Source organism: Papaver somniferum, chromosome 11 (assembly GCF_003573695.1).
Source record: "Papaver somniferum cultivar HN1 chromosome 11, ASM357369v1, whole genome shotgun sequence".
Classification (NCBI taxonomy): Eukaryota; Viridiplantae; Streptophyta; class Magnoliopsida; order Ranunculales; family Papaveraceae; genus Papaver; species Papaver somniferum.
Window position 1 is genome coordinate 132,801,595 of NC_039368.1, and position 64,640 is coordinate 132,866,234.

Sequence of the window (64,640 nt, forward strand, 5' to 3'; positions counted from 1 at the left end):
TTTTTTGAGTAAGAAACAAGTAAATAGGAGAGAGAAAATCTAGAGCAGAGATCATTCTTGATTTCTTTATCTTTTCTTGTAAGAACATTCAAAGATTGATCAATAAAATTAAGAGTATAAACCTAAAAATGAGTTGATTAATAATGAAATCTTATGAGGGGCGTAGTGTAGGATTTCCTGCAACTACACAAAAGTTGAATGGGCTTTTAGCTTTGCTTGAAGATTCATTTCGCGATCATCAGAAAAATGCAAATATTTTTTCGATATACTCAAGAAGGGTGCGAAATTTAAATGGACTGATGAATGTGAAAAAGCTTTTCAAGGGATCAAAGAACATCTTATGAATACAACCATTTTACAAAAAGCAGAATCAGGAGAAGAATTATTGATCTATCTTGCGACGACGTCTCATGGATTAAGTGATGTGTTGTTGCGAATAGACGCAGGAGTGGAGAAGCCCATCTATTACATTAGCAAAACTGTTAATGCTGCCGAGAAGAATTATTCAAAGATTGAGAAACTAATCTTAGCATTAGTTTATGCATCATTTAAGGTCCGCATATATTTTCAAGCGCACAAGATAAAGGTATTAACAAAAGTACCAATTGAATCAGTGATGAAGAATTCTAAAAGATCAGGAAGAATGGAGAGGTGGAATGCACAAGTGGGCCACTTTGACATTAAATATGAAATTTTGTCTTCACCAAAATTACAAGTTGTTGCAGATTTCTTGGCAGAATTTCCTTTAGAAGAAGATGAAGCGGTAGAAGAAATGATGGATATAGAATAAGAACACGGAGATCCAAAAGATTTATTAACAGAACCAAATAGATGGGAGATATTGGTAGATGGATCATCAAATGGAGAAGGAAATGGAGTTGGAATTGTTTTAATTTCGCCAGAAGGAGTGAAGATGGCTTTCTCATTCAGACTGGAATTCACATCCACCAATAACGAAACGGAATATGAAGCTGTGATACATGCCTTAAAATTCGCAATATAAATGAAACTAGAAAATGCCAGGATCACTAGTGATTCACAACTAGTTATTCGCCAAATAAAGGGAGCGTATACTACAAATGAACCATCCTTGAAGAAATACAAGAAGCTCGTTGAAGAATTGTCATCGAAAATCCCAAAAATAAAATGGAGGAACATTTCAAGAAAGGATAACAGACTCGCAAACGCTTTTGCTTTCATCTCAAGCATGATGACAGATCCAACTGCGAGGTGCATAAAAATACAAACACTTTTATCACCATCAATCAATAAAGAAGAAGAACAAGAAGTGGATGTGATGATAATAGACAATGAAGAAGAAGAGCAAACGAACAATATCGCAGACTGGAGAATGGAACTTCATGCATATTTGGCGAAAGGAGAAACACCAAGAAATAGATTAGAAACACACAAGTTAAAAAGCCGCGCAACGAATTATGAATTAAGAGATGGGCTGTTGATAGACACATTTTTGTGTATGATATAATCTCAATTGTATATATTGTTAGTGCTCGATTTTGTATTTATTATGGCTTTTTGTGTCTTTGTAGGTGTTTTTGGAGAAATAAACATGTGTGGAAAAATCGGCTCAAAAAGTTGCGTGGAGAATCCCGGAGGACAGTTGCTAAAGGAAACCCTCATTTGGATAAGGGGAATTCACTTACTAAGGGGCATCCACTTGCTATTTGCACCCCATGGAACCTAACTGATAAAGGCACCCCATAAGAGGTTAAGGGACACCATATTACTCCCCATTTGAAATGGTTTTGGCGGGAAAACAACCTTGTCCATCTGCAGATTTCTGGACCGATTTTGAAGGAGTTTTAATTAGATTCAATCGTAGATTTTTATTGGGATGGACTTGTTAAGGCTGAGAAGAGTTAGCAGGGTTTTTGGTTCGTTTAAAAATGACCATATAGTCGAGTTTGGAAAGAACAGAGCAGGATTATGCTCGGTCTTTTCTGGTTTTGTTTTGGACGAGAATCATTCGAGTTGGCACGTACAGATGGTACCCTGTTTTATCGAAACAGGCTTGGCACTCGGATTTCTATGGGAAAGAAAGCATCTTACATGTATTCTTTATGTAACAGGGCATGAGGAAGTTTCCGGAGTTTTGGTTGATTTATATTAAGAAGTTATGTGAGGTGAAAGAAGATATATTCTGTTAGATTTGGAGCTGTCTATTCAAAGGGAATGATTGCCACAAAACAGAAGACGTGTGAGAGAATTCCGGTGAAAGAAATGGTGAGAAAGTCCGAGACTTTCGTTGGAAGAAAAAATATTTCTCGGGATAGTTTTGCACCTGTTAGATATATAAAGGCTTGTACGAGTCCTGGAAGAGGGGTCGAGACTTTGGGGTGAAGTTAGAGAGGCACGGGAGAGCCAACGAAGGTCTTTGTTCGGAGAAAGAAAGTTGCAGAGTCGTTTCTGCACTTTCAGGGAAGAGGGGGAAGAAGAATAAGAACTGACGCCCTAAGTCAGTCGCAGAGAGGTGTAGTTTAGTTACTGCAGCAAATAAGCATCGTTTAGAAGGCAGTCTTATATTCTTTGTAGTCCTTTATAACAGTCAGTCTGTAACGCTTATAAACGTTGCAGTTGATCTGTTTTATCTTTTCTTGTATTTTCACTCTATTCAAACACTTTGGAGCCATTGAATAAATATTTTGAGCATGTTTTCACCATGAAGAGGTAAAACCCAACACTGGGATGACGGAGGAAGCCATTCTCTACGCGTGTGGTAAATCTATTTAATTCCTTTATGACTTTTGCACTATTTTAAATTGATTCATGATTTTTCTTAATTGATTGTGATTTTGTTTGATGGCGTATGCTTGGTCTTAGTATTTTTGATACGTCATGCTTGTGATTTACAGTCAATCTTTTATAAAATCTACCTTGGAAAATAATAAAGAGACAATATTTATTATGTTATGAGCTATAATTGTCTGGAATCGATAGTTGAACCACATGAATATGAGAATTGGTGGAATCTTAACTCTCAGTACCTCTCGATATTTGTGACATATTTTGTATATATTTTTTAGTATTAAGTCTGAAATCAAATCTTTACAAGTATTTGAACGAACTTTATTTACCACTTGAAAAACTACATCAATTTTTGGCGCCGCCGACGCGGACTTGTATTTAGATTTGTTTTAGGTTTCTTTTTATTTTTATTATTTTTTGTTCTTTTTTACGCGTTTTGGTTTTTTTTCGATTCTTTTCATATTTGGAGCGAAGCTACATGGGAAGAAAAAATATTATAAAAGGAAAGCATCGCCAAGGAGAGAAAGAAAAGAGGAATCCGAAAGGAGTGAAGAAGATTTTGTATATAGTTATTTTGTTTTATTTTTAGAAACTGTAAATAGGGTGTTATTTTTGTAATTTTTCTTTTCCTTTTTGGACATTTTTATTTTTGGACTTTTTGGACATTCTTGGACATTATTTTTAAACCCTAAGGAAGGGTCAAAATTAAATATCGATTGTTTGCAGGGAAGGACGACAGTTACGATACTGTCTCGGCCCTCGGGTTCGTACACTGATATCGGAGTCGGTGGCCTGAGTCGACTTCAACGGTTCATCGCCCGTCTGGTACGGGAGGTAAGACTTTATCCACCCACGAATCCCCTGTCAGTGGGTTTAATTTTGTGTGACAACTCACACCCCTGCAATAGAATGTCGAACTGGTATTACAATAGCCAATACAACGAATATCATACTGAGTTTCAAAATGGACGTTACTACTTTGACCATAGTGTGAATAATGGTTGGGAACATCAGTCTTTTGAAGGTTATGGTCCATACCATGGTGAGCCCAATTACTATCCACACGCCAACCGGTCATACAAGCAAAATTCCTCTATACTAGAGTCAACACGTAAGTTAGCTGAGTCGACATGTAAGTTAGCAGAAATGAATAACTTAGTTATGGACGAAAGCAATGCAACGAGTGAACTTTCTTTCCTAGATTCAATCAGGAAGTCATGTGAGTCGACTCAAAATATTTTGTTAGAGGCCCAGAACATAACTGCTCTTAATTTCCAATATAGTGTTTCCAATAGTACCTTTGAAAATGAAGATAGGTATTCACATAATCAAGATGACGAGGATAAAATTAGTAACACTACTTTTTTAGATGAGGTTCAACCATTTTCATGTTATTATAATGATGATTATGATGAGGATAGTGTTGATGAAGAATTTGAAATAAGTAGGCATAATGATCAGGAATTTGTTACTCCAATTGAGCTTAATAATGATAATGTTTCTAGTTCAAATCCAAATAATTTTAATAATTATTTACCTATTCAAAAGGACGAGGATTTGACTAGAGATACTCCCGTTTTAGACGATGTAGTATTTCCTTTTGATTACGAAGCTAATAATGGTTTAGAGGAACGAGTTTTTTTCTGAGAATATTGTTTTAGAGTCTAGCGATTTAGAAACATTAGTCTTAGACAAAGAAAGTGAACTCGTAGAGATGAGTGAGGATGAACCTGACTTAGAAGAATCAATTGACCATTTTCAGGAATCATATGACCTTGAAATTAGGGAAGTTGTGACTAGTCTTTCTAGAGACACTGAAAACTCTAAGTTTGGGGGTGATTATCATTCTCCATGTGCTTTAACTATTAGAAAGGTCCCTCACTTGGGACTTGACATATGTGCCTCAACCATTTTACAAGATTATCTTCATACACGTTTTCCTGAACCTAGTGATGTCCATAAGGAAGTTCAGTTGTTAGAAACCCATCCTTTGGTTGATGTGGTTTACCCAGGCTATGATATCCACATTGACTTTGTTTTCCCACCAAATATTTTTCGACCAATTGTGGGAACTTATAAGTTTCATATGTGTCAATTATTAAGCTTTGAGACTAAACCTAATTACTTTAGGAGATTAGGGTCGACACATTTGTTTAAGGAAGACCACCACTCTCATTGTGGTCAGCTGTGTGAGTCAAAACTGATTGACTTTAAGGATCCACAATTATTTAGGTTATTATTATGTTCTTCTAAGTTTTTACTTTAGTTTTTACAGACTCTAATACCTGAACCGGACCTTAGCTTTGAGGAATTCCAGCGCATGAAAATATTTTATCTAGACCCTTTCATAGAGCCTGAACCTGAACCACAGCTAGATGTAGTTGTCTTAAACAGGAAACTAGACAAGGGTGCACTTTATTTATTAATTTTCTTGGCATGTTGCAGATTCCTTTTACTTGTGATAGCTCTATTTGGTTTTGATGACCCACAGATATTTCGGCTATTACTTTATAATACGAGGTGATTAATCCTTTCTTATGTCTGGATGAAGACGTTAAACTTAGCACTTCTTGGGAGGTAACCCAATCTCATGCAACACGGTAATATCTTCCTTATCTCTTTTGCTTCAAATGGTAACAGTTTCTCCTTGTTCATGCTTTTAATTTCATCTTTAGAACATTGAGGACAATGTTAGATTTAAGTTTGGGGGTATGGGAGAAACTTTTTAGTTGCAATAAATAAACTCCAGAGCCTAGAAATTTATGCCTATTAAGGATTACACTAACCAATCTAAGTGGATGGAAGCATTTTGGTTGTAGGAGTTGAGGAACCAATCTAATTAGATGGAAACATCTAAAGAGTCTATTTATAAAAGCACAGAGCTCAGGTGTTAGAAATAACATGGTAGTTTCGCCATATCTCGTTGAGTCCTTTTCACTTCTGTTTTTATTTTTCTTTTTAAATATGTTTCTAAGTGATTTGGTGGGGCTCACGATTCAAGTTGTTACCAATGCTAGGGTGAATTAGAGTGATTGAGATACCATGAAAAAAAAAATTGAGACCAGACCATTTGACCAAAAGGAATAAATTCAATAAAGTCGACCACTGGTACCCTTGTATATGCCAGTTGTGTTGACCTAGAGTTAGGTTATCGACCACTGGTTCCCTTGTATATGCCAGTGTGTTGATATTAGTTAGACTAGTATCTCAATCCATTAGGATAGGTTCATTTTGGCGGAGGCCTTCAGACAGATATGGGAAACGCCGTTCACTTAGTAAACATCAAAACTATCTATGTTTTTCTCTATATCCATCTTATTGATCTATCCATGTGATTAGTTTTGACTCCGGATATTGATGTCCATAGTGCGACTATCTGAGTGGAGCTCTGTCACTTATATATGAATTTTAGTATGCTTGAGTGCAAACTCGTGTACAACAATTGGAATTTCGCATCAGGGTACTTCCTCTTATAGTCAATAAGTATGCCAACCAAGGAGATTCTTTAGTGCCTTCCAAGGTTCTGCGTAGATAGTTAGGGTCTGGAGTAAAGGTTTTGTGCGTATATCTCTTGTAAGCCCTCCCGAGACTACAACTCGGCCACTAGGGCCACCTAGGGGTTTAAAGGCTTGTTGCATACGCTAAATGCAACTGACGATGCCTGCGACAGTGAGTTAGGATTTTATTTTGTAGATTTGATTTGCTCGGGACTAGCAAATAATAAGTTTGGGAGTATTTGATAGACACATTTTTGTGTCTGATATAATCTCAATTGTATATATTGTTAGTGCTCGATTTTGTATTTATTATGGCCTTTTGTGTCTTTGTAGGTGTTTTTGGAGAAATAAACATGTGTGGAAAAATCGGCTCAAAAAGTTGCGCGGAGAATCCCGGAGGACAGTTGCTAAAGGAAACCCTCATTTGGATAAGGGGCATTCACTTACTAAGGGGCAAACACGTGCTATTTGCACCCCAGGGCACCCAAATGATAAAGGCACCCCATAAGAGGTTAAGGGACACAATCTTCCTCCCCATTTGAAATGGTTTTGGCGGGAAAACAACCTTGTCCATCTGCAGATTTCTGGACCGGTTTTGAAGGAGTTTTAATTAGATTCAATCGTAGATTTTTATTGGGCTGGACTTGTTAAGGCTGAGAAGAGTTAGCATGGGTGTTTGGTTCGTTTAAAAATGACCATATAGTCGAGTTTGGAAAGAACAGAGGAGGATTATGCTCGGTCTTTTCTGGTTTTGTTTTGGACGAGAATCATTCGATTTGGCACGTACAAATGGTACCCTGTTTAATCGAAACAGGCTTGGTACTCGGATTTCTATGGGAAAGAAAGCAGCTTACATGTATTCTTTATGTAATAGGGCATGAGGAAGTTTCCGGAGTTTTGGTTGATTTATATTAAGAAGTTACGTGAGGTGAAAGAAGATATATTCTGTTAGATTTGGAGCTGTATATTCAAAGGGAATGATTGACACAAAACAGAAGACGTGTGAGAGAATTCCGGTGAAAGAAAAGGCGAGAAAGTCCGAGACTTTTGTTGGAAGAAAAAAATATTTCTCGGGATAGTTTTGCACCTGTTAGCTATATAAAGGCTTGTACGAGTCCTGGAAGAGGGGTCGATACTTTGGGGTGAAGTTAGAGAGGCACGGGAGAGCTGACGAAGGTCTTTGCACGGAGAAAGAAAGTTGCAGAGTCGTTTCTGCACTTTCAGGGAAGAGGGGAAGAAGAAGAAGAAGAACTGACGCCCTAAGGCAGTCGCAGAGAGGTGTAGTTTAGTTACTGCAGCAAATAAGTATCGTTTAAAAGGAAGTCTTATATACTTTGTAGTCCTTTATAACAGTCAGTTTGTAACGCTTATAAACGTTGCAGTTGATCTGTTTTATCTTTTTCTTGTATTTTCACTCTATTCAAACACTTTGGAGCCATGAATAAATATTTTGAGCATGTTTTCACCATGAAGAGGTAAAACCCAACACTGGGATGACGGAGGAAGCCATTCTCCACGCGTGTGGTAAATCTATTTAATTCCTTTATGACTTTTGCACTATTTTAAATTGATTCATGATTTTTCTTAATTGATTGTGATTTTGTTTGATGGCGTATGCTTGGTCTTAGTATTTTTGATACTCATGCTTGTGATTTAAAGTCAATCTTTTATAAAATCTACCTTGGCAAAGAATAAAGAGTCAATATTTATTATGTTATAAGCTATAATTGTCTGGAATTGATAGTTGAACCACATGAATATGAGAATTGGTGGAATCTTAACTCTCAGTACCTCTCGATATTTGTGACATCTTTTGTATATATTTTTTAGTATTAAGTATGAAATCAAATCTTTACAAGTCTTTGAACGAACTTTATTTACCACTTGAAAAACTATATCAGCTGCTATACCGAAAATCCTTTAACGGACCTTCACTCAGATGTTTGACACAAGAGGAAGGAGAAAAAGTGCTAAAAATGTTACATAGTGGGGATGCTGGAAATCATAGCGGGGGAAGATCTTTGGCACATAGAGAAAAAATGCAAGGCTATTACTGGTCGTACATGCACGAAGATGCAAAACAAATATCAAGGCGTTGCGAAGATTGTCAGCGGCATGGAAAGAAAATACATGCACCTGGAGCACCACTATCATCTTCAACCAGTGTGTGGCCTTTTGGAAAGTGGGGTTTAGATATTGTGGGACCATTTTTACCAGGTTCTGGACGAAGAAGATATTTAATAGTCGCAACAGATTATTTCACAAAATGGACAGAAGTGAAGGCAGTACAGCATATTCGTGAAAAAGATATCTTTACATTCATATTCGAAAATATCATTTGCAGATTCGGAATTCCTGCGCAGTTGGTATCCAATAATGGGAAACAATTTGAAGGAAAAAATATAGAAATTTTATTTAATGCATTAAAGATAAAATGTGGAAAGTCTACTCCTTTGTATCCACAAGCTAATGGGAAGGTAGAAGAAACAAACAAAACAATTGCAGATATATTAAAGAAGAAATTAGAAGGACATCACAGAGCATGGTGCGAACAAGTACATAATGCAGTATGGGCTTATAATACAACTAGAAGAGAAGCTACTGGAACGTCACCTTTTTGTTTAACATACGGAGTTGAAGCGGTGTTACCAACAGAAGTTGTTATTCCAACTACAAAAAGAGAAGCTTGGGAGAAAAATCTTAGTGCGGGTTTGATCTTAAATAAACTTGATGAATTAGAAGAAAGAAAAGAGACAACTTTACAACATATGGAGAATTATCAGCGAAGATTAGCCCGAGAATATAATAAACGTGTCAAAGTACGCGAATTCCAACCAGGAGATTTAGTTCTGCGAGAGACACCAATATATCAGCGAGAAAATGGTGGAAAATTAGCGAAAAAATGGGATGTACCTTACATCATTAAAGAGATAGTTGGAACAGGAGATTATATATTAATGGATCCAGAAGGCAGAGATGTTGGTCATAGACTTGACAGACCATGGAACAGGTTATATTTAAAAAGATATTATCCGTAAGACGCTTTGAGAAGTTATGGATTCTGAAAAAATAATTGCAAGATTATTCATATCAAAACAAGATCATGATGTGCGAAATTTTCGCAGAGATAATCACAGCACAATGACATAAAAGAAAGGGGCGAACCTTTATGGCGTACACCCTAGTTCGCGAATAAAATTTCACAAGAGGCAAATGTAAGACCTAAAGTACGTCATATTAGGGGGTACCTGTTGCATGGCTTAGGGAAAGGCTACACCGCCACCGGAACCTGAGTCATGGAGATTTGGGGTCAATAAAGCCCATTCGGGAGAGGCATCTTGGATTCTTAGCTTAAGCATATGACTTGGGTTGGGAGACTAAGGTAATAAGGACTCTCCCAAGGAGTGCAGATCTGATCAAGGCGCCGAGGTACACGGTTGAGTCAAGAGTGCCAGAGACGTTTGAAGCATACCTTGCCATTCTTGACAAGTCTTGGTTTATACTGCACTCGACCCAAAGAAAACCCCACTTAGGGTGCAGTCTCGTAACCATAAGCCCTATAGGTAAAAGGGATAAGAGGCTGCGAAAACAAATGGTTGTTGTTAATACTGGATGGGAGGAGCTAACCTTGTATGGTAGAAGTACACCTCCTTGAAGGGGCAACCAGGGGGAAGATAAGGGCGGCACCCTCCATTAGGGAGCTGATAAGTGTCTTAAGACGCAAATGTCATGAGGATTTTTATTCACAAGAGTATTAAGGCTTGTCATATTTGTGCAACAATCCTGAAGAGGCAATAATACAAAAGAAAAAGATAAGACGAGGTCAATGGGTTTTCGCATGAAAGTGCGAAGATGTCCTGCGATTTCGTCGCAAGACGGCAATGTCATGGGGCTTCATTTTGGCAAGAATATTTAGGCCTGTCATATTTTCGCAACATTCCTGAAGAGGCCATAATACAAAAGAAAAAGTTAAGGAAAGATCAATGGGCTTTTGCATGAAAGTGCAAGGACGTCCAGCGATTTTGTCGCAATGACAAGAGGTGGCATAATAAGACCTTTAATTAAGAAGGAAAAATAAGACCACATGATGAAACAAAATATTTATAAGTATTTGTAACATATTATTTTTTGCAAGAAATATAATGAGAGGCACGTATGGGAATCAATAAACAAGAAAGCATTATCTTTCTCATCAACAAAATACTAAAAAGAAAAGTTGATTCCAAACTTGGTTATTCGCAAAAGTGATAAAAATAAGACAATTCAAGAAGATAAAACTAGATAAGAAGCTCAAGATTCAATATTAATTCCAGTAACAAGAGATAACAGACGTTCTTCGCCAATGTTCTCATTATCGCAAGCCTCTCCTTCATTTCGGTTCAGATCTTCGCTTTGACTAGCACCTTGATTATCGCCAGCAATTACTTCTTCAGGAGATATTTCTTTCTCATTTTAATTAACACCAGCAAATGCTTCTTTAGAAGGAATTTCTTCTTCACCTCCCAAGAGATCGTCCTCTGCACCATCATAATCATAATCACTATCAGCAGGATGGGGAACTTCATCATCATCTACTTCTAAAGGTTCAATTGATGTAAGAGGAAGATACTTGGACAATAAAATATCATTTACAAGGACTTCAGCCCAGAGATGAACTTGACGAAGAAGAGCTCTCTGATGATTCCTATCATGAATATCCTTAAAATAAGCACGATAATCAAGTCTTCTTTCTGCTCAGTCGCGAGAACCAGTAAGGGCAGAGACAAGCAATGCATTTTCTTTGCAAATTTTAGCATATTTAGCCTCCAAAACAGAAATGGAGGAATGAATATTCTTCTCAGATTCAGCGAAAGGTAGAATACAAAATTTCATTAAGATGAAGAATTCAGAAAGATGTGACAAAGAAAAGATAGTTAAGGCAGTCAAACTATTATTACTACCTTCCTTTTGCGAAATAAGGTGTTAAATAAGGACAGACAACTATTCTCCCAAAGGTCCATTGCGTCATCAAATTTATCTCCAATTAAACCTTTAAGTCGAGACTGAAGATTTTTCTCTTTAGAAATAAGAAAGGCATTTTTCTTCGCAAGAGAAGAATAAGATTCTTCTAATTTGTAATATTATTCTTTAAGTTGATTCGCCTTTACACTTAAAGTTATTCTACCTTGAATGAGTGTATCTCTTTCAGCGATGGCTGGCTTTGTTACTTCTTTAAGTTCATTTCTCAAAGAGCGAAGAGATTGCTCTTGGTCATCACATACTTTCTGAAGAATGCTAAGTTGTTGCGAAGATATCGCTGTCTTTTTTAAATAAGTTCACTTCTCTTGAGACAAGATTTTATTCTCATTTGATAAAGATTCCATCCATAAATTAGCTTTAGTTAAAGAATAAGAAAGGCGAGATACTTCATTACTTAATAACTCTTGTCTCTGGACTAATTGGGTATTTTCATTGGTAAGATTATTTATATGATCAAGATAATATGAATAAAGGTTATTTAACTGGTTATATTGATCCATCAAAATTTCTTTATCAACACGGGCTTCTTCAACAGCAGATTCAAATTGATATCTCTCCATTATTCGTTTCTGGTTTAAGGCTTAACATGCGAAAGAGGGATTTCAAGGATAATAAAATATGGGAAGGATAAAACCATTAAAAGAGCAAATTGAAGACACAGATAAGAAAATCTTACCTCTCAATTCATCATTCTTCTTGCGAAGATTGTCACGATCCAACAAAACATTCAGAAGCTTTTGATTTTCGAGACGAAGAGCATTACACTCTTTTTCCAAAGCTGTCTGCGAAGCAGCTCTGTCAGAACCTAAATGCTTGCTCAGAATTTCGCAAACATTATACTTGATAGGATCAGTAGAAGACTTCTTGCCATCATCCAGGACTTCAGATAAAACTTTGAAAGCAATATCTATTCCCTCCACGGTTTCTTTCGAAAGAGGAAGAGACTCAGGTGGAGAACTGACAGTGATAGAAGGCTGAGAAACATTCTCAATAGGAAGAGAAGAAGTTTCATTGATAGAAGGATCAAAAAGGGGGGTTTCAATCATTGAAAGGTCAGCTGAAGAAATGAAATCTGAGGCAACCTTTTCGCGAATGGGAGATAAAGGTTTATCTTGCGAAGATGTCGCAGGAGATTTAGAAGAGATGACTAAGTGGAATGGAACAGAAGTTGGAACAGTTTTAAGGTGGCGAGATTTCTTGAGAGGTCTACTGACATCCTTATCACCCTGCGAATTACAATCCAGATAAGAAACAGAGGCAACAATATTGTTATTAGAAAAGAATAGTGTTTCTTACTACCTTCTCATTCACAGACTTTCTTTTATGCGCAACAACCTTATGCTGCGATTTGGAAATATTAGGGTTCTGAACTGTAAATTTAGTATTGCAGGCGCTTTTGCTGAAATAACAAGAGTATGGGAATCACATAAACAACATCAAATAAGGCAATAAACAAGATCAATTTCAGCAAAACCATAAAGAAGAAAAAAGAAAACTAACCTTGATGAATCCATGGAAAACAGTGGCAGGAAGATTATTTCGAAGAAAATTACGAACGATGAAGATCTGCGGAAGAAATAATATGAAGATGAAGAAGAACTTAAAAAGATTGAAGAAGAAAGAAAATAAAAGTTGCAATAACGGAATTTGCAGAAAAACGATGAAGTTGCAGAGAAAATAAAAAGAAAGAAAAAGAGAGCGAGAAAGAATATATATAGAGGGAATTTATCCTCGAGAAGATAAACACGATTAATACGGAAAGATATAAGCGGTTAAAAGGAAACGGTTACAAAAGACGTGTCAAGAAACAGATGGAAGAAAGAATACGTGTGATAAATGCAGAATATGAAGAGAGAAACAGCTGCGGCATTTCTCACATCATTCTCTACTTCATAGAAAAGATATGAGAAGAGGCAAGATGTAGGATCAGAATCTCGCAACAATAATATCTTAGCGAAATTATCAACAACATAACACAATAGCGTCGCAGAACAATTTCAGAAATGATATAATAAACGACGTCAGCTAAAAACATGAGAAAGATGTAAGGATCCTGCGAAAATTAGAGAGTTTGCGAGATTAAGATTTGTAAGGTTGCGAGAATGTCGTAAGTCTTATCCGAAAATAAAGGTCAGATTAGCTGTCATCCATTATGTATTTCCCTATAAATAGTCGTTCAATTGTAAAGGAAGGAGAGACCTTTTTTGAGTAAGAAACAACTAAATAGGAGAGAGAAAGTTTAGAGCAGAGATCATTCTTGATTCCTTTATCTTTTCTTATAAGAACATTCAAAGATTGATCAATAAAATTAAAAGTGTAAATCTAAAAATGGGTTGAGTAATAATGAAATCACACGAGGGGTGTAGTGTAGGATTTCCTGCAACTACAACAACTATCTTGTTCCCTCGTCTCAATGAATATTTGTATGTAATATTCACTAAATTTGGTGTTTCTGATTCAGTCTTCACATGGGCATCACAGTTCAGTTTTTGTCCTGAAAGGTGTGGAATCTTAGGAAATTTACAAATGAAACATGTACTGTGAGGGTATGTACATTGCGAATTGGTTGAACATTATAGAGCACGAACAAAAAGTTTAATGCTACAAAAATTGGAGTACAAATATAACAAGTGCATAACCTGTATCTGGAAATGTTAGACATTCATGCATCAACATCTCCATGACTAAATCGTTCCAAGAATCGATCGGTCCAGGCAAACACCAGTGCAGACAATCATTTTGAACTATGACATTATTATCTTTCCCAAACGGGTAGAAGTGAATGTACGGACCAGGATGTCCATCAGGTCTGAGTGATGAAAGCTGGGTAGTGTCTAACAGTTTTAGTTTTACTCTTGTTTTGAATCCTGAAGTAGTTGCTGCCCTGTGGAATTCCTCTAGCTCGATGTCATGCATTACAGAATCAACATTGTCCACCCTAATCTCACTTTCTTTATATGGCATTGTCCGATTGCAAGTCCCTCCACTAAACCATTCTCCATTCTCGAAGTGAGACGGAGTTGTTGTCCTGAACAGAACTACAGCACTGTGGTTGGACTTGATGATGAAGTTAAAAACCAACTTAATGGCTTGACGGTAAGCTTTGTCGTATCCGAATTCTGTCAAGTTGCTGTGGGATGAACAGTAATGGCAACCTACGACTGTATTGTTGTAATGATACATCGCGGTTTTTAGAAACCATTTCCCACCAGATATTGTGACATAGTTGAAATTATGATACTCGTTTGTCCACTGCTCATCGAGTTTATCGAGATGTAATTGTATGTCACTGCTTGATACCCCATGCTTATCTTCGGATATAGCTGCTTTAAGAAGTAGAGGAGACCGGATAACAGAGAGGGTGAAGTTATAGGACGGGAAGTATCATCTTACTGGTATGCCTTCCTCGTCGTAGGAAATCTCATCTGCTGCTTCCACCTGAGATGCATAATAAACCGAAACTTTCAACCACCTTTACTTGGTTCTTGGCAGAACATCCAGCTCCATGTTTCATAAGAAATTACAATTGATCAACTCAGTTCATGATGTAAAAAGGGGTAAACACTAGAAATGCAATCTGTAATGCTAAATGTACCTTAGAGAGAATGCAGAACAATGACTGGACATGGTTTCGAGCAATTGAATCACCAATGAATCCCCATGATTTATCCCGCATCATCTCAAGAAATCTCTCCGCGTTAAACCATGGTATCTCACAATCCCGTGGCTTCCATCTCCAGTACAGGTACCCTGAATCTGGCCTTCCATTCTTCATACAATTCTGACCAGGAACAATTATATGGCAGCTCTCATTACTGTAAACTGGACCTAATGGATCGGGCACCCAATCCCCAATAAAAAGATCACAGTTTCCTGAATGTTGCAATTGTTCAACAATAGCATTTGGAACATACATGAATCAGTACACAACAACAATAAGAGACGGCAATCTCAACTATAAGTACTAGAATTCCAAAAGCTTGGCATTCTCTTTATCACTAGGCTAGTATTAGAAAATATTCAGAAAGTTCTTTATAAACCGAACTCGTAGATCTCATTGAAATGAGATCCGAAATGGTGCAGACATCAAGTAAGCGTAAAGCAAAAACAAAACCCATCAGACCATAAAAGTACCGAACTCTAGTAATATGATTACCTTTTTGAGGAATCTGATGTCGCGGGTTCTGCTCATGAATCTCAGCACCATTACTTACAGGAGCTTCAACAAAAGGAGCAACTTGGAAAGAATACGAGTATAACGAAAGAAAAGCAACAACCAATAGAAAAACAAGTGAAATGGGAACAACAACATGATTTTGTTTAATAACAACAGAAAATGGTTTCCATTCAAACTTCACCATCTTCTTTACAAGAAAAATAAAAGAAGAAAACAACTCGAATATCACACCCTTCTCTTCTGCTTGAGTTTAAGTTAGTCGAAGAGTCGGTTTTTTTTATCCCAACTCAAGTAGGGATAAAGAATTGGTTTTCTGAAGTCTGTGGTCTTCTGGATTCAGTTTCACATGGGAATCAAATGTTTGTTTATCTACTAGGAGTGGAAATGTATATTTTTTTACTGAAAGTATTTATATACCGAAATGATACAACATTGAACTGCAAGGAGAAGGATAACAAGTGCATTATATAACCTATTACAGAAATAGGAGTACAAATATAAAAAAGTGCATAACCTGGTATCTCGAAATGTCAGTCACGCATCAGCATCTCCATAACTAAATCGTTCCAGGAATCGATGGGTCCAGGCAAACACCAATGCAAACAATCATTTTGAACTGTGGTGTTTTTCTCCGGATTAAACTGCCTGTATGGACCAGGATGTCCATTGGGTCTGAGTGTTGAAAGCAGGGTAGTGTCTAAGAGTTTTAATTTCGCTCTTCTTACAGATCCTGAAGTAGTTGCTACATTCTTGAATTCTTCCAACTCGATTTTACGCATTGCAGAATCGATATAGTTCAAGCTTATCTCACCTTTTTTATACGGAACTGTTCGGTTGCAAGTCCCTCCGCTGAACCATTCTCCATTCTCGAAATGATCCGGTGTGGTTGTCCTGAACAAAACTACGGCATTGTGATGAGAGTTACTGATGAAGTTGAAAACCAGCTTAATGGCTTTACGATAAGCATTATCAATCCCAAATTCTGTCAACTTGCTATTTGAACAATAATGGCAACCCAATACCGTGTTGTTGTCATGATATACTGCAGTTTTGAGGAACCATTTCCCACCAGAAATCGTAACGTAATTGAAACTCTCATATTCTCTTGTCCATTTCTTATCTAGTTTATCCAGATGTAACTGAATTTCACCAGTGGATACTCCATACATATCTTCGAAAATCTCTGACTTCAGAAGGAACGGAGACCAGATAACTGAGAGGGTGAAGTTGTAGGAGGGGAAGTGCCATCTCTTGGACCTGTACTCTTCGTCGTGGTAAATCTCGTCCGCTATTTCCACCTGAGATGCATTACAAATCAAAATCTATCAACACCTTTACTCCCCAGCAGAACACGGAATTACTAAATAGTTGTAATACTAAATGAATGTACCTTGGAAAGAATGCAAAGCAATGACTGAACATGGTTCCGAGCAATAGAATCACCTATAAATCCCCACGATTTATCCCGCATCATCTCAAGAAATCTCTCCGCATTAAACCTTGGTATTTCACAACCCCGGGGCTTCCATCTCCAGTCTAGATACCCTGAATCAGGCCTCCCATTTTTCATGCAATTCTGATCATCAGTAATGAAATGACAGCTCTCATATGAGTACAATGGGCCTAATTGATCCGGCACCCATTCCCCAACAAAGAGATTGCATTTTCCAGGAATTTCAATTGTTGCAGCTGCAAAGATTGAAACATGCAATTGAACCAATTTCACAACAATCTCAAGATTCTCAACCACTAGTGCAAGAATTCAGCTAAATGTGACACTTGTACTGTAATGCATCATACTGAACTCTTAGATGAGGCCATGCATTTCTTTAGTTTTGTAATTTTGATCAAATTAACATTCATATGCACACAGATCACAAGAAATTTCAAGAACCCAAACTAAAAAATCAAGAAATGAACTCAAAGAACACACACCTTTTTGAGAAATCTGATCTTGGGGGTACTCCTCTTGTACCTCATCATCAGCATTACTTGCAGTTGCAGGAGCTGGTGCCTTTTCTTCTTCTTGTTCTTCAACTGAGAAATCAGTTGTAGCAAGTAATGAGTCTTCTTCAACATCATAATTACTTGCAGGAACTTCTGCTGCCTCTACTTTTGCAGTTGTTGTTGTATCTTCAACAAAAGGAAGAACATCAAAAGAACCAGTATACAACAAACGAAATGCAACACCCACTAGTAAAACTGAAACAACAAGCTTCACCAAAACATGATTTTGCTTCAAATTAGAAGAAGAAGAAGAAGAAGAAGATGGGTTGTTCCACTCAAACTTATTGTTCATCATCTCCTTCACCATTTTTTGCTCTTAACAAATGAAACAACACTAAAAATGTCTTGAGAAAATGAAAAAAAATAGTAATAAAGACAGAAAGATGAATGGAGTGATTGCAATTGCATCAACACATGTTTACTTTCCAAAACATGTCATTACACCTTTTTAAGTACTCAATGTACCTTGAAATAAAAAAACAAGCCAAAAATGAAATAAAACGACTCAAAAACATGCACCAACCACCCTGCTGTTTTTATTTTTTTTCCCAAAGATGTTGATTTGATAACTTCCACCGACGTACGGGTAGTAGGTAATGATGTTTAAAATTCACTCCTTGGAAACTCATTCCTCCTTGCATTTTATTAAGTCTAAAATGTGAGATTGTGAGTGCATTTGAAGATTGATTAACAAAAACCAGTTACTTGTTGTCATTTTCTTGATCATCTTATTAAAACAAGGACTTGAATAGTTTGGACCAAGTGGACAGATGTTGGTTGGAAATATTTATACCCATTAAAAAAATCAGTTGGGAACTGATAAAAAAAATAATTTTTGTCTGAGATTTAGAAAAGGTACAATAATGGAGCACAGGAACTATCACTGGGATCTAGAAGACATACAGTAATATATTTAACAGAAGCTTATCCATTAAAACAAAACTAGTAATAGATTTTTATGCTGCAAAAAAATCTCAATCTCAATGCAAATTATGGGTCACTAGGCAGAGATTAAGACCCCTGTAGAAAATTTGAGATTAGGATACACATACTTCAAGTTTTATTAGCAAAAAAAAAACTATTTTAGGTTATTCATAATGTTGCACAATAGCTATGATTGTTGTCTAGGAGACATGCAATAGAACATGGTAGGTACAGAACTCTACTCATGAAACAACAAAAAGTAAGGAAATTTACTCCAAACTGAAACAGAGGTCCACCCACACCACACTTCCCAATGTTGTTGGAAAGTCTTGATGGGAAATTGTAATTGTGATGATGGACTAGTTCCACCACCACTAGATTCATCTAACCTCATAGTTAAGCAAGCAATGAAATATTAATATACTTGAACCCCAAAAGAGACCCATCAATCATCATAATCATGGAGGTAAAGTCTGAGATCCAAAAATAACCATCCGGGTCTAAGGTTAAAAGCTTGCAGGAGCAAACAACACAAGACTAATCTGAGCTTCACAAAAGCCAAAATAAGATGAAGCAGAGGAAATGCAGCACAATGCAAGTCCTCCTGCAGCTGCAGCCTTGCAAGTTACAACTTACAACCAGTATTAAGGAATGCTACTACATGTAAACATAAATGACTGGTACTGGCTAAGAGTCAAGGTGCAAAATCAAAGATTAGAAGTTTGCTACATAGAGCAAACACTATCACATATACATACAATACATCCGTGGAGAAATGTTCAAACATAAAACCATTCGGCTACTATAGATATGGTTACCAGTTGATAATGTACGAGCAACTCAACTGCGCAGCACCATCTCCATAATCAAGTCGTTCCAAGAATCAATTGGACCAGGCAAGCACCAGTGCAGACAGTCATGAACTTTCACGTTTCTACGCTGTGGATGGAACTCCCTGTATAGACCAGGATGCCCATCAGGCCGAAGCGAAGCAAGATGGGTGTTGTCAAATATTTTCAAGTTCACTCTCTTTTTGGATTCAGTCATAGTCACCCGAGCCTTCTTGAATTCCTCAAATTCAATGAGACGCATCTTAGCGTCGATATCTTTCAGCTTCACGCGGCCTTCCTTAAACGGACCAGTTCGATCACAAGTCCCTCCACTGAACCATTCCCCATTCTCAAAATGATCCGGAGAAGCAGTCCTGAAGAGCACTAAGCTGTTGTGATTTGAATTCATAACGAAATCAAACACAAGCTTCAATGCTTTTCTATATGCATTGTCGAATCCATATTCTGGCGCACCTTTGCAATTGTGGCACCCAACAACTTTGCCATTCTCAAAATAGATTATGGTCTTAAGAAACCACTTCCCACCTGAAAGTATAATGTAATCAAATGTCTCATACTGATCTGCCCATTTCGCGTCGAGCTTGTCAAGATGCAAATGAATATCCGAAGACGCAACGCCATTCCTATCTTCATGAATGTCAGCCTTGAGAAGAAGCGGTGACCATACCAACGAAACCGTGAAATTATACGACCGAAAGTGCCATCTTCTGGACTTATACTCGAAGTCGTGGTAGACCTCCACTGCTGGTTCCACCTGAGGTTAACATCTAATCAAATTACACACCAATGCTTACACAAACAAACTTAACTGGTATCTACTCGTAATGTATGTATACCTTCCAGAGGATGCAAAGAAATGACTGGACATGGTTACGACTAATTGAGTCACCAATGAATGCCCAAGACTTATCCCTCATCAATTTCAGAAACTTCTTGGCATTAAACCTCGGCACATCGCAATCTCTTGGTTTCCACCTCCAATAGAGGTAACCTGAATCCGGCCTCCCATTTTTCATACAATTTTGTGGAGACTCAATTATAGGACAACTCTCATTAGTATAATACGGACCCAATGGATCTCTAATCCAATTCCCCATGAACAAATCACATTTCCCTGTAAACCAAGAATTGTTGTCACCCTCAACTCAAAGTATGAACATTCTAACAAGACTAAGGCACAAAGCCTTAATGGAAGCTAATAGGGGGTTCCAATTTGATTGGAGGTGTACCATCCCACAGGTGTTTTATACAAAATTTGACACACCCCAAATTAAATTCGTACCCCCTATTAGCAATTTTGATTTAGCTATCTCATCAATCACACATGCAAAATCAACAAAATTTGTAAAATCAAAGTCTAAAATCACTAACCTTTATGAAGAATTCGTATCTCTTCTGCATCATCATGCGGTGAATTCTCTTCCAGAGATGGTACTGAAATGGAAGGACTAGTAGTAGTAGTAGTAGTAGTAGTAGTAGTATCACTGGTGTAAAGAAACCTGAAAACAAGACCAACAACAAGAAATGAAACACCAAATTTAACTAGGGACTGGTTTTGCTGGAGAATCAACCATGGGTTCCATTCAAATCTCTTTTCTTTCACCATTTTTATTTATCTAGCTCCCCCTCTCTATGAAAAAGTTGGAAGGAGGATCATGAAAAGCTCATTTACTTCCTACTAATTTATTTTTCTTGTTGAAGAAAAACAAAAGAGAGTGTTTTTTAGCTGAGTGTAGGTGGGAGGAGTAAAGGACAATGACAGTCGTGGGTTTTTTTCAGTTCATTATCATCACACTCTTTGGTTTCTTGCGAGTGACATGTGTTGGTATGATTGTGATGCATGTGGCATCCAATCCTTCGAAAACTGAAAATTTTCTTACATATAAACTCCATGTTTTTTAGTGTTCGTTTATTCTACCATCTGACTACAAACACCGACACAAGTCTTGGGCAAAAACAAACTCCCAGGGACTTGTGTTTGTCCGTTGGGTCAAAGTCAAAACGACAAGAACAGTCTTCTACAAGTTGTTCTTTATGTGTAGATATTACAGAAGATGGATCCCGCATTAAGGGGCAAATTATAAGTTAGATTGCTGGATTTGGATGAAGATTTTGAGCCACTTTGCAGGTCATGGTGCAATTACGAGTCACCAGAAAGACATTCCATCGGAGTATGGATTCTCAACAATTATTCAAGTCACAAGGTCGATTTGACAAACTGCCGACCAGCGATATGAATTTAGCGAGGAAAATATCAAAATTCTTGTAAAAAGGAGAAAGAGACCGAAAATAGGGAAAAAAAGAGAGAGATTTTCTATTAATGTACATATAGAATACAATGTTTAAGCCTCTATTTATATAGATGGAAGATTTGGTGTGCAAGATTTGTAAATTCTAAACTTAGACACGAAGGCATCTTAGTAAATAAACTAAGGTTTATAACACTCCCCCTTATGACCACCGTGGCTAAGTTATTACAAACATACCAGGAAAACTCAAAAGAGAAAAACCTGAAATTGCATAAGCATGTAAAAACTCAGACGGTGTTGGACACGCATATGTTGCCTCGTTAAAACCTTGACAAGGAAAACCCAGAGAGACAAAACCTTGACGAAGGAAAAAGAGTACAACGCGATAAAGTCCAGCGAATGCACCTTAATTTGATGATGGCGCTACCCCTGATAAATACTTCAGTCAAATCTTGGCATGCAAATTCTTGAGTAGAGACTTTCCAATTTTGAAGAACGAATTTCTTGAATGCAGAAAAGGACTGTGCTTTCATGAAGATGTCGGATAGTCTTCATTTGTGTTAGTCTTCTAATGTTAATGTTCTCGAGTCTTCACGCTTCTTTAAATACATTGAGGACTTGCTTCTCGGAGATGATTTGCAAAAGTAGTTGATGTAATTTCTTCAACAAAGTGCCAATACACAGTTATAGTACCAATGAGCAAAGTTTGTGATCATACCTTATATGGATCAGAATGATATCCAAATTTAATAAGAGATGGCTATGTTGATGTGGTCTAACAAAATGACCTAGTTAATGGTGGGAATCCACCAAATAACCAAAATTGATACAACTCCTTCTTGGATAACCATCATGTTGAACTAAATTGCCTCACTTAAACCTTGCCAGTAAAACCCAATGGAAAAAAATTGGACGAACGAAAAAGAGCACAAATATCACATTTCGAAAGAAAATTAAATGTCAACAAGATGTTGCCTCGTTAAAACCTTGTCAGGAAAACCACGTGGGACAAAACCCGAATCGAAGGAAAAAGAGTACAACTTTTGACGATTTATGGATGCTGACTCAACTATAAGAGTATTACAGAAAACAGGCATCAAAATCATAGCTCTAGTCTACCTCAAAGACGAGTTTAAGCTAGCATAATTCTAACTGCAGATTTAAGAAAGAAAGATAATAGAATTTATGCTGTCAAAGCGTGAATTTTAGTGTTTTTAAGGACTCCTCAGGAGACCTATAACGCTGAAATTATCAACTAATTAATCTGTATTTTGGTTGTGTACCAAATTTCTAAAAACACATAAAGGATTGTTAAACCTTATGTAAGCAAATAAGGTGGCTGCCTAAATAGAATTTGAATCCTCAACAGATTACAAATTCAATAGGTTCTTCGACCATATTTCTTGTGTCAATGCAGTATGAGTCCTTCAAAGACTACCACGCCAAGTGCATTGTATAAATTGAACAATTAATGAATCAATCCTAGGGTCTGAGCAAAAATATAACCCTTAAAAATGTTTTTACAACGAAAAAATTCTCGTATAACGCATTATGACTACACAGCCTGTAATGAATAGTCTTGGTATTTTTAAAGTGTTAAGTTTTGAATCATAAAATTGCGTTAATTGAGAAACGAATCCAACTTAATTTGGATTGTATGCCAACCAATCACATATGTCGATATTCCTCTGCAGAGGGGTTCAAAACCGCCGTCATTATTTCAGTAGCTACTTAAAATGAATATTTCGACAACACATTAACTAATCACGATCCCACACAATTCTCAAGCGTATACATATCTTGAAAAAATCTCAGAATTACTAGTACCAGCGCCCGCGGACATTATAATCTCCTCATCTTCAAGTGAGAAGATATTATATTTGAGAATGTGGATTTGGTTGACTCACTTGGACCACTAACTCTAGCCTCTTATAAAATGCTACTTATTTGATGTGACTGGATTTCTTCTTAAAGAGACAAACGCTTATGTAAAAGCAAATGAAACCTTTCACGCCTGGTCAATAGCAGCCTTTTTCAACTTTATCATGATGGGAGAAAAACTTATATAACATTAAAGTTAATTAGCACCAATTTTTGATGGTAGTGTATAGTCTTCCCCTGATTATGGCGGAAATATTTTCATCTCATAAAAACGAAAGTAAATTTCGTAAAGTATTATCCGATTAATTCGAGGACATATACTTATAATAATTTCTGGATGTTAACAATACCATGTTGGAATGTAGATACCGACTCCAAGAGCCATAAAAATATTATCCCCAAATTGTAATCTACTTGTGATACAAATTATACATCAACCATAGATTTTACTGGTCACAGCCGTACAAATAAAATAAATCTCTAGAAAAATAAAATTGTGACCAATGGGGCCAATGAGATATTGATTTAGAAAGAAATTATGGGCAATTTATTTATCAAAAGAAAAATAAGATCAACATAGTCACTACAAAGACTAATAATAATTAACTAATAAACCGGGTGCGCACCCTTTGATCTTTAGTGTCCAATTCCAACTAAAAGTGGAACTTCAAATTTTGGAGAATAATACAAGGAAGAGAACTCAATATTGCTAAGTATCCCTCAGAAATGCAACAATTCTCCGTTCATTGATGTCTGCAATTGTGAATACATGATAACGACATCTCATCCTTCTTGGATTTACAAAGAAACCAATTTCAATTAGCGTATATGATTCTTCTGTAAAAATGACGATATCATTGTCCTTATTGATTTTGGAAGGAAAAAAAAATCATTATTGGTTGAAAAATTCACTCCTTATTGGTAAAAATTAAGAGAATATGCCAATTCATCTTATAAAAATGATGGAGAAAAACCAATACCGATTGGTCTATATGGTACACTAAAATAAATCGTCAAAAACGAAAAAAATAATATCGTTTTCTATGGAAAATCCATTGTGTGGTAAAAAATGGTTTCTGTAAAGAATAGAAACCAAATACGAATCACATGATCATTGTCCAATGGACAAAGATACCAATATTAACTGGCCGGAGGTTTTTCAACCATGCACATGATTGGATACTGTAAAAGTGGTTAGATTACGGTAACACCAATTTTGGTGATTACAATTTCATTAAAGAAATAGAAACCATAAACCATTTTTCGATGGGTTTTTGTTTTGTTTTTTTTTTTCTTTCTCTATGAACAGAATCAGAGAAGAAGAGAGAATCACACTGATTACCCATGCCCCAAAAATATGGACTGTTTATCTTTTAGGGTTAACCAATGGATTTTAATTGCACCAAAAGAAGTGCAGCGAGATATAACATCCGCCGAAAATAATCAGTGATGCACATAGAAAAGAAAATGCATCATTGACCACGTATAAGATTTAACAAATACGTATGTGCGTCCTCGCTTCTGTGCACATCAGTTTGATGTCTCCTGGTCATGCATACAGCATACCATATGAGATTCATGTCCACCGTTTCAATCAACCGAACATAAATCTACATAAAAGACGAAGAAAAGAAAACACATTAGGGAGCCATGATTTATTAGCTATGATTGGATAATCATCTATCTATCATGTATAATAATGAAAATCAGTATAAGCGATTGAAAATCATAAACGTGATTTAACAAGTATATAAAATAAATTAAATAACAAAAGTTAGGGTATATCTGTATTCGCACCCTCTTTGATAGAAAAAGTATTCCCGTTCAGTCTCTCTAAGCTTTAGGTTCAATAGGGAGGCCATTGAACTAATAGAGCAGCGTGCGTGATAACGTACGTTTTGTAAAAAGAAGAAGGAGACCGGAAATAGGAAAAAAAAGAAAGAGATTTTCTATTAATGTGTGTATAGAATACAATGTTTAAGCCTCTATTTATATAGACAGAAGACTTGGTGTCCAAAATATATAAACCCTAAATTTAAACACGAAGGATATCTTAGTAAATAAATTATGGTTTATAATAAAAATTTACTTTTGTAGTATATAATAGTACAAAATTTGGCTACGAAGTAAATATATCTTACATGATCCACCTAAACTTTTTTTTTTTTTTTCGTTTTATTTTTCGTATGTTGTAGATTGCTGGCACGATTATCGCCCTCGTATCTCCTCCTGAAGAATGGTGATCGATGCGACTTGAATCTTGTTCTGGAATCCCATGGTGGCTCGCTACAGAGGGTGGAGGGACTATCGATGGACGTGGTATCTACCAATTTTTAGTTTTCACCAACATCCCAAAATATCCGATTCGTAGAGATCGATCATCTGACAATGCAAAATGGAAAGATTAAATATGAGGAACTGAAATAGATCGACTTGATAATAAACGGAGAGATGACATGTAATAAGAACACAAAATTGGTTAAAAGATCAAAATCAACAATTTTTAGGTGAAATGGACAGTTAGATTTTGATACTGTTTAAATGGACAAAAATGTAAAAATAGGAAGGATGTAACCAGTTTCATCGTGCCCATTTTCAAATATTTTTTCTTATTTTTAATTTACTCAGGATGTATCCAGTTTCATCCTTGCTATTTTTTAAATTTAAGCTAGGATTTTTTGGCCATGTCACCCAAACTATTTTTTACTCGTCCATTTGAACCGTGATTTAAAAATATTTGGAAAAATGACCCATTTTCCGTAATAAGAAAATGATATGAAATACCTGAACTGATTATTGTTTCATTGGGAGAGATATCTTCCCGTGTTTCTTCAACTCAGATGGTATATCTTCTTAGTTTCGATCCCATCTCTTAATATATGAACTCCTTCATTATGTTTTTATAGCTAGAGGTAATCGTGCATGCATTCATGTTCCACCTAAAATTTTAACTTACAAGTGCATGTTCCAACTAAGTTTTACGTATGCCTGTTTTAGGGCATATTGAATAAAGACGAAAAAGGAGTGTAAATAGCAAAATCAGAAGACCCTTAACCAAATATTTTTGGTAACGGTAAATCTGCCCTTTTAGGATTAGTGTTAATACTAATAATTAGTTAAAATAATTCTGATTAGTGATTAATGATTAGTGATTAGTTTTAAGATTATTTAGTTATAAATTTGTGTAGATAAAAAAAATTTACTAAGAAAAAAAAAGTTGGTTTTTTTGGAGAGAAGTAGAAGGGGAAAGTGAGAAAAAACCTTGTAACTTGTATTTGATTCAATGGATGAGAAGGGTAATTCTTCATCTAAGAAATTTAGGAAAATACATATCAATTACAACAATGATCCGGAAATGGCTGATTTCTTGATTATGAGATTGATTTTACACAAACTCAATCTCAAGCTCAAAGTTAAACTCAAACTCAAGATGATGATTTTTATGAGCCAAACCTTGATGATGATATATATGAGGAACCAAATGCTTCTAATACACAGGTACACTTCTATCTTATGTTTAATATCACTTTGTAGCTTAAAATCATCAAAAGTTAGTGTTTTTTTCACTAAGGTTCGGCGAGTATGGATGAATAGTTCGGCTAGCTGAAAGTGTTACGATTAGCAGCCGAACCCTTTCTCTAGACCATAGTTCGGCTTGTTATAAACAACAAATAAGTAGCCGAACCCTACACTGTAACTTCTGGAACAAAATTTGTTTAAGGTTTGACTTATATTGATAAATTAGTATGCGCCGAACCTCTTGGGAATACATGGTTCGTCTCTGTGATCAAGTAGAATATAATCCAAACCTTATCATTTATATTCCTGAGAATTGTTGGGTTAAGAATTTTGTATAGGTTCGGCACATATTGTGAATATCGTAATAGCCGAACCTCGTAAATGTGCTAGGTACGGCGCATATTTATATTATCGTACTAGCCGAACCCTTCCATTAATTTTTCATTGTAGTATCATACCTTGTATTATTCTTCATAGATCGTGCTTGATGGACCCGTACCGATGGAAAATCAACCTGATCCCGTAGACATAATTCACGAAGATACTAGGGATCACTTCCAAAATGATTTGGCATGTAAGAACTTGTTGTTTACCTTAATGTTGTCGGAAAATTCCGAAGTTTTTTTACTAACTATTTGTGTTTGAATGAACGTAAAGATGGAAAACTAAACCCGAAGCACTGGCTTGGGCTGAGGAACACGCAATGAAGATAAATTACGTACTAGTTAAAGGACGACAAAGCCGAGGGGATCAGTTTGAATTGATTTGTGAGCGAAGTGGAACCGGCGATAGCAACGCTAAAAAGGGTTCTGTATATGTTGGAAAGACCGGGAGAAAGAATAGGACAAAGACGAAGAAAAGAAACTTCCCTTTCAAAATCGTTTTCAACCTCAAGAACAAGAATAAGACCTTGAACAAAGATGATGAATATTAGGTTATGAATAAAGATATAGATTGTCGTCATAACCACCCATGTCCATGTGACCTTCATGGACATGCGAAAGTAGCGAGACTCAACGAAATGCTAGAAGTGGATAAAATGACACGAGCACGTATCGCACCGTCTAGGATTCTTAGTAAATTGAAGGAGGAAGACAAGAATAACAAGTCGACTATGCAACTATCTACAACGCAAGAAATAAGATTAGAAGACTCAATCTGCAAGGTAGGATGGTGATGCAACAAGTGATGTGGTTAGGGGTGAAGCATAACTACGCTTGCCAAAAGAAGTTGGATGAATTTGGTCAAGTGACATACCTTTTTCTTGCAAGGGAAAAATTGAACTACACAAGGGACACCCTATAAGGCACCCTAGATGGGATTATTGGTTTGTATGCCCTCAAACAGTGTCGCTACATAGACTTGGCAAGCCCAACTGGTCAAGTCAAGCAGCCGTTTGTATGTGTTTTTATCCAAACCCAATTCCATGAATAGATGCAAGTCAAAGAGACCTAATGGGTAACCTTGTAACTGCTGTGATGGGAAAATGGGAGAAATGGGGAAAGATTTAGTTAAGAAAGCTGGAAAATTGTCGCCCCCACCCCACCCCCACCAGGAGGATTTATAATTGAATTCAAGTGCACCTTGGCAGGTCATGGTGCAATTTCAAGTTACCAAACAAGCGTTAGTTCACCGAGAGCTAGCACTATGCAGAGGGATATTTCTTCCCTATCCCTCTCCATCCCTCAAAATCCAAAATTACCATGTACTATGATCTCCTAGATTATGTGTAGGAAAGGGATACGGAGGGTTTTCCTACAAGGCTGATCAGATCTGATCATCCTTGTAGGGAAGGGAAATCGTAGCGTACTGAGTACTTGTTTGTTTTTTCACTTTACGCGTATTTTTTTTTGGTTTTTAAACTTTTACCTTAAAACTTTCCCTTATCACTTCCTTTTGTTTTTTCGAGTGCCATCCCTTCCCTACATTTGTCTGAATATATTTTTTTTTTTTGGTTTACAGAGTAATTTTGAGTGAAGTAGATTTTTGGATTCCATCCAAGTTTCTCTCCGTTTCAGCTTGTTGCCACGTAAACTGTACCATGTACTCCTTCGTTACATGTGGTGGTAAAGTAAATGGTTAGTGGTTACACACTAGAAATGGTTAAGGCCTTAAGGGGTACCCAAACACCGACACAAGTCATGGCCGCACTATCTAAGCCGATTTGGTCAACTGGAGTGTATATTCCGAATGTGCAGCACTTGCAAGCGACTCCACATGTGGGATGCACACTAGACTAGACTATGCATATATTTTTCTCTCGAAATCATATATGAATAGCTAACACCGACTTAAAATCGAAATCGATACATGTTTGAGATTATCAGTTCCACATGGTTGGGTTATTTAGGATCCTGCGGTTTATATTCTATTAGGACCTCTCCACTCATTGCCAATTGGTTTTGAGTTGGATGCCCGCAGACTTTAATATGGTATCAGAGCAGGCTATTTGTGTCGAGTCAGTTGACCGAATCTTTATTCCGCGTCACCTGATTTAATTGTCCACGTGTTTGTAAGACCCGCCGAGGCTACACGTGAGGGGACGTGTTGAGATTATTAGTCCCACATGGTTGGGTTATTTAGGATCCTGCGGTTTATAATCTATTAAGGCCTCTCCACTCATTGCTAATTGGTTTTGAGTTGGATGCCCGCAGATTTTAATAATACAGGGGTGATCAAAGATAGATCTGATTACATTCATCGAAGTTAAAGAGACTCCACCAATTCATAACTTGAAATTCAACCATTTAAGTTTAAACCTTTGCTAAAGACCCCCAAATCAGTAACAGTAGCCCAACTAGACTAAACGGCCAAATTTGTTTTAAACAAAGCAAATTTGCACTTTGCAAAGATGCAACAGTGGGATCTTTTGAGAGATCCAGACACTTGGATAAGAGGGTAACCGTAACTTAAACATGAGCAGATTTATTCCAAGAGACAAATACGAAATACTGACAAGCTATCAGCAGTCTTGGAATAAATCTACACATGATTCTGCTCTTATCTCTGCAGTCACACACACAAGCAATAAAGAATGTGCATCTCTTAGAAAACAAAACTGAGCACAATTCACGTATCTGCAGTTAAACTTCTGTTTCCTGTGCATGAGGTTCCATTCTGATGATTCAGATAGAAGCCTTTCTTACGATTTTAAAGGGTATCCAGGGTCATCGTATCAAGAACAAGCATTAGCAGACATGAATTAAGCAGCACAACATAGTTAGAGATAGAGATTATACTAGGAACATGAAAAAACCTGCAGTTGCTCAAGTATCAGCACTTCGAGCTGACGGGACTAACGAGACCAGAAAGTAGATAGGACCACCACACGCTACAGAACGACAAACAGATGATCTTCTTTGTTTACAGCTGCTTCTTCAATGGAATAATCGACCAACTCCAAATACAAGGTTCTCTTTTGTTTGAGATAAGGCTAATTTGGTCGAGTTAAGTATTCAGCAAGGCAAAGAGTATGACAGAAAGATATCATTTTATGAAACTACAACAGGTCCATAAATTACAAACAGATACAAGGAAGACTGAATGGCGTCCAACCAACCAACCAACCACTTAGGGTGACAAGAGTTAAGAAAGTTGGTGTTTCTGATCGCATCTTAGATTCTCCTTGCTGCTTCTAAACAAACATAAAAACATGGAGAGACTATAACAGCATGACTCTTGCAAATGAAAGATAACTTCAGAATATTAACTGAATGATCTTAAATCCAAAGAGATTATAACATCATCTGCGTTTTATAAGAATACAACATTTGATTTCAGATGCATAAGGTTTATAGATTTTGGGTCACTCACCAAATTTTGGACCATGAAAGAAATTTTCAAATCATGTTGTAGATTTTAGGTGGAGTTGGTTAATTTGAGTCATACTGGCAGAGTTTTTAGTTCCGGTCCAGTAAGTGGCAAATTGTTAATTATAAATGCCTAGTTTCAAAGTAGAATTTTGAGTCACTTAGCAAATCACAAAACAAATTTCAAGTCATCCCACAAATTTTCGATTATAAAATAAGTCATTGTCGTGTGTTCAGTGACTTAGAGCATCTACAACAGAGGTGGTGAAAGTTTTATTTTCTTTTGACACATAGGATTTTAGACCCTCATTTAGATTAAATCCATTTGCAACAGTAGGTCCTTTAAAGTAGTAAGGGTGTCAAAATAAATATGAAGGTGTTAGAGAAAGTCTTATTAAGACTTTGGGAAATGACCTCCATGTCATCTTTTTGATTATTTTTTTAATTATTTTTTTTAAATAAATTTTTCTAAACCAAATCATATAACTAACACTTCACACTACCGGAAATGGTTCATGTGAAAAACATTATTCTTTGTGTTATATATATATATAACCCCACAGATAAGGATCTAAATAAAAATTCCACGTAGGATTTGTAGCATCCACTGTTGGAGATGCTCTTAGTAATTTAGTATATGTTGCCTTGCAAAATATGATACCTGGACAAACACCCACCCAAGCCATGGCCACACTATCAAGGCTTGTCTAAGCCCAATAGATCAACTATTTCAGCCGTTTTTGTGTTTTAAAGATCATTACAACTCCATGAACTGTGCAAAGTCAAAATGGGAGAGTTGGATAAGAAAACTGGATTTAATCATCGTTTGGATTATATGGAAGTGAGGGTTTGGACTCGGAGACTGGCAAGCCGCACAGATCAATGAGGCTGAAGATCCTAAGATTAGGAGGCATGTGGTCAGACAAAACACCATATTTGGGAAGACTATGGCGATTTGTAGATCACATTCAAAAAGACCAATAACATATTACAAATTCTACATACATTATATAGTAGTAGCATCCAGAGAGCTGGAAGATGATTGGTAAGTGCTGAGGAGATACAGGATACATATATATTAGCAGGACCTTTTCAGGGGAAGCAGCAACTAACTTAGGATTACAACTTAGCATAATAAGTACCAGCTAGATAAACTTGACATAGTTACAAAAAGAATAAGCTCACAACCTTAGATTTTTAGATTACCCATACCTGCGCTGAATCAAATTAGGACCTGTAACAGGAATATACCCTGATATGTGACTGAAATTCTTGTTATCTCGTTCTATTTCACCGGTGTTAAAAGGCAGCTGAAATTTTGAATTTCAGTGAGGTGACTAGACTATGCAGCTACACTTTGGGGGATGCGCATACCAAATCCACGCTTCACACGCTCAACTCTGTGAAAAAAAAAACAAAAGGAAAGTAAGGCTTACATGTTGACTATCCACAAGGAACGGAACGAAGAGCGAATAAGATTGCAACTTACGTTGGGGCAAGTTTGCCGAGGCTATCAAGTTCTTCACCAGAGTCCTCATCTAGAATTCTACCAGAAATCTCAACGATATAAGATTTATCACTTTCTGTTGGAAGCCCCCTGCTAGCAAGTAAATCCAAATCTTTTTGATGAAGCTCTCTCCCATTCACTAATACCCCAGTATCTCCACCTGAACAGTTCCTGGGAATTGGAACACTAAATTCTTCGATGAATGGCTGCAGGCAAAAGACAGCACTTAATCAAATTATAGAACACAAAATAAACCTGTACAGTTAAAGATTGATAAACGGGGCTGATCCTTTTTCAAAGAATTTTAATTGCTCTCACCGGAATTATGCCGAGACAGTGTTGGCCCATTATACCCCAGAATCCAGCTCGAGAATCATACCTAGTTAAGATGGCAGAAAATGGTATGTCAATTCACATGAAGAACTATACTAGAATCATGGAAGTGTGCTTTAAAACTATTCATAGAACAGAAGAACTTGTGACAACAACAAATTCCGGCACTCTAGGATGGAAACATACATTAAGAAATGTTTCTCTAATCACCCACTTGCTGAACCCCACCATGTGAGATCTTAAACATTCAATAGGATAGTGAGTTTGACTATAATTAACCATACGAGTTTCCACACCCACATGGTGGGGTTTATAAATGACTTGGTTCACGTTCTTCTTATTGGGATCCAGGGGTTGACTGCTGTTTACCACTTAGGTTTCCACGCTCATTGTGGAGTTTCGTTGATTCAAGTTACAAGTGGGTAAAACAATTTATACTCATTGTCCAGCAGATGATATGTGCACATAGAACAAAACAATGATATACATTAGAAGCTAGGATGGCATAATCAGAGAAGAAACTTGGACTTACCAGTAACTACCAGGGCGGATGGGTCCAGCTTTCTTCTCGGCCTTCTTCACCAATCGATCTGATATGAGCTGCCCGTTGACAAACACTCCATCATTCTCCCGGGATTGGTTAGATTTAAAGCTTTTCTTGATGAGTCCACCCAGGAATGAGTTACCACTTTTGCAGTTTCTTGGTCTATCTTCTTCCTTGTTTGCCTCTTTCGAACTATGACATACGCCATTATTTGCATAATCATTGAATGAAATTTCCATCTCTGTGGCCAACATTCCATCCTTCAAGGAATTCTGCCTGGAAGCCGCTCTAGCAACAACAATTTTCTCTTGGTCAATGCGTTTACTCATGTTTCCTTTTCCAAACTTGCTCACGAGTTGGTCTCTGGGATCATCATAATGCTCATGAATAGGTGAACCAGTAAGTGTTGGACTCACGATCACTTTCTTTGGTAGTTCAGTAGAGCTGGAAGCTTCTTGTTGAGCAATCATGCTTTCAGGACTTCCCTCATCCTCGAAAGTGCCCGAAGATGAAGTAAGGTTGCCCTGCATCTTCTCAGACTCACTTGAGTTCAGCAGCTCATCCATGTGCAAGAAGTTACAACCAGCTGTATCATAGTCATCCGAATAGTAATTCACTTGGCCCTGGTAACCACCATCTATTGCCTGATCAGAACTGTCGTGGGTCTCTTGAGGAAGTTCTATGGTCTGTGTAGCTACAGAAATTACAAGCTTCTTATCCTGAACCGAAATTGACATTACAGAAGAACAAGACCCACACCTCAGTTGCTGTTGATTCTTTTCCATCTGCAAAAGCTTCTTTGGTAACGGAAGCAGCTGAAAACAATTAGCACATGTAATAAAAGGAGCTCCACCGGCTATTGGAAGGCAACGCCGCCCGTTCCTTTTAGCTAAAGAAACCCTCTGAAGACAATCACGTCCAAAACCTCCTATTTCTGCATCAAGATCATTTTTCCTTCTCATTTGGGTATGCGGATGATGAGAATGTAATGGAAGATTGGTACTTCTATGATTGTAACCCCAGGGATCATATGCTCGAGGCTCGTCAAGGTGGTAGAATGCTGGATTTCCTGGACCATCCGCGAACCTTCTATTGGGGAAACTCACAGGCAGGCCTTGGCTTGGTGGTAACCAGTTTTTGTTGTAGCAATGTGAACAAGGACATTCAGGCTGGTGGAAGAATGTATTGTTATGCGGATATGGTGAAATAAGCTCTGGATCAGAATCAATGAACTGTCCTGAATAGTAACCATTAGAAGATTGATGTGGGTATTCACGCCGTTGTCGGTTTGGAGCCCTCCCAAGCACGTTGGGTCCAAATAGATCCCCGTGTCCTCGCCTTTCATTGGAGACATTGACATGAGCTGAATAAAAATTCTGCATATCCATCTCATGCCCATGCATCATTGGAACAGGTTCATGGACATGGCTGACATAAGGTGGTTTTCTTATATGCTCATCTGCCGTAAAAGGTTGTGAGAGAACTTGCTGCGATCTAGCACCGTTGTTTGGAAACCGATTATTCTGACGAGCATAAGGATGTGGAGCTGGAACCCTTTGTTTCGCTTTCTCTGACACATCGCAAGATTTAGTGAGTTGCTCCTTCAGCTCATCCAGCTTCCTCAAAAGTTCAGCTCGATCCTGTTCAAGAAATTCAACCCTATCTTGCACACCATCCAAATGATTTGCAGCATTACCGTAAGACAATCCTGGTTGATAATTGGAAGGCCCTTCACTAGGATAAGAACAACCCTGGAAATTCACATCATCAACAACAATTCTCGGCGCCCTCCTATACGCTGCATCATCCCTTTCCCTGTCCTTAAAACTATTAACATGCTCAGCTCTTCCATACCCATTGGCAACTCCAACAGAAGCTTTCAACCCTCCAACTTCCTCTCCATTAGGATGCGAAAAACTCACATCCTCAGCAACAAATCTCGGTGTCCTCCTATACGCTGCCGATCTATCTCTTTCTCCAGACTCCACAATGTTAACTTTAATCTGTTCATCCCTAATTTGAGCAACACGGCCATTAACGACGCCAATGTTGGACGATTCCCCACTCACATTCCTTGAAACCACAACACTTTCCATCTCTTGCTTCTCAGGAAGTACACTCAGCTTAGATTCTACTGCTCCTCCTCCATTATTACTACCTAAATCTGAAGTTTCTTTACTAACATCAAAATCTCCCCTTTTCTCATCTAATTTCTTTGTTTCATCAGATGTCTCAGATGACCCATTACTTAAAATACCATTACTAACCACTAATTGTTTCTTTGCTGTTTAATCAAAAAAAAATTAAAAAAAAATCAAAATCACAATAAATCAGAGAAACAGGTACAGAACAAGGGCCTATGTCGCCTAATGAGCGCCTAGCTCGCCTAGGTGATCAAAACAGAGGGAAAATGAATGAAATGAAAGAGATGAGAAGCTTAAATTACCTTGAAGAACAGCACCACAACCACCACATTGATAAACTGGTACATTTTGCAGCTCAGGCAATAGATTTTCACATTTAGGGCACCGAACTAACCTAAGCTTACTACTACTACTACTAGTTTCTTCCTCCATCTTCAAAACCCCCAATACAAAAACAAGATCAAAGTTTCAGCTCAAACCCACACCAGAACCCACCCAGAAACTGATCATAAACCAAAAATCTCAAACCCCCAGAATAAAAATTCTCAAGAACAAACGAGAAAAATCAAAATTCTGGGGCTTTTTTTTATGTGAGTAAACAGAGTACTCTGTGAAGTTGGATACTTTGATGGAAACAAAATCGAATTTTTTGTGTGTTTGTGGGTGTCTGTTTATGAGAGTGGAGGGAGTTTTGAAAGGAACGCAGAGAGATGAAAAGAAAAAGCAGGGTTGGGGTCTTTGGTGAGGTTTGGTAATGGATGAAGTACTAATTGTTTTTTTAATTTTAAAGTGAGTACTGTGGAGAGTACGATTATCAAGAGAGATTCAGAGGAAAGAAAAAGTAATAAAGAAAAGGGGAAAACAGAGGAAAAACTGTGTAGTCCAAAATTCAGACTTGGTTTTTTGCTTTTGTTTTTTTAAAGCTGAGTAATGGTTCGATTCTATGTGACAATGGAGGCCTTTAATATTTGTGAAGGTGACATTGGAGGGGAGATGTTTTGTTGAGCCATTTTTATTTATTTTTTGAGTGTGTTGTGGGGAACAATAACTCCAAAGTGACATTTCACTGTTGGTGTTTGTTGGAGAATTTTTAGAAAAAATAAAACTGAACCAAAACCAATGGAGAAAAAAAAAATGAAATTTTACCTCATGTTTGATTGCATTCGACTCGCAATCTGAATTCGAGTCAAATCCTGACGTTTGTTTTCTATTTTGAATTAGATTTGACTCCACCTCTAACTTAACCTAATTCGAATCTGTTTGAGTCAGGTATGGAAGTACCCCTAATTTATGGACCAAGTCATTGTCTCACATATTTTTTAGTCAGTTGATTCAGATCTGACTTCAAAAACAATCATATCAAGTAAGATTCATATGAATCAGGCGATTTTAGTCAGATCCGGATGATTCAGATGAATCGAGAGTATCAAACAAGGAGTTAAACACTTAGAGAGCATAAGCAAAAAAATTGCATAGCAAAATCTCACTCTCTAGAGTTTTAGAAGAGTTCTAAACATATCGAGAAAGCTGAGCTCCACTAAATAGACGCAGATTTTGCCGGTAGGTTCTATCTCGTTCGTCGAGGCTTGCAAGAGGCCACTTTATCGTGTATTTTGATTTTGGTGGAGTTCAGTTACTCGGTACAGAAAGGTTTCAGAGTCACTTGGTGCACAACTATGGGTATATGTTTTTTTTTAATCACACATATAAGATTTAATGAACATATGGAAGTCAGTTTCTTGGCGAGTTGAGGTAGTTTCAACTGAGTGTAATTGAGGAGCAATATTCTGACATACTACCTCCGTCCCATAATTAAGTGACCTGGTGTATAACTAGGTCACTTAATTGTGGGACGGATGGAGTACCTTTTAGCATTGGAATTGTAAATACGACATCAATGAATTTCAAGCGCTTCCAAAAAAAAACAAATCTAATGAGACGGAAGAAAAACACTTATTAACAGATAAAAAAACTTATCTTAATAAATTGAGTTGATTAATTATTTTTTATATTTTTCGAAAACTAGGTGTGACGTTGGTAGATCAAAAACGCTAGATTAACTTTTCTTTTGGTTGTGAATTCTTATAGTTGGCCAAGTATTTTTGTTGATGTTTTTTCTGAGAGGTCTAGCTATCACTTTCAATTTAATTCTTGTAGTTGTTACTAATTGCTTTGACATTTTCATGCATTTGATTAAGTATTATTAGGGCTGCACATGGGCGGGTATGGGCGGGTATAAGCTAAAACCAATCTCGCACCCACAGACTGCGGTTTTTCTTTTTCATAACCAACCCCGCACCCATAAATAGCGGGCGGGTTTTGTTACCCGCCCGCTACGGGTTGGGCGGGTATGGGTTTAAACGGGTTTAAACCCGCTTTATATTCAAGTATTTAGAGTAACTTCTACTCTCCTTGATTAAGTGAGAAAAAAAAACCAAAACCCCCCAAAATATTCATATCTAGGAAGTTCACAGATGAAGATTAAGTGTTGAATCTGTTGATTTTTCGATTGTTGTCGATTTCTGGTGAAGATTTGAAGTTGTTGTTGTCGATTTCTGGTGAAGATTTCTGGTAATTGTCGTTCGTAGGTGAAGAAGAAGAACTGAGGAGGAAGAAGAGGAGAGGCCGAACAGAGAGAAGAGTATAGAAAGTGAATGAGGGTTATCAGTTATCCTGTCTACTAGTATTAGGGTTTCATAATGGACGACTAGGATTAGTTTTATCTAATGGTATATAATCTGCGGGTTTTTTGGGCGGGTATGGGCGGGTATTAGCTTAAACCAACCTCGCACCCACAGACAGCGGGTGTTTTTTTTCCATAACCAACCCCGCACCCACAACGGGCGGGTATGAATTAAAAACCCACGGATTTAGCGGGTACGGGTGGGTTTGGGTATCGTGGGCGGGTCTTGTGCAGCCCTAAGTATTATTACGCGTTTCTTAATTGAATCATAGTAGTAATAAATATGAGACACTTATTTTGCTTACAAACAAATTGATGATGGAGTGAAAATGAAGCAAAATGCAATCCAAGAGACATGCCAAAACTGCATAATTTGGGATGAAATTTTGTTGGCCGAGTAAATTCATTGCAACACGCAAACACGCTTACTTACTAGGTTCTTCACATGACAATCTGAATCATGCATCAACTTTTAGCATCTCAAATTGACCGGACAAATTGTTTGGTGTCAATTCAAAGTTCAAACCTCTCTATTTTGTGTTAAACGTGACAATCAAAAGAGGTGACCCTAGGATAGCCGATAGCCATATAAGATTTAGCCGAAAATGAAAGATAAATTATTGATGTCCATAAATATAAACAAAGCCTTGTGCTTTAAAAAGGAAAAGGCATAATTGTTACAAACCAGCTAGCTATTTTACGAGTTTGATTTTATGCACACACTGAAGTACTACACCGTAGCGTGTTTGAATACTAAAAGCAGAATTCAAAAGCAAAATAGTTGTTTCACAAAAAGCTGATTTTTCTGTATCTAAAATTCATTCTGAAAAATTATTGTCAAATTTATTTCAGATTGTCCGAAATCGAAAAGCAAATCCTGAAATCATTCAACAACATTGTTACAAAAAATTACCTAATTTTACCGGGTTTCAAATCTCATATAATAATTCTCGTAGAATTTGGTAACCTTTTGCGTCAGAACAGCCTTGATATTCAACTTCAAAACGGTAAAGAGCCTAACAACTAAGCATCCAATGGACCGACCACATGGAAACATTCTCAAACCTCCTGAGAAGATCATGGAATATATATCTTCTCCAACTATGTTTCCTTGTTCTTTCGAACTGTTCTTCCTCAATCACTTTAATAAAATCAAAGTGAAAAATCAAAACTAAAAAGCAGAATACAAAATTATTAAAATAAAAGCTAGAATTTGGAGCTTTTCTTTCTTTTAACTATTTTATTTTTTTTCGTCTCAAAAGAAGTGTAGTCTCTTTTACTGGTGTGAACTCTGACCGACCAGTATTGGTGTTTCTCTGATTTCTCAATCACTAACACTTGAATCCTTTTTGGTTTTGGTGGTCCTCCACCACCACTCACCACCACCACAAGTTTTTCCAATCAACCCCCCCCCCCCAGAAAGGATTAATAATGATCAGTTTGTTCTGGCAGTACGAGCCTTGGGTTGAGAAATAATGACACTAGTTACTGCCACTAACTACCCACATACATACACATTGTATCCAGACTAAATCTATACCAAGTTAGAAAATCCAAATCGGATCTTGTGAGCATTTTCCTATGGTTTGCTTGGATAAATTTTTGGTATATGTAGGTGGATCATCATTGCATGTGAATATCCAGATATTTATCCATTCTGTTAGAAAGACATCTGGTTATGTTTCAGTATTTCAAATAAAATGATTTTTTCGTACTGTTATTTTATTTATAAGAATTTTTTGCATGAATATAAAGAGGGCCATTTCGAGAATGATCATAATTTTTGTAATTGTGTCACAAAATGGTCACACTTTTACAATTCATTCATAGAACGATCATACTTCCATCCGATTTAACACTTTTGAATAACACGGTGTTATTTTTTTTTAAAATGCCCTCCTTCAAAATATCCTTTTTATTTAAGTAATTAGTTGAAGTGGTGGTGATAAAGCAGTGGTGGTGGTGGAAGCTTAAGAATCTTGAATAGGCATAAATAAGATGTCAAATGGATAACTATAACTATGAATTGTTAAAATTTGATGTTTGAATTTTGAGTAGCAGGAGGCATATTGTAGGGTTGCTACCCCAAGAAAAACAATCTCCTTGTCTGGTTACTGCTGTTTGACGTGGTCAAAGCAAAGGTGTTTTTGGCTTCTCTTGACAGGTTGCTGCTTCCACAGTGGCTATCAAACATTTCTGTCCAAGTTTCTCCATCACCAAAATTTTCTGCTTTAATTTTCTCAATCAATTTCTGTCCAATTCAAAACCAACTATTTTAGAACAGTCTATCATTTTCCAACTACAGCACTTTTAGGGAAGAAGGATAAATAAATTATAAAATGAAGAAATCTGTACTATTTAGCTGCAGAGAACACAAAAAAAATCATCAAGTTTGGTAAAAGCCAGCTGCAGAGATGTAGACATAATTCATTATTCATCTCTCAGTTTTCGCTTCAGTTCAATTCATTGAAGAAAGAAAGAAAGAATCATCAAAATCATATCTTTCACTTGCACAGCTAAAAAACAACGACTCAGTCCTCCAGCTACGTATATGCCCCGTACGTACAAACGCAGACATAGACACAGCCTTTTTAGTTACCACCACAAGCAAGTAACATGCAGCATGCCAGACAGACCAAGTCATTTCATTTCATTCCATTCCACACCATTAAAATACAAATTTATCTTCTGATTATTCTGATTCAGAATTTCACAAGATTTGATGGGTTTTAATGTTTAATTATTATTAAAATTTACTTCATTAACAATAATAACACCCATGAAATTCCATTCCATCCCATGAGAACAACAACTGAACAACTACAAGAAGAAGAATCTCTAGGAAAGCAACTCTGTGTTAATATCAGTTGGTGTTGTTGTTTAACTGTCGGGATCTAATGAAAACATTTAACAGAAATAAGATCGGAAACACGCCCCCACCTGTGTCACTCACACTTGTCCGCTGGTTGTAGCGTGGTGTCGTAGGGTGTCCAGACAGGAGCATGCACCACCTTATTACGATTCAACATTTAAGTCTTCTACATCTAGATCTAGTTAGTGAAATGACAATACAATGGAATACAGTTATATAACTGGACTGGACCTACAAATTTCAGAGAGTGGAAATTTAGGTATCAACCATTCCACCTCTATCACTGTCCAGTTCTAACAGAATAATCAAAAAATTACCAGATGAGTGATTTTTTCTTTTTTCATTTTACCCATGCAAGTGAATTTCACTTTTGCTGTGGTACCACGAGCTACACTAAGAAGGGAAGATCTGAGTTGCGTGGGCAAACAGGCTTTTGATTCAAGCATATTACACGTGCAATCCTGAAAACAGGTAAAATTTATTAAAACAAAAGAACAGTACGAATTGAAAAGGCCTGCTGGATTGAATACCCAAGGACCTCTTGTTGAACTCATGCTTGCAGAACGAATTATTGCAGCCACATTTAAGAGACTTACTACACTCATGGTGAAAAAATCACATGTCATGATTATATGGGTAAAATAAAAACTACCTCGTTTCTACCTCTGGAGAGGTGCTAAAAGGGATGAAACAATATGAAGAGAGCCAGTGACCGCAATGAGACACTGTTGACTGTCTACTAATCTAGCTTTCAGCAGCTATGCGTTTCCCTTGTTCCTCCACCAGAAACTTGGTCTCGCCTCCAATCCCGATATCTCAAAAATACTCATTTCTGTGGCACTCGAACCCGGGATTCCTTTAACAAGGACGCTGAAGTAGCCCTCCAGCTATGTTGATTTCTGTCTGTACAACAATATCTGGTGTTCTACCTCAACTCCTGAAGTATTCACAGAGAGAAAGCGAATTCAATCCTTTTGTAAATATTAAGTGTTCTTATTCATAAAAACTAAATAAAATATAGCCAAACCTGAAAGAAGTTGTTTCCCGAATGCTAAATGGTCTTTGTCATTAGCCATTGCTACTGCAAAGGTCACAGGTACATCTGGGTATGTCAACTGATGTGTCTGTTAGACTCCTGCCAATTCACCATGAACCACCTGGAAAATTTACCTAACACATAAATTAACAGATCTAATAGCGATGAATTAGTTAATAGTTCATATTTAATGTGCAACAGGAATGTAGTGTGAGAAATAGCATAACTGGGCAGGCTTGTATTATGATTCCTGACTTCTCCTACTGTTGTTATAACTGATGCTAACAGTTCCGAACTAGAGATGTTAGTGGCATCTCGTGCTCCACCTAGGACAGCCTAGGACAAATACTCAAAAGTCAAAAAATGCAAATAATTTACCAAGTCTGCTTACAAGCTCATTTCTGGTGAAAACATCCATATCCAGAACCCTCAGGCTACCACTCTTGTCTGTAAGGCTTTGTCGAAGCTTCCAATACTTCCAAAAGTACAACTCTTCATCTGGAAATGCCAAGAAAACATCTTGCCAACCAAATCCAAACTCTCCAACTACATAGCTAGTCACGATTCTACTTGTAGTATGTGTAATGAAATTTCATTAAGACTACTGAACACATTGTCAATTTTCTAAAGATGTATAGTCCGTTACTCCTTATGGATCTCTTATCATGCAAGATGTTGGATCAACAAGTGGTTATGAAATAGACTGTACCAAGATAAGGTTTGTGCTGTTTTCACTATAGCCTGGAGCATATGGAGAGACAGATGTTTCCAAGTATTCCAAGGAAAAGCTATCAATCACCATGCCACTGCTAGACTGGCACTGAAATTAGTTTTTGACACTGAGTTGTATCTGAATGCTAAACGTACACAGACCATCAATGATAGCTCTACATCTAAAATTATCTGCATCAGCATCAGCATCAGTACTTAACAACCTTCCAGATGATTGTGCAATAATATATAGTGATGCTTCTTTCGACAAGAACACTAACTTGCCAGGTATTGGACCTGTCATGAATAATTCTGCAGGGGAATACAGAGCCTGCAAAACCATTCCAGGCATAGTAAGAACTCCAGAAGAGGTGGAAAGCTAGGGCATGCTGAAAGGGGTTACAGTGATGCTAAGTTGGTGATTTCTTATTTGAAGAAAAACAATAATCAAATAACTAATAAGTTGGTTTAGTAGCACTAATCTTGACTATTGTCATAATCTTCTTGGTAGTTCGGTTTTTGTAAGCATCGACTACCTAAACAGAAGTTTCAATTCTTTAGCCGACAAAGCAGCAAAATATTGTAGAAGGTTTACAATTCATGGTGGTGGTCTGGCAAAAGATTAAGAAAAAAAATCATAACAGAGAACATAAGTAAACAACATATCAAAGTAGAATGTAATTGAAGGAGTTATAGAAGAAAGATTAGAAGAAAGAGTGGAGTTCAGGTAGAAGCTAAGGCAATGAATAGGAAAAACCAAATACGGAAGAACTTACCTCGATTTCTGCATTATCAACATTCTCTTGAGAAAACAGGGTGAATGCTACAGCAGTGAGAACCTGCAAATTCTATAGCTATCAGGACAATAGGTAGTATAAATGAGGCAGACAATAACACAGAAGCAAATTCATAACCAAGTAAATGGTGAAAAACAAGAATCTAACTAGTGAAGTCCAAGATCAGAACAGAAGAGCTATGCTCCCTTCCCATGCCTACACAAATACCAAATAAGCTAAGATCTTTGGTGTTCAATTCACATTAGAGTTCAATCAGATCATGTTTCTTGACTACAGAGTGTAAGAAGAGTTTTTGGCTGGCCTAAGCCACTAATGTTCCGTAGCGGGGTTTCAATTGGATTTCCACAACCAATATCATGCTTAAGTAGCTCCAGAATACAGCCTCCTGGGCTTTTATATACGTTGGTTAAGGAATTTGTCTATACTGGTTAAAATACATGTCTTCCTTCAAAGAAGATTGGAACTTGAAAGTGTTAAACAAAATCTGATCAATTTATTCAATCTTTCCTTCAAAATAGCAAAGGGAATTTACAAGGGGAAATAAGTATCCCATCTCACCCATTAATACCTCAAAATGGCTCATAAATCCATTTATAATTCAATTGACTGGTCCAGATTATCCTGATTCGGAGAAAAAGAGAATTCAATGACTCTGCTGATACTGGCTCTCCATTTCTTCGTAACAGAACACATTCTCCGATATTCTAAAGATGCGGGCTGCATAAAGATATCAAAATTATTATGTTTAGATACTACATACTTTCCTACGGACGCATCCATATGCATAATTACATATGCGGTTCAAATTGCTCCCTTCAAGTTCAATAACTTCCAGTTTGCTTTGTTTCTTAAAACCTCAAAGAAAATTTTGCAAAAAAATAAGAACAGAAATCACTAATAGCTTACCTAGTGTAACATCCAACCGATTACCCTTCTTGCCATAAAATATCGGAGAGAAACTTCGCAGTTGACCCTTTTCCCTTAGTACCAGCAATGTGCACAGACTGTAATATCAATAGCACTATGTTAGTGAACCAGATAGATTACCTCTCTAATAAAACAACAATTAAGCCGAGATCTAAACAAACTTTTTGAGCAAACACAATTTACCCTTAAGCAATCAGGCTTAAGCTACAGAGTTACTGAACCCTACATGAAAGCAATGAATTAAATAACGTAACGGGACTTAGATATTTCATCAACTAGGCAATCAATCCCATTAGCTAAGAAACGCAGATACAGCTAGACAAGATCATGATACACAGAACAAGCAATGTCCCTAAGTAGTTCACACTAGCCATGCATTCGAAAAACGCCGGATTCCTTCTTATGAACAAGACAACAAGTACTGACATTCAATTAGTAGCATGCCTCTAAAGAGCATACTTATCTTCTAACAAGTTGCTAAATTCATTGAAATTTTTCCTACTTTACATTCGATCGTAAGGGAATACAAAGCCAATATTAATAGATAAAATGTGTTCCATACCTCAAAATAATTTCAGTTTATTAAGTTAATTTTCTTTTTTCATTCAGATCATTCATCAAACATGTAATAGACAACTTAGATCATTCACAATTTACCCTTAAGAAACCAAATTAGTCAAACCTTAAATCTTGATTAAGGATTTCCAAGTCGTCTCATCAATCCAGTCATCCTTCTCATATCATCTACTGGTGAGATTATTGCAGTTTCTCTGTGAAGAACATTTAAAAGTTCCATTTTATTTTTCTGTCAGAATCTATATTTTCCGCTGCTCAAGACTATCATATATATACCACTTCAACGTGGGCTTTGTATGCCCAATCCGCGCCAGCCTATACGCTTCACACTTTGTCTGGGCTTCTCTTTTTATTTTTCTGATGTCCAACTCGAGGCTTGTTTCCGCTCATACATTTGGCTTTATTTGGGTTGGCTATATTTTCACTTACATAATTATATTATTTCATAATTTTTGAGCCAGATGTAAATAAATCAGATTTGGATATAATGAGTCATATTTAGACGATTAAGGAGAAGAAATGTCTCAGTAGTTTGTTTGGATCTTACTCAAAATCTGAATCCCACTCAGACGTCAGCTGGCTTGCATGATTTGGGAATTATGTGAGTTAGATGTAACCCATGACGAGATCATTTACCAATTCCTTTCAGCACTATGATAATCAGGTCAATGACCAACAAAAGGTTAAGGAGGGTGAGACTTGATTTGGTTCATATCGATGTATCAGAACTAATTGATGTTGCATCTCATAGTGGTTCCATTATTTTGTCACTTTTATTGATGATCATTCAAGGAAGATATGCTTTTAGTTTATGAAGAATAAGTACGAGGTGTCTAAAGTGTTTTAGAATTAGAGGGCTTTGGTTGAAACATAAATTGGCTTGAAATTGAAGTGTTTGAAACTTGAAGTTCTTTGCTATTAATGGAATATGTTCGGAAAGGACACTTTCAAGGACGCCACCGGGAATGTTGTAGAAGAACGTATGAATATATTGGATATCGAATATGCGTGCTAGATATATGAGGTTGAAATCTGGTTTTTCAGAGACTTTTGGGTGATGCAACAAATATAGTTTTTAGCATCTTAATAGGATCATAAAAGGAAAATGAGGCAGAAATAACACTGAAGCATAACAAAGTAAATGGCAAAAACTAGAATCCAACTAGGGAAGTCCAAGATCAGAAAAGAAAAACTATGCTCCCTCCCCATGCCTACACAAATACCAAATAAACTAAGATCTCTGTGTAAGAATATTTTTGTATGACTAGAAATATTTCCTTGGGCCCATGTAATAATCTTGGTAATCTAGATTATTGCTATAGTTATATCCGGTTTCCTTTATGGAACTATATTCCTAATATCTTTTTTTGATGGACGGTCGAGATTTAATGTCAATACTAAACCTTAGGAACTTGGTCCTCTTCTACCTACCTATAAAAGGAACACAATAATCATCAGTATTGAGTTCGAGAATTTTACCATTCATAACGTATGAGGTCAAGAAGGGGACACCAAGAACTCCACAAGGTATTATGGCTACAGTAAAATGATCGGTGTACCACAGATTAGCTTTACCCGGTATTTCTCATAAATCATTATTAATATATTATTGTGTGATAATCATGAAGTTCAACGTTCCTAAATTACGTATCTATAAAATCAAATCTTATAGTTGGCATCAAGAGCCTGTGTTTAGAACTCATTAACGGTGTGAAAATAATAGTGTCGTTTTTATTCGTGATTATGGATGATTGGATTTATACATCTCGCTGCCGTGATAGGTTGTCATCATCAGTAGCGTGAAATGAAAATCACGCATCAAACTTATTTCTTCCGCATTAGTTTTTTCTTAGGTCTGTCTCTTCCGTAAGCTGGGAAGACAAGAGAAACTATAACGTTGTGGGCCTGCAGTTTTAGGTTAGACAATTTTATTTGTTATGGGCCTGTGAGTGAACGTTAATAGATAATGTCCGGGAAAGTTAAAACGTAGAGAAAGAATCAAAGAGGAGCTTAACTGTTGTGCGGTTTATTGACCATAGTTTAATTACAAGACGGCCAATTAACTCTTGAATGCTTTTTTTTTTCAACACCAAAATAAAATTAAAAAAACGTGTTCATTATTGTTTTAATGTGAATGCTTGGGCTTGTAAAATTAAAAACCAATCCAGTCCGGTTTAGTTCGGGTACTTGACTTCACATAACCGTCTGACCCTGACTACTTACTTATGCTGACCGTTGTGTTTGTTTGTTGGCTCTGACTTTTACCGAATTGGTAGTAGTACCTATTAGGTCTAAGATATTTCCTGATTCAAACTTAATATGGTTTGGGCTTATTCATGATGGAACCATGTTCTACTATTAAAATTAATGTCAATGACAGTGTTAAGAGATTTTAAAGTGGTTTTACCTAATGAAACGTAAACAGATTAATATGTTTTCGCTTTATTAAAAATATTAATGTATAAAATCTAATTAAGCCGGTCACTTATCGAATAATTTTATAATAGATTTTATAATCGAAACCATTTTTTAACACTACTAAATTTGTATATGTACTAAGATATGGTTTAATGTGTATGTGCATTATGGTAGGATTTTTCTCCAAATGTTGATCTTTCTTATTGTACGGGATTATTGTCTTTAAGATCATTATGTCGAGACACTTTTGACTATCACCACAGTGATACTAGAGTGTTATTTATCGTAGCAATAATCATAATGTTATTGTAAGCACGAGTTCGCTAAACCGTAAAGGTAAGGTTTAGCAATTACCGAATTTTTATGATGATGACATTATTGCTAAGTTGTTTGACAATCACCACAGTGATTTCAAATAATTTTTTGAGTCATAATCATTATAATATCATTTGTCAAGTGCTTATAATAAATATATATTTTCTTAAATATATTAAAACAACAATTACCCACAGGTGATTTGAGTTCACATGTTTAAGAAAATATTGAAAGATATGATCTTTATTTGATCATACATTATGGATCTGAATCACTTTATGTTTTAATGAGTGTCTAATATCATTTCTCTTCATTTTCAAACTTGAATGCCAGTTTAGACATAAAAATTATAAGATCATGATTAAGTAAATGCTACATAATTTTTTATTATTTTGTATAAAATGCATAAAAGAAAATTTACTTAAATGAAGTCATTATCGAGTTGAGTAACCCATTACAGTATTTTCATGAATATTTTTATTATGTTGTTTTATCCAAAATTTATTGCATCTTCTATAGAAATTAAGATTTTATTTTTGGATAAATTCCTTCATATTTCTGAAAATATATGATGTTCATTGCCTATTCTAACACCCTTCATTTTAATCCACATTATATGTGTTATTCATCACGATTTTTCAAACTTGCATCAAATTAAACTAGTGATACATCAAAGAACTTTCTTCAATGAAATTCATTATAGAAACATACATATAGACTTGCTTAATGCTCAATTTTGGGTTAAGAAATGTTCGCCATATTATGGATATTTTTCAATGAAGGAGTTAATGTTTTCATATTTTCTATATGACATGTTTTTTGGATAAATTTTTGTGATTAATGTTTTAGGGCTACTCATAATTGTTTATAATCGAGTGATTTTATGATCAGATCAAGTATTCCATATTATTGAGTGGGACTGTGCAATATCACAAGAAAAGTTAGTGTGATATTTGCAATTGTACATATTTGTTGGATTGTTTAGTTATCACCACAGTGATACTACACTCTTATCTTGTAACTTTTGAGTCCTTTTAGTTTGATTTAACGATTATAACACTGCTGCTCACAAGTAGTTTTTGGTTCACACGTTAAACAAGCATTAAGGTTATCTAAATGTTTCATATACATGTAAAATAATAGCTACCCACAGGTGACTATTATTCTGATGTATTAGGTTGAAAATTTGAATTAGTTAAGTTTGTTAATACATGATAGGACGAGATTATCCCACAGGTGACTCTAGTTGTGGTATTAAACAAACATAATGTTGTGTGTATGAGAAGGTAAAATACTTACTGATGTTTTTTTCATGTCTCACATTGTTCCTTGATAAGGTTTTACCCACAGGAGAATATTATTGAAGGTATGAAACTATTGTAAGCTTAATTGTCATTTATCTCTATTATATAATTTCAGCTTGTTCTTATTAATTGTTGATTATGATTATTTTTTAGACTTTAATGGTCCAATTTTTGGAAAATAAAACTGTTTATCACCTGATGATTTTTCGCGTTACTGTATAAAAATATCGATTGCATTATGAATCTCAATCTGTGGATGTTTTCTCGAAATGAAATTTAGAGGCAATTATAGATAAAGTGAAAATCATAAAGTCTGACAAAGGTGGTGAATATTGTGAAAGGAATGACAAAACAGGATAATATCCTAAATCTTTTGCATAGTATCTCCAAAAGTTTGGAATTGTTGCTCAATACACAAGGCCAACCTTGGCATAATGGTGTATATCAAAAGGCTAAATCATACTTTTATGAAATTGGTTAGAACCATGATGGGCCATGCATAATGGCTATACATTTGTGAATGTATGTTCTTTCTACAACTGTGTAATTTAAATAGATTTCCGAGTAAAACAGTTTCAAAGACTCACTTTGGACTAGAATGGCTGTAAACCTAGTTTAAATCACCTTTAAGTTATGGTTGTTATGTTGGAGGTGAGGACTTACATTCCCAAGAATGAAAATTGGATTTGAAAAACTATTAATGGTTCATTGGTTTTCCTAAATAATCCAAATGACATTCTTTATTCTTTCTAACCGTAGTATGAGATTTATTGGAACCGAAAATATAAATTCTTTAGGGATGGCATAATCAGTGGCAATACGTGGATATATCTGTTCAAGAAGTCATGATAATGATCCCTTTATTTAGTATTTCTACAGATATTGTGGATCTTCTCATTGTCGGAATGTTAGATAATGAAAGACCACAAATTACTGATCCAATACTCCATAATATAACTATTGCCAATAAAGAAATTTTTTGATAACAACATTAACCAGCATTAAGAAGTCTCAACAGAGATTGAAAGAAAGTTATTCATGTTGTTCCAATAATTTTCGTACAAGAATTTATTTCATTTTGATATGGAATGGCAAAGACTCAGTTTCTGGTTAACAAACTATTATGTGTATAATAATTTTGATTAATGGATTGATGCTATGTGAGATAAAATCAATGGATGAACGTCAAGTCCGGGATATTATTTAGTTGCTCGAGCGACACAAAACAGTTGTGTGCAAGTGGGTCTTTTATCCCTAGCATGACTGTAATAGCATTACTAAATGATATAAAGCCCAAACTGTATCTAAAGATTTTATTTTGTTATGATGATTATAAATAAGTTTTTCTCTCGTGTCAAAGAAAGACTTATTCAGAATGATCACAATATTATTAGTAGCTCAGTATGAATTAAGAGTTGCATTACCCAAATGTGAAAATAGAATTTATTAATGATAATTTTTAAGAAAATATTCGTGTGTCAATAAGAAGGCTTTTGTCTTATAAAGAAAGGAACACGTAGTCTACAAGATTAAGAAATCAAAGTATGAAATTAAGCAAGCCTCCCGAATATTGCATATCCAAAATTCAACAAGACCATTTATGTTAATTGGTTTTGGATGAAAATATTAAAGACTTATGCATATATATACCTCAAGATCAGTTGGAGAAGTTCATACTCTTGGTATTTCATGTTAAGACTTACTACCTACGAGTAGTGATCTTGACTTTATGCATATCTCTATATTATTCGAAATAAAGGATATCAATGAAGTTTACCATGTGATAGTCACTTATCATGTGGATTACGAAAGCTCTTACATAAAATATATATTGAACGTTCGAAGAATTTTTGAGATAATAACGTACATAGAAAATTTTGTTTCATATCAGAATGAAGATATAAATTTAATCTTCGGTTTGTCTCTGAAATGGAACATATAACGAGTTAATTATATGTTACCATATACCTATGGAATAGAAGAACAAATTGTACGAAAGCTATCAAGAATTTTGAGATACTTATCTTGACTTATATGTCTTACAATTAGTTACTCAACCCAATTAAAGTTGACTGGGTTTTCAAACATCAATTTTGTTGGATGTGCGGGTTCTATAAACAAAGAATCACTTAACATTAGTTCCACAATTAAGTTTGAATATTTATATATGTCTGCGAGACTCAGAGACTTAAGGTTTGTCTCTATATTGCTGAAGTTTATCGTCTTAGCTTCGTAGTATTAAAGCACGATATGATACAATAGGAACAAAACACATGAACCTTGAGTATATATGCGTGAATCAAGAAATTCGGAAACAATAGTTGTTCATTTATCGCTTAAGCACAATTGCAGATGCAGATGCACTTAATGAACAATTACCTTTTAGGACCTCTTAAGAAAAGATTACATATGTGGGAGTAATTGATTATTGAATTCATCTAATTTATGTGCTTATTTTTGAACACTTATTGAGCTCTTATTAATGTCGTTATGAATTATTTCTGTACCCATGTTTAGTATACACTTATGTAAATGGATGAATGTTAACAGAAATAGTCTTTCGTTTAAAGACATCACTGGACCATTATGATATCCCAATTTAAGGCCTAGTTAAGTTAGCTATTTGAGTTGTAGTACATGGAAGGGAAAATGTTGATAACAAGACAATGTGCAACCGCCATGACTCACATGAATAGTTTTCTTGATCAAGGTATTATGTACAACTGAAAAAGTGGGGGTACAACAACCACACCCAATATTTCGCTTAGCAATCTGTATGGACAAACTTCAATATACTTTCTAGAGAATCAACTAGACAGTCAGACTCAATCTAAAAAAAAGTATATCAAAGAGCTTATTCTCTCGATTTGATATATACTCAAGCAAATAGAAATTTGCGAGTCTTTATCAAATACTAGAGAGATAACTTGGATGGTACCAAAGACCAATATCCAAGTATCAATCAATTTAAATCAACAACCAAAAGGTCGGATATTTTAATTGATTGAACAACGCACAACCTGTGATATTTCAATTATTTAACAAAATATAATGTGGAAAAGAAATAACACAGACACCAGAATTTTGTTAACGAGGAAACCGCAAATGCAGAAAAACCCGGGGACCTAGTCCAGATTGAACACACTGTATTAAGCCGCTACAGACACTAGCCTACTCCAAACTAACTTCGGTCTGGACTGTAGTTGAACCCCAATCAATCTCACAGTGATCCAAGGTACAGTTATGCTCCTACGTTTCTGATCCCAGCAGGATGTTACGTACTTGATTCCCTTAGCTGATCTCACCCACAACTAAGAGTTTCTACGACCCAAAGTCGAAGACTTTAATAAACAAATTTGTATCACACAGAAAAGTCTACGGTAATAGATAAATCCGTTTCCCACGAATATACCTACGATTTTTGTTCCGTCTTTTGATAAATCAAAGTGAACAAGAACCAATTGATAAACCGGACTTATATTCCCGAAGAACAACCTAGTATTATCAATCACCTCACAATAATCCTAATCGACGCAGCGAAAAAAAATATTGTGGAATCACAAACGATGAGACGAAGTGTTTGTGAATACTTTTCTATATTTCCTATCGGAGATATAAATCTCGAGGCAATTATTACAGTTGTACTCGTAACGATGGAAGATGCAATATCAGATCACACAACTACAAGAAAAGTAGTATCGGTCTGGCTTCACAATCCCAATGAAGTCTTTAAGTCGTTAATGTTAGAGCACTTCTCGGTCAAACTCGCATGCGTTGCTATCTCAAGCATGTTTGTCAATGTTAGTGATCAAAACTATAAGTCTTCCTTCTACCATTTATTTAGCTATATAGGCTAGAAATCAAGACTTATAGTTTTGATCACTAACATTGACAAACATGCTTGAGATAGAAACGCATGCGAGTTCGACCGAGCAATGCTCTAACAATCTCCCCCTTTGTCAATTTTAGTGACAAAACTATTAATACATATGGAATACAAAAATAAATAAATTAACTTTTGTAGCTCCTATTCCACATGCCTAATCTTCAACATTACTCGAAATCTTCGTCACTTCCAAGTACTCCAATGATCCCAAAGGTTGTAAGTTTAGTATCATCGTTGTTGAAAATCCGTAGCTATACCAACAAGAAAACAATAGTCCTCAATCATTGTTATACAGTGTCATAGTATCATTACACAGCGTCAAAGTCCAATTGTATCACAACTTCAACAACAATAGTATGGTGATATGTATCACTTCCCCTTAGTTAATACTCCATCTCACATGGAAACCACTCCCCCTTACATAATGATCTGAAAACCATATGTATTTGTAGTGTGAACTACATATTAATTCTCCCTTTTTGTCAATAAAATTGGAAAAGGTACAAGAACGGGATCCTAATGAAATTTCCGAAAGAGACATTTCTTGCCCAAATGAAAGCAACGATATATCATCTAATTTAGATGCAATCATAAAGACGAAGCTAAATGCATTCATCAAGGAGTTTGTAAATATACAAGATAACCCCTATAATATTCCACAGCCGCACTCCCCACAAAGATTTGGCAATTAAGCACAAGTTCAAAAGAACTCTCCCCCATAAAATGTCATTCCCGAGAGAACAACAAGAACGACCTTAATTTCGAAGGAAAAGAAGGATTTCTTTGGACATTACAAATCACATACAAGTATGAATTTGAATCCAAAATATTCAATTAAACTAACCAGAAGAGAACCCATGATTAATGTAATCGACAAATGCTCAACATTAGTGAACTTATGGAGACTCAAAATATACAATTAGATTATTCACAAGAGAACCCATAATTAATCTAATCGAAATACACAATCAAACTAATCACAAAAGTAATCAATTTAATTGGCCGTGCTCGTCATAAGAAAACTTACGGAGCAACAACTAAATAACCAAACAAGATGATAAATTTAGTTGAACATGCTCGACATAAAGTACCTTGCGGAACAACAACATAGCTAATCATGAAAATAATCAACTTGGTCGTTCAATGCTCAACATAAGACACTTTACGGAGTATCACAGTAATACATAAAATATGGATCAGGGAAGATCAATTACTGCGGAATACACAAGGATTCATTCTATTTTCCATCACTATTCGCATAACGATATTTAATAGACATAATCCTTGCAAACAAAAGATTTTAACCTATCTTCCATCAACAATTGACATAATAGGATTAACTTTTGTATTTGTCAAAAGTCTATTCATTCTTTTATCAATACATGCATATCGACATACGAAAGACTTTACTTTTGACAAGGTATGGGATAGTCATAGTTCACGGACTCAAACACACATATCCATAACAAATTTGCAATATATAAAACCATAAAGATTAATACTGCAAATATCATCTTCCAAACAAATTTAGAATTTAAACCAATAAATCTAAAAACATGAAGATGGAAATGTTGGACATAGTTATGTGTAATCACAATAATGGTTATTCCAAACTCAAGTTATTTTTCTAATAAAAACAAGAAAATAGAATATTTACTAGACTTAATAAACTCCTATAGAGAACATGATCTGAAAAACACTAGATCCAGTTAGCAACCAGAGATTGAACATGGACGAGCTCATCAATTTCTTTCTTCAGTTCATTTTTCAAAAACTCAAGATTCCTTGTTGCGATTCCGAGTTGTTCACGAACGACTTCAAAATCTTGAAGTAGATTTCCTACCAGTTGTGATAAAATCTGAACTAGTAGTTTGTTTTCATGATCAATGGCATGAAGGCATGTTATGAAAACAGGATTCTCATGAAACTCGACAGTTTTCCCTTTCTTGGCTTCATCATCTTCGTTTCCTCCATTCATTGTGCACACCAAAGATTGGTAGAAACTTTTGACCTTTCAGAACAGTGTAACAAGGGATGATACCCAAGTATATATATAAGTTCCATGGAAAAACCCTAGGAGAACTTGTACGCGTTCGTGTGGGCCAGGAGTTCGTGCACTGGTAGTCACGGCCTTAAGATGTGATCAAAGGGAAGGAGAATGAATTTCAAAAGTCAAGACTAATAGTTGAGAACCAACTATTTGAAGGAAGTACACACAATTAGGAAAAATTCTCAAGGATGAAGAATCATGATTATCTACAAGAGAAAGAACTGGAACGAAACTCAACAGATTTTAAAAATTAACAGGAAAAGAAAAGAGTACACACAACCTTGACATCACTTCTCAAGACACTTCTTGAGAACCATGAGCATCCTTCTTAAATTAAAAGAGGGATGTTGTAGTGAGCAGTCATGGTGTATTAAGATGAGCATTTTGCTCATCAACTTTGACTTCTTCTTTTTCTCCTTCAGAAGGATTTAGAGACAAATCACATGACAAAGTTGAAGGAGTTTTATTAAGAGGGGAACTAGGAGTACCTGAGTCAATTTCTTTCCATGTTTTTTTGATGCCCCGTTTGAGTCTGTTTATGCTTAATTTAAGTTCCGAGACTCGATTATTGATATGTAAGCAATCTGGAGCTGAACTCTTGGATTTGTGGCCTTCTTCAGGCGGTGACAAGAAACACGACTTTTCTTTCTTTATCCTACGTCTTTTCCTCTTTTCAGAGTAATTTAAGAAGTCAGTTACTCTTTTATCGTTCTTCCTTCTACCACTTTTCGTTTCAAAGGCATGATTAAGAAAAGACTTATCATAGTATTTTTCTTGATTTTGAAAGTGCCTTTTACTCCAACAATGTGAGAAACAGGTTTGATGACTTCTTTAGACATCCATGCAAGTGGTAGATTCGGAAACCTACAATAAAATACTGCAAGTGCACAGTGTCTCACTAGTAGAACAATAGCAAGTGCAGGTCGTTCCCACGAGGAGTGTGAAAATACTACTTCTAACTAATACCAAGACCAAATAATCAAATAGATAATGTTTAATGAGTTTTCAGAAATTTAAAACAAAATGAAACAATAAATAATTTTAACGAAAAACATAATGATAGAAGGTTGTTAGGATTTTCGGTTTCCACCAATTAATTATGCAAACTCTACTAATCTTTAAAAATCTATTCCATGCATTTTCAAATATTTTTTCTCCGCTCTAGTTTTCTTCGCTTCATGAGTAGTGATTCTAAAGCATTACCTATCTATCCTTGCATACCACGTCTAGGGATTTAACCGAAGCACGAAATATCAATTCAAAAGCATAAATAATCAAGAAAATCACATGAACAATAAAATATCAAGCTATATGAAGAAAAACTACTAGTCATTTAAATCATTGTTGAGCATATAAATGTAGAGTTTACACAATTAAATTGGTTTCTACCCAAACCCTAACATAATTCTAGCTAGACATGGCTTTCTCAAAAACCATAAACATATTAAAATCAAACGTTAGCTAAAGAAAAACAAAGAATCCAAAACAAAACTCCAAAATCTTTCTCCTGTTTCTCCTCCAGCTCTGTGGCCGGGCGCCCCCCAGTATATTTTGAAACAACACATAAATATAGTTCACAAATGAATTCACGTTTTTCTTCTTCGTCGCCACATCACCTCCCAATAGAAGTCTGCCACATTTCATGAAAATACAAATTCACCCAATGATGTTGTGTCGCGTGTCATAATATGACGAGACATTGTAAAGTATCACCGAATCTCCACTTTCCATAGTATATGAATTTCATTTAGAAAGCATGATATTTTCTTGCATGTGCTGGGTCCTACCTTAACTGTATTTGCAAAATGACGTCAGTTGACTTCAAATATTCCTTCAGATTCTTTATATAAATATAACAAGATAACTTATGTAAGGACAACATATATTAATATTTCCTTTTTCTTCATTTGCACGTGGTCATGGAGGTGATATTCTTCCATTATTATGCTAACAATAATAAAGTCACTCTTGACCAATCTTAGGTGGCATTAGTGTGCCGACATCAACTCGCTTCACCATTAAGTCTCACATTTTGATGTTTATTCGCTGGATGATCGAATTCACTTGTACTTTCTGCAAAAGCACTAAAATAGTGTCATTAGTAAAAATATTGAGTCCTAGCTAATATAAATATGGGTATAAAATGTAGCACTTTCGTGCTTATCAACACCCCCACACTTATATTTTGCTAGTCCTCGAGCAAAACAAAGAATTGACCCGCTACACAGCTGGTCATATGAAAATAGAGACCCGCTACACAGCTGGTCATATCATTTTTTTCTTGTTTTTTTTAGACCCGCTACACAGCTAGTCAAATAATAAGATAAAGAGAGAGAGACCCGCTACACAGCTGGTCATAGAAAATACCATACAAAAGACCTGCTACACAGCTGGTCATGACCCTAAAAACCATAATGATAACGATATTTTTTTTAAGACCCGCTACACAGCTGATCATTTTTTTTAGACCCGCTACACAGCTGGTCATAATTTTTTTTTTTTTAAATCCTAACCAAAGTGCCACTCCGCCACACTTAAATATTACATTGTTCTCAATGTAATTGAGTCATTCAACGTAGAAATCAAGGTGGAAAATTATAAATTGCAAAAAAAAAAAATAAACAAATAAAAATAAAAGATAGAGAAAAGGGAACAAATCTGATAGGTTGACTTCCACGAAGCGAAATGTATTGTTTCCCTGCTTTCAATAGCACATAATCTCAAACAAAATGAGGTTGATACCCCAAAGTAAGCTGCCAATCATATATATAGAGTCTGAAAAGTTGGGGATCAACCCAACCAATCCGGTCAGCTGAAAATATGCACCTGCAAAAACTATAATCATCCAAAGATTTATGTGAATCCATTCCCCATAAATAGCAATCCTTAATAATCAATCCATGCATTGTCAGGATATGTAAATCATTCACATAAAGAGGTAGAAATTTTTCAATAGCTTCTAGTTGAGGTGCACTCCCTAAATCAGATTCTAAATCAGCGGAAATAACTTTTGTGGCTGATATTGGTTCCAGTTGAGCAAAATAGGGCACACGAACATATGTTGGCTCAAATGGAGCAATAATATCATGACTCATAGACCCGTTATCATCTAAAACGGTTTCATTATCAATATCATCAAGACAAAAAAAATCTGAACTTAATGGCTTAAAGGTCATGGTCGAAACTTTCTCGACTGATGGAACTAGTCGAGACTCGAACAATACTAGAGGTTCTAGTTTGGATTTCCATTTATTAGTGTCTAACAACGGTGTGGAGTCTAACAAGGCATTGACTTCACAAATAAAACTATCGTCATCAAAATCATACCCAAAATGATCTAAACAAACCTCTAATGGATCTCCCAAGTGGCTCTTGCAAATATCTTGCGAGTGCATACTTTCTTTTTGCCCGCGCTTCAGACTAAAGTACCTAAAAAAAATCAAACAAACTGCGTAAAAAGAACTAAAAGAACAATAAAAATAAATTATTTACAAAAATTAAAAATAAGCTATATACAATGATATCAACTAGCGAGTATTATTCTACCACTCCACGGCAACGGCGCCAAAAACTTGGTAGATTCGGAAACCTACAATAAAATACTGCAAGTGCACAATGTCTCACTAGTAGAACAATGGCAAGTGCAGGTCGTTCCCACGAGGAGTGCGAAAATACTACTTCTAACTAATACCAAGACCAAATAATCAAATAGATAATGTTTAATGAGTTTTCAGAAATTTAAAACAAAATGAAACAATAAATAATTTTAACGAAAAACAGAATGAAAGAAGGTTGTTAGGATTTTCGGTTTCCACCAATTAATTATGCAAACTCTACTAATCTTTAAAAATATATTCCATGCATTTTCAAATATTTTTTCTCCGCTCTAGTTTTCTTCGCTTCATGAGTAGTGATTCTAAAGCATTACCTATCTATCCTTGCATATCACGTCTAGGGATTTAACCGAAGAATGAAATATCAATTCAAAAGCATAAATAATCAAGAAAATCACATGAATAATAAAATATCAAGCTATATGAAGAAAAACTACTAGTCATTTAAATCATTATTGAGCATATAAATGTAGAGTTTACACAATTAAATTGGTTTCTACCCAAACCCTAACATAACTCTAGCTAGACATGGATTTCTCAAAAACCATAAACATATTAAATCAAACGTTAGCTAAAGAAAAACAAAGAATCCAAAACAAAACTCCAAAATCTTTCTCCTGTTTCTCCTCCAGCTCTGTGGCCGGGCGCCCCCCAGTATATTTTGAAACAACACATAAATATAGCTCACAAATGAATTCACGTTTTTCTTCTTCGTCGCCACATCACCTCCCAATAGAAGTCTGCCACATTTCATGAAAATACAAATTCACCCAATGATGTTGTGCCGCGTGTCATAATATGACGAGACATTGTAAAGTATCACCGAATCTCCACTTTCCATAGTATATGAATTTCATTTAGAAAGCATGATATTTTCTTGCATGTGCTGGGTCCCACCTTAACATTATTTGCACGTGGTTCATGGTTCAAATATTCCTTCAGATTCTTTATATAAATATAACAAGATAACTTATGTAAGGACAACATATATTAATATTTCCTTTTTCTTCATTTGCACTTGGTCATGGAGGTGATATTCTTCCATTCTTATGCTAACAATAATAAAGTCACTCTTGACCAATCTTAGGTGGCATTAGTGTGCCGACATCAACTCGCTTCACCATTGAAGACTTAATGATTAGGTTCATGAAATAAAAGCGATATGTTCAGGAGTTTGGGAACATATGACTAAATTACCAGAGTGTCGGGGGTAGGCACAACTGGTCATCTTATGTCAATGTCTTCTTTCTAGTTATAATTAAAAAGTAACAAGAATTTGTTCATTCCATCGATCGATCATCAACAGAATCAGTTTTTGTTCCAATTGGAACCCTAGATTTCTCGTAACTTTTAAGATTATTAAAGTAATCAGTGAACTCTTTGAGTTCTGGTTCTTCGTTAGTCATTGCAGAGAATTGCAGATTTACATAAACCCCCAATTTATGAATTATAGAAGCTACTGAAACTAGGGTTTATCTAGAGGTGATCTAGCTCATATCAATTTTTCCCACTACTCCGACTGATATATCAGACTCTTTTTATCCGTTATTTCGCTTTAATTTCTTACTTTATCATTTTCGTTGTCTATGATTAGAGTCATAATAACACCATGTTTGGATACTAGGACCAAAAGTCAATTTTAAAAAGCAGAAACAAAAAGATTTTACTTCGTACAAAGTTGATTTTTTATTTGCTCCCGAAAGCTATTCTAAAATTGTATTGCCAAACTAATTATGGGCTTTTCATTTCTAGAAGTCAAAAGTAACTTTTTAAAGTTGTATATTAGAAGCGCAAATGTTAATTTCAGGAATTCGAAAAAAAAATGGTTAGATTACAAAAATCATATTTTCTATACAATTAAGTAAGAAATCTATAGTTTACTTCATAAGAAATCATTAATCATGAGTTCAAACATATGGTTAGCACTATTTTATCTTGATATATCGCAATAATACATTCCACAAACTAGGTGGTAAAAAAGCGTCACATGGCAGTGTAAATAGAAAATTATTTTAGCCGTCCATCTCTTCTACTACGATATCAATTGACTCCACCATCTCTAATATTTTTACCGATGAATCTCAGAAATCAAAACGACAAGGAGAAAGTGTATCATTTTCTGCAAACAATTAAAAACCCACACCTTGTTAGCCATTGTTGGCTTAAAGAAAAAATTCATCAATTTATAGGCAAAATGAACGCAAAATTACTATGACAAATAAATAATACAAGAATGAAGTGTCAAGTATCCGATGAGCAAAAAATTTATGATTAAAGCAAGTACTAATATGGTTAAACCTAAATTACACTGCATGGCAACAGAACCGTAAAATAGAGGACCAAAGTTTCATAAATACTCACACCATAAAGCATTCCTAACGTAGAGTGGGCTTGATACAGACGGTGGCACGGCTTATCTCCCAGCTAATCTAGATGCCGTGATACATTCAACTATATATATATTTCTAGTTCATCTGTCATGTGATAATGGTAGTCACGTTTATTTTGTATCCCTTATATGCTTAAAAATTGGGAAAATTTTTCTTTAAGGCAATTAGCCAATAACACTAAGGTGAGAATGAAAATAAAAATGGTGCATTGCTGCATTTATCAAAATAATAATAATAAAAAAAAAGACGCTTGCTAGTAGCATTATCATCATTTTCTCCAATGATATAGTAAATATATACGAGATGGTGGAGTTAACAGACGTATGATTATAAAATATAGCATTGTGAAGCCTAATATGTTTTCTTAATAGTTTTCTCGCAACAACTGGCTCATCCATCCACCATTTTTGGTGGAGGTTAAACAGTGATGGTTACAATACTATGAAAGATATTCTCTACCAATATTTTTCGTGTTTTAAGTACTGGTCATCTTATCAATGCCTTCCGTTTAGTTATAATTATTTTTGTATTAAAAGACAGTGATACTACTACAGTAATAGTAACTCTTGTGTCTTAATTTGCAAGTTAAATGTTGTTGTAAATTTGATTTAACAACTTTTTTAATCATTTACACAATCAGCCTAAGTCGAAGCCAAATGTTCACTTTTCAGAACAAAAAATGGGTTATTTGGTTTTTAGTACTTATATTTTGTCCAAAATTAATGTTTGGTCTAATATTTGTCCAATTTAGTGTTTGATACTTAAAATTAACGTCCACTAGCATTGACTTGGTTCAATTTAATTCTAATTAAATTATCGGAAAATGAGCCATTTGTTCAAATATTTTTAAACCACGGTTCAAATGGACGAGTAAAAAATAATTTGGGTGAAATGGCCAATAAAAAAAATAGTAAGGATTCGCTTAAATTTAAAAAATAACAAGGATGAAATTGGATACATCTTGTGCAAATTAAAAATAAGAAAAAATATTTGAAAATGGGCACGATGAAACTGGTTACATCATGCCTATTTTTACATTTTTGTCAATTTAAACAGTATCAAAATCTAACTGTCCATTTCATCCAGGAATTGTTGATTTTGGTCTTTTTAACCAAGTTGTGTTAAATTATTATCTAAATGTTTAGGCATTTACTGTTTTTCCCTTGCACACACACTTTTTACACGCCTCCAAATCAACCTAACCTAACTGTTATCTCATTTTACACAGTTATTTTCTCGTTTATAACTCCATCAATCGCAAATATGTTTATCAAAAGTAACCATTTATTGTTCTTCACCGACTGAATTTTACAGTACCTTAATCTTATTCCAATCTTCTCCAAAACCCTAAATTGAATCTTGAGTTCTTCAATTTTTGATGAAAATCTGATTCTGATAATAACCCCCTGTGATTCGATGAAAACCCATTTACCAATTTCAGTAAATTTCTTCAATATCAATCTATTCTTCAACATCAATATATTCTGCTGATAACCTGCTTTTAAATTATTTCACTGTGCATTTCAGACCAACTTGACAGATCTTGGAACTCAATCCAAACCTAATCAAGTCAATAAGTGACATCTCGTTACTGTTTTAAGAAGCCAGTCTAAAATGTAATCTTGATTAACCGCCGAATCTGATTTATGAACTTAAGAAACTAATAGCAGAAACTTTATTTTATTTAAGAATATTGGGGTTTGGAGAAGGAATCGAACATGGGTTGGCAATGGAAAAGAAATAGAGAAACTGAGAAGGTGATTGTGATGGTTTTACAGTGGTAGTGAGAGAGACAAACGGCGGTGAAGGGTCTGTGGAAGGAAGAATTAAGATTTCTTTCTTCTGAAAGAGTTAAGGTTAATGAATGATAATGGTAAATTTATTTAGTCATTTCATTTTATAAAAGAAATTTAATAATTTTTTAACAGAAGTCAAGATTTAAGTTAGTCAACTCGGGTCAACGTCATTTCCAATTACCAAATCCTAAATTGGACAAAAATTAGACCAAACACCAATTTTGGATAAAATGTAAGTATCAAAAACTAAATAACCCACAAAAAATCATTTAGCAACTTAGAAAATATTAATCATAAATCTTAAATTACTTCACATAATTTTTTTTCCTATACAATTAAATCAGACATCCAAAACTTCACAATACAACATTAATCACAAATTTCAGACACCCGCATGATACACAATTACAAACACGTAATTATTGTTAGGATAATTTTGATCAATTACAAAAGTACATTCCACCAAATACATAAGAAAATTCTTTAACTAAAGAAGAATGCATCAAAGTTTTCAACAAGCTATGACTGCTGTCGGAAATGGAAAATTATATTAAGAGTGGATCTCTTCAATTATTATATCAATTGACTCCACCATCTCAAATATATTTACTAGGTTGATCTTAGGAAAAAGAATGGCTTGGAGAAAATATATCATTTTTCGCAAATAAATAAAGACTCACACCTCACCAGCTTAGCTTAGCTTAGAGCAACTGCAGTGGACGAGTAAACCCAAATATTTGGTCCAGTGGGCTGGCGCAGTGGGATGGACTATCGATCAAAATTTGATCAAAGAGTAAAAACCAGACCAAATTTGGTCGGCGACCAAGACCAAACCAAAATATAGTCAGGCGTTTATATAATCTCCGCCTACACCACGGACGTTGATATAGTCTACGCCACTCATCAGGCACTCGTATAGTTAACGCCCAACGAACAGGCGTTGGTAAAATGTACGCCTGGATGGGGCGTTGGTTAAACGTACGCCCCGTCGGGCGTACGTAAAGTTAACGCGGACATCAAGCGTTTATATTCTTAACGCCTAAAGAGAGGCGTTTATATAGTCAACGCCTAAAGTTTTAAAACTTTAGGAAACTTGCTTGGGGCGTTGTCTTTATCAACGCCCCATTTTTTTTTTTTTTTTCATTTTGAACCCGGGCGAACGTATAATTTCCGTCCCACACACCAGGCGTTGTTATAGTTCACGCCCCATACCAGGCGTTATCTTTATCAACGCCCATAGCAGGCGTTATCTTTAACAACGCCCCATGCCAGGCGATGAAGCGGACTTTATATCAACGCGCGACCAAATTTACTCGTCACCCGCTACGCCACTGGACGGACTAAACCCAAATTTGATCTTTTTTTTTTAGTCTTTGATCTTTAGTTATACTCGCACCACTGTGGACGCTCTTAAAGAACAAGTCCACCCACTTGGGTAGAAAAGGGATCCAAAGGCATTAAATAAATGGATGCAGAATAACTAAGACAGATAAGTAGTACAAGAATGAAGTGTCAAATGCATGAGATGAACGAAAAATCTATGATTAAACATAAGTACACTGCATGATATAACAGAACCGTAAAACAAAGGACCAAAGTTTAGAAATAGTCACTCCTCATGAGGCATATTGGGTTTGATCTAGACGGTGGCACGGCCTATTTCTACTTATATATAGATCTGGTGATACATACAGTCATATATTTCTAGTTCATCGTGTCATTTGACAGCGGTAGTCACATTCATATCCTTACAAATTTGATATTTTTTTCTTTAAGCCAATAACAATATGGTGAAATAAAAATGATACACACTGCTCCGGTGATCAAAATAGTAATAATAAGTTAATAAGAAAAACAGTTTATTAGTAGCGTTATGATCATTCTCCCGAGTGATCTAGTTAAAAATGACGTCTAGTAAAAAAAAGTGAGGTGGTGGACTTAACAGATACAATTAGAGAATATACCAGCGAGAAAAGATCGTAGCTAAATATGTTTTTCTATCTCTCTCATCAACTGGCTCATCCTATCTACCATTTTT

At 35.8% G+C, this 64,640-nt stretch overlaps 3 protein-coding genes, 1 long non-coding RNA gene and 1 pseudogene across 5 annotated transcripts; all 5 read right to left on the reverse strand.

Moving 5' to 3' along the window:
• Positions 1 to 13,867: 13,867 nt before the first annotated feature.
• LOC113323847 lies at positions 13,868 to 15,732 on the reverse strand (annotated as a pseudogene).
• Positions 15,733 to 15,838: 106 nt separating this feature from the next.
• Positions 15,839 to 17,932, reverse strand: LOC113323845 (protein trichome birefringence-like 25). The gene is made up of 3 exons (XM_026572188.1): positions 17,395 to 17,932; positions 16,850 to 17,148; positions 15,839 to 16,757 (listed from the first exon to the last, which is right to left on the reverse strand). Exons 1-3 carry the CDS (start codon positions 17,771 to 17,773, stop codon positions 15,990 to 15,992), a joined length of 1,446 nt encoding a protein of 481 aa, XP_026427973.1. The 5' UTR covers positions 17,774 to 17,932; the 3' UTR covers positions 15,839 to 15,989.
• A 932-nt stretch (positions 17,933 to 18,864) lies between these two features.
• Positions 18,865 to 20,978, reverse strand: LOC113320758 (protein trichome birefringence-like 25). Its single transcript, XM_026568652.1, has 3 exons — positions 20,613 to 20,978; positions 20,078 to 20,355; positions 18,865 to 19,995 (listed from the first exon to the last, which is right to left on the reverse strand). Exons 1-3 carry the CDS (start codon positions 20,845 to 20,847, stop codon positions 19,231 to 19,233), a joined length of 1,278 nt encoding a protein of 425 aa, XP_026424437.1. The 5' UTR covers positions 20,848 to 20,978; the 3' UTR covers positions 18,865 to 19,230.
• Positions 20,979 to 31,602: 10,624 nt separating this feature from the next.
• LOC113322145 (protein ENHANCED DISEASE RESISTANCE 4-like) lies at positions 31,603 to 36,130 on the reverse strand. Its single transcript, XM_026570183.1, has 5 exons — positions 35,530 to 36,130; positions 33,072 to 35,367; positions 32,525 to 32,585; positions 32,189 to 32,412; positions 31,603 to 32,099 (listed from the first exon to the last, which is right to left on the reverse strand). The coding sequence occupies exons 1-5, from the start codon at positions 35,657 to 35,659 to the stop codon at positions 32,042 to 32,044; spliced, it is 2,769 nt and encodes a 922-aa protein (XP_026425968.1). The 5' UTR covers positions 35,660 to 36,130; the 3' UTR covers positions 31,603 to 32,041.
• Positions 36,131 to 40,667: 4,537 nt separating this feature from the next.
• On the reverse strand, positions 40,668 to 45,059 carry LOC113321192. Of its 2 annotated transcripts, none has more exons than XR_003346542.1 (8): positions 44,936 to 45,059; positions 44,233 to 44,330; positions 43,895 to 44,043; positions 43,306 to 43,368; positions 42,210 to 42,860; positions 41,810 to 41,939; positions 41,435 to 41,719; positions 40,668 to 41,243 (listed from the first exon to the last, which is right to left on the reverse strand). It is a non-coding gene; the product is annotated as an uncharacterized LOC113321192 (long non-coding RNA). The 2 variants fall into 2 exon arrangements; XR_003346541.1 differs by having other exon boundaries at positions 43,885 to 44,043.
• Between the last annotated feature and the right edge of the window lie 19,581 nt (positions 45,060 to 64,640).

Coding starts and splice junctions, on each gene's coding strand:
- LOC113323845 (XM_026572188.1), bottom strand. CDS start 17,773: ATGGTGAAGGAGATGATGAACAATAAGTTTGAGTGGAACAACCCATCT. Junction 17,149..17,394: donor AGATCAGATTTCTCAAAAAG/GTGTGTGTTCTT, acceptor CAATCTTTGCAG/CTGCAACAATTGAAATTCCT. Junction 16,758..16,849: donor TGCTTTGCATTCTTTCCAAG/GTACATTCATTT, acceptor AATGCATCTCAG/GTGGAAATAGCGGACGAGAT.
- LOC113320758 (XM_026568652.1), bottom strand. CDS start 20,847: ATGGTGAAAGAAAAGAGATTTGAATGGAACCCATGGTTGATTCTCCAG. Junction 20,356..20,612: donor GATACGAATTCTTCATAAAG/GTTAGTGATTTT, acceptor CTTGGTTTACAG/GGAAATGTGATTTGTTCATG. Junction 19,996..20,077: donor TTCTTTGCATCCTCTGGAAG/GTATACATACAT, acceptor TGTTAACCTCAG/GTGGAACCAGCAGTGGAGGT.
- LOC113322145 (XM_026570183.1), bottom strand. CDS start 35,659: ATGGAGGAAGAAACTAGTAGTAGTAGTAGTAAGCTTAGGTTAGTTCGG. Junction 35,368..35,529: donor TTGTGGTGCTGTTCTTCAAG/GTAATTTAAGCT, acceptor TTGATTAAACAG/CAAAGAAACAATTAGTGGTT. Junction 32,100..32,188: donor CTCGGCAAACTTGCCCCAAC/GTAAGTTGCAAT, acceptor TTTTTTTCACAG/AGTTGAGCGTGTGAAGCGTG.